Source organism: Papaver somniferum, unplaced genomic scaffold (assembly GCF_003573695.1).
Source record: "Papaver somniferum cultivar HN1 unplaced genomic scaffold, ASM357369v1 unplaced-scaffold_19, whole genome shotgun sequence".
In the NCBI taxonomy this organism is placed as follows: Eukaryota; Viridiplantae; Streptophyta; class Magnoliopsida; order Ranunculales; family Papaveraceae; genus Papaver; species Papaver somniferum.
In genome coordinates this window covers 10,451,035-10,523,123 of record NW_020628818.1, presented here as the reverse complement: position 1 = coordinate 10,523,123, position 72,089 = coordinate 10,451,035, and the positions used below count along the sequence as shown (strand labels likewise).

The 72,089-nt window shown below is 39.5% G+C and overlaps 2 pseudogenes; one reads left to right on the top strand and one right to left on the bottom strand.

Moving 5' to 3' along the window:
* Window positions 1-14,803: 14,803 nt before the first annotated feature.
* On the bottom strand, window positions 14,804-70,785 carry LOC113338508 (annotated as a pseudogene).
* Window positions 57,342-57,441, top strand: LOC113339111 (annotated as a pseudogene).
* Window positions 70,786-72,089: the final 1,304 nt, after the last annotated feature.

The following is a 72,089-nucleotide window of genomic DNA, read 5'->3' as shown; positions in this document are numbered from 1 at the left end:
GGATTTTATCAACCACAACCGGAGGAAGAGTATTTGAGTGTCCAGGTATGCTCCAAACTTAGATAATGTATGTTGAATTGGTCAAAACTTTCCTAAAAATGTAAATTTTTCAAATGGATTTGGGCTAGTTCGGTTACACTATGTCAAGAACAGCTAATCGAACTCATCCGGAAGTGCAGTTCGGTTGCTTTAGCTATACACGGAAGTAACCGAACTCACCTGAAAGTGTTGTTCGGTTACTTTCGCCAAACACGCAGGTTACCGAACTCATATTTCAGTGTAATATTCGGTTGATTCGTTACAAATTAACAAACCGAACTTTACGTAAAAATTAGATCTAACTTAGTGTACAAAGTTCGGTTGGTACGCAACCAATAACTAACCGAACTTACGTAAAAATAAGAATTAACTTAGTGTACAAAGTTCGGTTGTTTCGCAAACTGCATGTTTACGAACTAGATAACCGAACTCTACGTAATATTAGAAATTACTTAGTGTATTAAGTTCGGTTGTTTCGCAAACTCGAAATAACAACGTAAATAACCAAACTTAGGAAAAAATAAATCTGAAGTTCCAGTGAAATGTTCGGTTATCTAGATAAAATAAGAAGTAACCGAACGTTTTATTTGTTACTTGTTCGGTTATATGTTAACTTTGCTTTATAAACCGAACCTTGAGTTCGGTTATTGCGATAAAGTTTACAATTAACCGAACTCTAATGTAATTCCAATTGATGTTTTTACATTTCTTGTAGATGGAAAGCCAACCTATACCAATGGATGATCAACTTCTCCGGTTAATATTTGTTCGAAGATACATCTCATCATTATGCTAATGAGTTGGTATTTGACTTACTATTGATGCGAAGAATGGGCTAGAGGACATGCTAAGAGAGTCAATTGCGTCTAATTTGAATGGAAAGAAATCCAACTCGTTTGAAATGGTTTGTGAGAGAAGTGGAGATCCCGATGTTAGTCAAAAGAGGAAGGGTTATGAGTATAAAGGAAAACGACGAGAGAAGAACACAACATGCCTCAAAAAAAAATTAAATCCGGACGCCAAGCCCTAGTTTGGTCGCGCTCAAACAAATCCAAAAACCCTAACTTTGGCCGCGCCTAAACTAGGCCATATTAAATCCGTACTGGCATGATTTCATGCCCCTGGATACCAAACGAAGGGTTGCAATAATAAACGGACCCTTCCTCTCAAGATGCCAAAATCTCGACCGTCGAAGGGTCACCACGGAGCGGAAAGTCACCCAAGCTCAAACTTGCAGAACAAAAACATGCTACCTGTTTCCACGAAAACATTCGAGACATCAACACATGTCACAAACTGGGGGATGCTCATTGGGTATTGGTTTGGCGGTTACAGCGTTCGGCGACACTACGCCCGTTATAAGACAGTTTCATAGGATGAGGCGGTAGTAAATACATGGAGTAATGGTGAAACACTTTCTTTTATGGAACATTAATTCTAGGCGTTACCGGTTACCACCTCCTCACATTACTCATCCGTTTTCCATTTTTACGAGACCAGAGTACGTTTCACTTCGACTGTGTAATAGGTCTTACCTATTTCCACCGAACACAAGTTCTGGTCAGGAGCATACAACACTCAGAAAACTATTTTCTAGCTTCCATATATTAGCTTCCCAATTTCTGATACAAGTCGTGAAACAACTATTCTTCCAGAATCAACACTATTCTGGTCTCAACACTCTCTTCGCTTCCATCCCAAAAACCAACCTCCTCCTTCACTTGTGACCGAAGCAAGTCCGGAATGGCCAGTTCTGTTTAGGACGGATATGTACAGATTGAGCTCTCGAATCTAAAGTACTCCCTGATGTACATTGTTAGGGTTTAAACTCATTTCTCACCCACACACCCGAAATTGCAAAATCAGCAGAAATTATTTTCATCCTCAAACAATTGGCGACCACAGTGGGAGTTGATCTTCGGTCCACGATGTAAATTTGCAATCCTCGATCTCATACCTGACCCAGACGTCAGGACAGTAAAATCAAACGATCGTCAGGAATCGAGACTCAGCGAATAGGCGGCTCGATTACCGTCGTGACACGACAAGGGACGACTGGGGACTTCCGAGGGGTTAGAAACAAACGATCCTCCCAGGGATCGGCAACACGACAAGGAATAACTAGGACTTCCACAGTCACGGCGAGTTTCCCACAAAACTCGGTCTACATGGGAGATTCATTTTTCACCAGAAATCCAAAAACCGAGTAAGTCTTGCCTAGACAAAATACGTGGTTTACTACATCAGGTTTTCACGGGAATGATGAAACCAATAGCCATGTTATGTTTCATCTCATGCTATCTGTCGACAAGCAATGCTCACGATTTTGTGGCTTTGCTGGGATGTTTGCACCATTCGCAATCATAACCAAAAAGAATCATTATTATAAAAACAGTTCGTTCCAAATAATAATCCAAAACCCTCAAGGTAACATTTGTCTGTCAAACCAAAAATCCAGGAAATCAAAACCTTAAACTAGGCGTTTCAATTGCCTTTCAAAAGAAAAAAACTAAAATAAGAAGTTCAGAAGACAGAAATGCGTTCAAGGAAAGTTTTTCAACAATGGATTGCTCTTCTTGGCAAAAGCCTCTTTCTTGCTTTGGAGATCCGCCCTCTTCAACTTCAGCTTCTTAGATAACTTTTCGATTTCCGCTTTCTGCTTCTTCACCATATCCGCAGAAGGACCTTCGACTGTTTCGGCCAGTAACTTTTCAACCTCAGAGAAACCTTCAACGAACCAAGGAACATTGAACTCGAAGTTTACACACGTGTCACGATGGAACCTCCAGCTCAAGACTACATCCTCAGAAACAGTATTACCAGTCACATTGCACATGTCGTCAATCAAAGACAGAGCTTCCTCCACACATCTAACCAACGCAAATCGACTAGTATTTTTCTTGGTCGTGGAGATATGTCCATAGATTTCCCATATCCTGGTGTATAGCGCCGCCTGGGGACTATCTGCATTCGGGCTAACGGATTTTCGCTTGGTCGAAGAAGGATCCCTCAGTAGTGGGTGCTCCGCTAAAACCGCAGGAGAAGGCTTACCGCGACGGTTTTCTACCACATCATTCACGAATCCATGGATAGCGAGAAACTCATCTGCCAAAATATGTTATATTTGGAGGTTGTTGATGGATTTAGTTTCGCGAGCGGAAAATGAAGACTTTTACCCGACACAAGAACCCTAGCACCGAGAGCACCTGGCAATGAGTCTTCTGGAACAACCGGCTGACGAACGAGTGGGACCCCTTGGTCAAAACCCATATCCCGAGCCGCCCTATCGATATTGTAAGAAATTTCTTTGCAAGATCCTCGAAATAAAGACGGAACATGACTGGGCGTGCATCTTCGTATGAACACCATCTCTCCAACACTCATATCCTCTTTATCAGAAGACAAAGACATGCTCGGAGCAGGAGCGAAGGTATTGATCTGAGTTATGGACGCATGCACCGAATCCCATGGACGAAAATTGACCGTGTGCGAGTGGTCAAGGAATCCAAACAGGTTCGAACCAATCTTTGGGCGCCTATTCGACCAGCGCAGTATCCTAGAACCTGTGTAGTCAATTTCGCTTGTACCGGCCGAAATATCGGCGGAATTTCGTGTACCGGTGTTAGAGCGAAACGAAAACACAAATATCGCGGTACGATATTTAGCCGATAATATCGGCCGATATATACGAAACGATACAGTCCGGTTTTCCCGATATGGGACAGTTTCGGAATTGTTTTGTGAACGTCAGGTCAATTTAGGAATTTTAAGTGAAGGGAAGGATAAAATCCCTAAATCTCATCGAAATTTTTGGCAGAAAAATCTTCAGAAACCCTTCTTGGCATCCGTTTTTTTCTTCTTCTTAATGTCAATGGCGAGATTCAATTGATGGTCGATCTGTTAACAAGAGGTTAGGGTTTTGATAGTTAATTTCTTCTTTTGCTGTGATTTGTATCTAATTATTCTTTGATGAATTATTTGTTAAATCTTGATACATCTTGATAAAATGGTTTTCATCATTAACAAATTAGTTTCTCCATCTTAATTGATAGTTCCATTCTTGTTAGATCTAATCAATTTATGTGTGTTCTTTCTGTATGAAACTATCAAACCAACTGTGAATTCTCCCATTTTTCCAATTTGAACTTCATACGACGACTCTTATGTTTTGAATGAACTTGTTTGTTTTTCTAAAATTGATGCATTTTAATGTTGTATAATTTTGTGTGAAACAATATAAATTATAGATATAAATTTAGAACCGATATCTCCCCGATATTTGAAACCGAGATCTCCCCGATACAATGTTGTACCAGTGTACCAGTCCTCAGCCGAGACAAACCGGTATCCGATATTGACTACATTGCCTAGAACCACCCCAAGACTCGGGAAGTACGGTCAATGGTTTTGGAGCATACCTTTCGATGTGCTGCCACAACCACGCTTGGATAAAGGTGGCATGAATATACAAATACACTTTCATGTAGCCATTTGAAACGCACATGTCCGCGACCAGATGATCCAAGTGTGTGTACATAGAACCAAGAAACAAGCCTCCAATAGGAAGAACGACACCTTTTGCCAATTTTATGGCAAACTTGATAAGTTCCTGTCTTATCTCCTTCTTACCAGAGCCGTCATCAAAAATATCTCTGGATAACCAAAGAGCCAAGAACACTGCGACATGAAGTGTACTATTTTTCTGATTTGGCTCCAACTCATCAGGAAACCATTGAGACACCCACCAGCCATAGAAGAACCTCGTCTCGTTTTCTTTCCGAACGAATCCTTTTGATTTCGCAACCAGAGCGGCGCGCATTTCTTCTTCATTTGCAGACAACTTGACATCGAGGTTTCCTATTACGGGAAGGTTCAGCAAGACGGCCACGCTCTCTAAAGATATTGTCATTTCACCCCACCTGCATATGGCCGTGTGAGTGTCCGGACACAATCTGGAAATAAAAGCAACCAAGCCTGGAGTATCTTTCCTAATTTAAAGCACTGCAGAAACCGCAACAACATCAATAATCTGCGCCTTGGTTCAACTGGATGTTACACATTCCTGGCTCATCGTTAATCGCATCCATTTCTCAAAGGGACGCAATGGACTCACACAGATTTTAAAGTCAATTGGAGAATTAGAATACTCTTTCCTCTGAAGACAAAACCTTATTACACCTCCAGGACGAACTGACCGGGCCTCTCCTTCACTTACCGGACCAGTCAGAAGAATCGACACATACTTGGGATGATTTTTCCTAATTGTGGCGGATGTTGTAAAGAACTTATCGTCTATGTTTGGCTTGGGATTTCCAACATCTTTCGGTACGGCAGAACTTTTCTCAAATGACATCCTAACGAAATTCTCTCATGCTACTTTCACCTTCGAAATAACTACAATGGAACAATACGAAGATAAAATTATTACGGAAAGTGCATGGAAATTATTTTATCAGACTCAGGAGATCCATCCTGGACACAAACCAATTTGTTGCAAAGTCATAATGCGCATGAGAAAAGAATAGGGACTGACATACCCTGCATCACCACCTCATGCCAAGGCCATACCCTGCAGCAGGAAATTTGAGCTCGGACGAGGAGGCACGTCCCACCATGGGAACAATACACACGGCCACACCAGGAAAAGGGAGGAAACCCTAGGAGCTAGGTTTTCATGGGAAGGGAATGACAGTTACTAGATCATGCATGCCTACTTTGCGCAGTAATTGAGGCGGCCAACATTACTACGGTATTCACGCCTAAATGTTACTACAAGTTCACGCAAAGCATATTTACGGCTAGGATTCATACCAACACAAAAGAACAATATTTTTACAAGTTCATGCAAAGGTACGCCTACAACTAGGATTTGCACTAACACAAGAAAACAAGAAAAACAAGTTAAAGAGGAAGTGCTGGAAGACATACCTGGGATTCGCTCGTCCGCTTTACTGTTACCACACGGCCAGAATAATAAAAAAATATAAAGGTGTGAAATAAAAGGAGAGGCCGGACCCCTTTTATAGGCGTGGTACTTGGGAGTTTGAATAAGGAAAAGACTTGGTATTTGAGTCAAGCAAGGAAAAGAGGCAACCGGGCCCGCGATGAAAAATCACCATGCCAAGCCGTCCAAGCATGCTTTGCCTCACCAAACCACGCCATTGCCTTGGCCCCACCACGCCAAGTCGTCCACATGCTTTTCCTCACCAAACCGCGCCTTTCCTTGGCCCCACCATGCCAAGCCGTCTGTGCTATTGCCTTGGCCCCACCATGCCAAGCCGTCCGTGCCATTACCTTGGCCCCACCATGCCAAGCCGTCCGCGCCATGACTTGTCGCGCAAACACCAACAACTCGCCAAGCCAGCGTCATGATGTTCCCTAACCAAGCCAAGGTGATACATGGCCAGACTAAGCCGACGATTTTCATCTCACCACTTCACGGTCTACACTATAAATAGAATCTACGCAATGCCTCCAAATATGAGGATCATGAACTCTCCTTACCTCTCGAAAAAGGTTAGTTGGACTTTCCTGACCATCTTTTCACGACCTGTAATTTCGATTTTTGTCCTCGCATGTCACTATCTTATGCTTACCTCGCAACAATGCTCATGTTCCGAGCTAAGCAGGGGACTTAATGTTGATGGTGTTTTTTAGCTTAGGGTCAAAATCGTAAAACTGTACATCTGACATGACGTCACTATGGCCATTAGCACATTTATTGAATCAATCAGCAAGCCTACGTAAGAATTACCGGGGTACCCTTTTTTTTTTACATGGGCCATGTTCCACGGAAGAACCCTTAACACTGACTCATATCATCTATGCCAAACCCTAATTCTCATGCTACCGCGCCAAGGCATACCAACCATGCCAGCCGCACCACTGTGACAATGGCAGACCATGCCAGCCACGTCACCGGGCCAAGGCATGCCAACCATGCCAGCCACACCACTGTGCCAATGGCATACCATGCCAGCCACATCTCCGCGCCAAGGCATGCCAACCATGCCATCCGCACTACTGCGCCAATGGCATGTCATGCCAGCCGCACCTCCGCGCCAAGCCATGCCAACAATGCCAGCTGCATCACTGCGCCAATGGAATGCCATGCCAGCCGCACCTCCGCGCCAAGGCATGCCAACCATGCCATCCGCACCACTGTGCCAATGTCATGCTATGTCATCCGCACCTCCGCGCCAAGGCATGCCAACCATGCCAACAACACCACTACGCCAATGGCATGCCATGCTAGCCGCACCTCCGCGCCAAGGAATGTTGATCGAATTTTATATAGTGGTAAGAAGGTTGTCGTTATCTCGGACTTGTGAAGAGTGATTTAAGATTTAAGATTATGGAAACTGAGACTATGGATTCCACCATTGACCAATTTTTAAGTGATTCAGTTAACAACAATATTTATGCAATTCATACGTTCAATTTGATTCTAAGATATTGCCAATATTAGATTTCCAAAATATTAATTGTTAATCGCAAGTATGGAACATCAAGAGCTTTAAGATAAGCATGCACCATCAAGAGAGAACACAACTAATTAATCAAAATCTTATTATCAATTATAGTTCAGTGCAAATAATCATAAAGAACTTGCAATAATAAAATAATAAGAAAATACAACGCTTCCTTCATAATTCCAGCATGTGATTCTAGTTCCTCATTATTACAAAGAAAACTAAATAGAAGAAATAAAATAAAATTATGAAACTAGCTACCGGATCTCCGATCACTCCCCCTGGCTTCCTGTTCTCGACATCAATATATAGATTTCAACAAAATCTAACTTTCCTCTTTTAATTCTCTTCCACATGTCATGTCCAATGGGAGTGTGACACTTGTCTAAGAATACACAATATCACCTAATAAAGACTCGCCACATGTCCGACCACTTACTTTTCTTTTCATGGGAAAGAAAATATTATATGATCACATACTGATCTTATGTACGAGGTAAATACTCATTTTGTCAGTATCTCAATTCCAAAACAGATGTCATGTATTAATGTGGTGAAGTATATATTATGCTCAAAATCAATCTTTTTTAGTTGCAAAAGATATTTAGTTTCCTTTCTTCCTCCACCATGTCGACATACCTCGTACGTTAATTATTGAGTAGGATTTTTCATTTTATGTGATACCTCCTAAATCCTTCGAGAACTAATCACCAAGTCCTTCATCCTAAAATCCACGAGACCAAAATGCCCGAGCATGTTAATTTCTTAAACCAACTTCATCCCATCATCTCCTTCACTAACTTAAATTGGGCCTATCCCATTTATATCCAAAAGTATCCACGACCCCTGTACTCCGTAGTCCATATTTTCTTCTTGGAATCCTAGTTTTAGCCGATTTTCTTGGAAGAGCCCATTTTATTCATTTACCTACAAAAACACAATAAATACCAAACTAAGCACCAACAATATATATTTTGGGTAGGAAATATGTACGAATTAGTCGCTCATCACATGCCAACCATGCCAGCCTCACCACTGCGCCAATGGCATGCCATGCCAGCCACACCTCCGCCCCAAGGCATGCCAACCATGCCAGCCGCACCACATGTGCCAATGGCATGCCAACCACCTTGTTGCGCCATACCATGCCGGCCTTCCCTAAGAGGCTACCAAAACGAAGGCGTGCGATGATCAACGGATACCCTTCCATCTTAGATGCAAATCTTAGCCGTCCAAGGTCGCTAAACAACGCAGGGTAACCTTTGGCCCAAATCCTAGTTTTGGCCACGCCAAACCGTGCCAAGGCATGCCGTGCCACATGTTCCAATGACATGCCAACCACCTTGCCATTCCATACAATGCCAGCCTTCCCTATGCGTCTACCAAAACGAAGGCGTGTGATGATCAACGACCACCCTTCCATATTAGATGCAAATCTTAGCCGTCCAAGGTCGCCAAAAAAATGCATGGTAACCTTTGGCCCAACACCAAAACCCTAGTTTGGCCGCGCCTAAACCACGCCAAGGCATGCCGACCATGCCACATGTGCCAATGGCATGCCGCGTCATCCACCTTGCCGCACCTAAGCCATGCCATGCCGGCCATCCCTTCACGGCTGCCAAAACGAAGGCGTGCGACAATCAACGACCACCGTTCCATCTTAAATGAAAATCTCAGCCGTCCAAAGTCACCAACCAACGCATGGTAACCTTTGTCCCAATGCCAAAACCCTAATTTGGTCGCGCCTAAACCACGCAAAGGCATGCCGACCATGCCACATGTGCCAATGGCATGCCGCGCCATCCACCTTGTCGCGCCTAAGCCATGTCGTGCCGGCCTTCCCTTCACGGCTGCCAAAACGAAGGCGTGCGACAATCAACGGACACCCTTCCATCTTAGATGCAAATCTCATCCATGCAAGGTCACCAACCAACACATGGTAACCTTTGTCCCAACGCAAAAACCCTAGTTTGGCAGCGCCTGAACCATGACAAGGCATGCCGACCATGCCACATGTGCCAATGGCATGCCGCGCCATCCACCTTGCCACGCCTAAGCCATGCCCTGCTGGCCTTCCCTTCACGGCTGCCAAAACGAAGGCGTGCGACAATCAACGACCACCCTTCCATCTTAGATGCAAATCTCAGCCGTCCAAGGTCACCAACCAACACATGGTAACCTTTGGCCCAACGTCAAAACCCTAGTTTTGGTCACGCCCAAACCGCGCCAAGGCATGCCGTCCATGCCACATGTGGCAATGGCATGCCATCCACCTTGTCGCGCCATACTATGCCAGCCTTCCCTATGCGGTTACTGGTGTGATGATAAAGATGCACACAATATGCTTGCAAGTATACAAGGTCAATATTTGTAATAAAAGAGTGAGTAGGGGTTTGTCCACAGGGAGAGGAGCATATGAGAAGTTTTCCTAGGCTAAAAAGAGTAGCAATGCACTATGGCAGTGAGCTAAAGGCAAACAAAGTTTCAGGCATACAACCAAGAACACAATATAAAGCAATAGAGAAGCAGGCTAAGAAAAACAACAAACAACCAAGGCTTGGCAGCCAAGGGCAGGATGAGGCAGGATTGTGCACTGACTTCAGTGCACAGTACTACAAGATGCAGGAAAATAAAAAGCAAGAAAAGTAACTGAAATACAAGCATACAGGACTGAAATTAAAGGTGTCTGAAATTAAGATTGACTGAAAGAGAAGTGGTGGGCAAGCCAAAGCATATGATCCACCTTGTATCCTAATCAAGTGACATGGTCTAGGTTAAGTTCAATCCTAAGCATACAACTAGAAATGGGAGAACACCAACTTGCTCACTAGTCCACCCCTAGCATTGGCCGTCTTTTGACAGTACAGCCAATCACAGGCTCTATGAGCATTGGCCTCTCTCATTTGCACATTCAAAACATAGCCACAGGAAGCAACTCTCTAGTTCATTCACACTTGACAGTGCACAAGGCTTCACTGAGCCTTGGCCTGAAAATGATTAGCTCATGCTAACCATGAAGTGACAACAAACATACATCATATGAGATAAGTTAAACATAAATTGCAGCAAAACAAATGACTACAACACATAAGCAAATTGCAACATACAAACATACAAGCACTGAAATTTTCAGTTCATAAAATTTTGTTCAATTCTCTACTGGCTAGTCCAGAGAGGTAAAATAGTCTCTTTCTAATGCTTCCCCCAACACCAATTTATACCCATTACACAAAATTAGGTTTTCCCCCAATTTTCCCCAAAGTCAGTAAAATTAGGTTTTGCCAATTACCTACTGTTGATGAAATTCTCGCTCCATATCGTCGACCCATCCTTCTATTTCTCTTCCTGAGTCATCTCCCGCTCCAATTGCTGCTCTAACATCAACTTATATCTTCAATTTCTCACCTAGGGTTTCAGTCGGCAGAGATGAGAAATTGAGGAGATTAGTTGATGTAAAACGTGATAGTGATGATGGGTATAGGTAGAGTGATTTGGGGAGAAAATAGTGGAGTGATTTGGGGTGAGGTGGTGGTGATGGAGACGGACATGGTGGTGGTACAGAGTATGGTGGTTCTGCAGAGGGGGTTGATGGAGGAGATAGTTCGATGGAGAAAGGGAAGGGTGCGTTTGTTTGAGGTGTAGGTGCTCGGTCGCTAGGGTGTGAGGCGAGTGTATCGAGTTTGATGTTCTGCGACGCTGAGCCGTGGGATAGGGAGATGAAAGATTAATCTGACGGTGAGATGAAGTGAAGCTTGTAGCGACCGCTGGATTTTTTATACAACGAAGTTAACGGCTCTAGATGGGGTTAGGTGTTGTAGTGTAAGGCGGAGATATCAAACGTTGATGAACAGCAAGGGAGCGACCGTTGGATTCAACTACCATCTAATCTGAAGGCTTGGAATTTCAGCGCTGTGGTGCTCGGCAGAGACTTCAGATTTTGATGCTCTATGAAGGAGCGACCATCGGATGCTTCTGAGAACTGATCTGATGGCTGAGAACGGAGGCGCTTTTGTGTGTAGAAAATGAGGTTGTGCGCACCATTCTTCGCGGCTTCCTTGCGTAATTTCTCCCGGCTTTTCACTACTTTTCTGCTCTTTTCGCTCCGCGACTCATCCGAACTTTATTTATTACCTAAAAATGCAAAATTAATTAATAAAAATATTTATTCTTGAAAACAATGAAAATACAGAATATGGGATAAAATGTAGAATTAATGCACAAAAGATGAGTTAAATGCCAAAGAAAAAGGGATAAATATATACAATATTTGGCACTCATCAAATACCCCCAAACCTGAATTTTACTTGTCCTCAAGTAAAACAAAACTAAGGAAATCCTAACTATACCACTGTCGCTGGTCTCTCGAATGCATTTAGCGTATGCACTAAGCCTTTTAAACCACTAAGTGTCCCTAGTGGACGAGTTGAAGTCTCGTGAAGGTTGCTTAGAACGTACCTACAAAGTTCTAGGTCAAAATATAAGCTCAGATTCCATCAAACGTGACATGTGCAAAACAGTTTAAGCTCACAGCAAAATGGAGATGTCAATCTAGCTATCGAAGGCACAATCCTAGCACTGATAACAAATAAGGACATGTGATAAGAGTGTAAAGTGTATCTACACATGTGTAAAGAAAGATCTGAAGTCATGACTACTAATCACCAAGAGATAGTTTCTCAGGCTAAGAACTGAGGTCGAAATCTAGCTAGCTGTCCGGACTTTACGAGAATTGTGAATGAGTTGGAGGTATTTCACAATTACTCGCGTTGTACATCAATGGCATACACCCTCCTTGCTTACAACAAACAACAAAAAATCTTTACATGACTCTTATTTACATTGACTATCTCTTTTTATTTTTGGAACAAGAGATGATGGAATTGATAAATACTTGATTTTTTTTTTTTTTTTTTTTTTTTTTTTTTTTTTTTTTTTTTTTTTTTTTTTTTGAAGGAAACACTTTTGATACAAATACAAAAGGAAACAAAAATTACATGACACTTTGCAAGAGGTAGCCCTTTTTGATGCACCCAGTTAAATTCGATGGTTGTCTTTCTTAATGTAACCTCCACTTCTATCCCAACCAACCAAAGAACAAGCTAGTCCAGTTTCGTTCAGTATTCTAAAGTGATTGGCAATCGTAACTTCCTATCCAACACCTTGAAGATCGAGGCCATACATGTATTGGTAGATCGTGCGCGTGCAAATTTCTTATCACTATGTGAATTGTGCTAGAATCAGGGTGCCTAAATATCTAGACTAAGACTCCTAATAAAAATACATATTTGCACAAGAGTCAACATTTCAAGGTAAATGAGCTCCATTTTTATGATTTTTTCATTTTTTAATTTTTTTCAATTTTGATTTTTCAATTTTTTTGGAATTTTTCAATTTTTTTCAAAAAGAAGAAGGAGTTCGTTTTCAATTATGCAAATTATCATGGTATCTACTCTATACCCCCAAACCTAAACTAAACATTGTCCTCAATGTTTCAAATATGGAAAGAATTATAAAACAATATATGAAGAGGAACATGCTGAGTAGAGTAAAAGGAGAGAGAATACCCGATTGTACGGTGGCAGCTCGATTAAAACTCCGTTATTCAAGGCAAAAATCCATCATATTAGCAGTCACAATGGATGAGCACAAAATATACACAAAGGAAATTTAACTAACACATTATCTACAAGAAAATTTGGTTTTTAATGGGATTGGACTTTTGGAAAAATTTGGTTTTGTCGGGAAAAAGAAAATTTTGGTTTTTAGGGAAACATTTGGAAAACTTTTGGTTATTTAGGGAAAGAGTGGACCAGTTTAGTCCACATAGACTGGGTCCTCCAGGTCGGTTGTTTCAATGTCGGGTGGAAATGGCTCAAGGAATGGCTTTAATCTCTGCCCGTTGACTTTGAAAACGTTCTTGTTGGAGACATCCTCCAACTCTACAGCTCCATGAGGAAAAACTGTGCGTACTAGGTACGGACCCTTCCATCTGGAACGCAGTTTTCCTGGAAAAAGATGTAATCGGGAGTCATACAGCAAGACTTTCTGACCAGGAGTGAAGGATTTGCGCAGAATACGCTTATCATGAAATATCTTCATCTTCTGCTTGTACAGCTTGGCACTGTCATAAGCCTCATTTCTCAATTCTTCCAACTCGTTGAGTTGAAGTTTCCTTTGAATTCCAGCTTCGTCCAGAGAAAAGTTCAGCTCTTTGATTGCCCAGTAGGCACGATGTTCTAATTCCACAGGTAGATGGCACGGCTTTCCATACACTAGACGATAGGGGGACATGCCAATTGGTGTCTTATAAGCTGTTCTATAGGCCACAAAGCATCATTCAATCTCAATGACCAATCTTTCCTGGACGGGTTGACCGTCTTCTCCAGAATGTGCTTAATTTCCCTATTAGACACTTCCACTTGTCCACTAGTCTGAGGGTGGTACGGAGTAGCAACCTTGTGAGTTATGCCATACTTGCGTACTAAAGACTCAAAGTACTTGTTACGAAAATGTGAACCGCCGTCACTGATGATAGCTCTAGGGGTACCAAAACGTGAAAATATGTTCTCTTTAGAAATGAAAGTACCACCTTGTGGTCATTTGTCTGGTTGCATGGCTTCACCCACTTCGAAACGTAATCAACAACAACTAGGATGTATAATTTGCCTTCAGAAATAGGAAATGGACCCATAAAGTCAATCCCCCACACATCAAATAGCTCACGATCAAAATCGGATTCAACGGCATCATGTTTCTCCTCGAGATACTTCCTAGTTTGACAGCGCTCACAAGCAATACAATACTCATGGCAGTCTCTAACAGCGATGGCCAGTAAAACCCACTGCAGGATCTTTGCAGCGGTCTTCTTGGCACTGAAATGCCCCCCACATGCTTGGTCATGACAGAAAGATATCACATCTTTCTGTTCCATGTCGGGCACACATCTCCTAATGATTTGGTCTCGGCAGTACTTAAACAAATATGGGTCATCCCAAAGGAAATGTTTAACTTCAGCCAAGAACTTGGATCGGTCTTGTCTCGACCAATGTGAGGGCATTCTACCTGTAGCAAGGTAGTTAACAATGTCGGCAAACCAAGGAAGGTTTGACACAGACATCAATTGTTCATCAGGGAATGATTCTCTAATCAGCTCAGATTCATACAATAGACTCAGATTCAATAGACTCACTAGTTAATCGGGACAAGTGATCAGCAACCACATTCTCACAACCTTTCTTATCACGGATTTCGATGTCGAATTCCTGTAATAAGAGTATCCATCGAATAAGGCGAGCTTTAGCATCCTTCTTAGAAAGAAGATACTTCAAAGCCGCATGGTCAGTGTATATGATGATCTTAGATCCTATCAAATAAGATCTAAACTTGTCTAATGCAAATACCACGGCAAGTAACTCCTTCTCGGTAGTCGAATAGTTGAGTTGAGCATCATTAAGAGTTTTACTAGCATAGTATATCACATATGGTAGTCTATCAACACGCTGTCCTAAAACAGCGCCAACGGCATAATCAGAGGCATCACACATGAGTTCGAACGGTAGTTCCCAGTTGGGTGGTTGGACAATAGGAGCTGAGGTGAGGAGAGTCTTGAGTTCTTCCCATGCCTTCACACAAGCAGTATCGAAGTTAAAGACAACATCTTTGACAAGTAGATTACACAAAGGTCTTGAGATTTGGCTAAAGTTTTTGATGAATCGCCGGTAGAACCCAGCGTGACCTAAAAATGATCGAATACCCTTCACAGAGTGGGGTTGTGGTAAATGTTGAATGAGGTCGACTTTAGCTTTATCTACTTCAATTCCTTTTTCCGAAATGATGTCCTAGAACTATGCCGGAGTTTACCATGAAGTGACATTTTTCCCAGTTTAAAATCAGATTCTTTTGCTTACATCTAGACAACACAAGGACCAGATGGTCCAAACATTCATCAAAAGAGGAACCAAACACAGAGAAATCATCCATAAAGATCTCGAGAAAACTATCTATCATGTCTGAAAAAATGCTCATCATGCAACGCTGGAAAGTAGCAGGCGCATTACACAGCCCGAAGGGCATACGTCTAAAAGCAAATGTCCCAAATGGACACGTGAATGTAGTTTTTTCCTGATCTTCCGGTGCAATGTGAATTTGGTTATAACCGGAAAAGCCATCTAGAAAACAGTAGTGACTGTGTCCAGACACACGTTCTAGCATTTGGTCTATGAAGGGAAGGGGGAAGTGATCTTTTCTTGTTACTGTGTTCAACTTCCTGTAGTCGATACATACTCGCCATCCTGTGGTTGTACGTGAAGGGACTAACTCATTCTTTTCGTTCCGAACTACAGTAATGCCTGACTTCTTAGGCACAACTTGAATGGGACTAACCCATTTACTATCTGAAATCGGATATATGATACCCGCATCAAGTAGCTTCAAGATCTCACTCTTAACAACGTCTCTCATGTTAGGATTAAGTCTCTTTGCATTTCCCTAGATGGTTTGGCATTCTCTTCAAGATTAATGTGATGCATGCAAATGGTGGGACTTATCCCTTTGAGATCTGAGATGGTCCATCCTAAGGCTTCTTTCTGCTCCTCAAGTACTCCTAAAAGCTTGTTTTCCTGTTCTATGTTTAATCGTGAAGAAATGATAACAGGTAAAGTATCAGAAGGACCTAGAAATGCATACTTCAAAGTATCAGGTAATGGTTTCAATTCCTGTTTGGCCTTAGGAGACTCATCCGAAGATATAACAGACTTCTCAGAAAGTGGGAGTTGTTCCACTGTAGTCTGCCATTTAGTGATGTCCATTTGAGGTACAGATTCGAGCAAAGATTGGACTTCACCAATGTATTCATCATCATACAACTCCAAGTTAACATCTTCCAAACATGCTTGCAAGGGATCTTTTGACATAATACCAGTCAATGAATCTTGTATCAAACTCTCAATCATATTGACCTCATGTACATCCTCATCATCAAGATTCACATGATGTTGACTAACATTAAACACATTCAGCTCTACAGTCATGTTTCCAAAAGACAGCTTCAACACTCCATTACGACAATTGATGATCGCATTAGACGTCGCCAAGAAAGGACGTCCTAAAATGACAGGAATGTGACTATCCGGGTTTTGTACAGGTTGAGTGTCTAAGACAATAAAGTCTACAGGAAAGTAGAACTTATCAACCTTAATTAAAACATCCTCAATTACACCTCGAGGGACTTTGACGGATCGGTCCGCCAATTGGAGAGTTATGGGTGTTGGCTTCAATTCTCCAAGACCTAACTGCGCATAAACAGAATATGGCAGGAGGTTCACACTTGCACCTAGATCTAATAAAGCTTTATTGACCATGTGGTTTCCTATAGTGCAAGAAATTGTTGGACAACCTGGGTCCCTAAACTTAGGTGGAGTTTTGTTCAGAATGATGGAACTCACCTGTTCAGCTAAGAAAGCACGTTTGTGCACATTAATCTTGCGCTTTTGAGTGCACAAGTCTTTGAGGAATTTGGCATATGCAGGGATTTGCTTAATTGCCTCAAGAAAAGGAATGTTGATGTTGACTCTTTTGAACAGTTCTAACATCTCATTGTAGTGGGTGCTTATCTGTTGGCGAACTAACCTCTGAGGATATGGAGCAACATCAACATTAGGAGTTAGAGGGGTATTCACAACATTGGGATTGTCGGCTTTGCTAATGTACTCAGGTTCCTTTTCTAAGTTGGAGGTGTTCTTTGGTGGTGTAGGCAATGATATGCTTGGCTCAGACTCATTTGATTGTGGTATGCCTACATTGTTCTCAACAATCTTACCACTTCGGAGAGTGGTGATGGAATGGGCTTGATCGGGTGAGGTTTCATTGCAAGATGATGTTCCTGCTTGAAATATCCTCTTTGGATTTTGTTGGGGCTGGCTAGGAAGTTTACCCTTTTCTCTTGTATTCAGTGCATCGCAAATTTGACCCATCTGGAGTTCTAGAGCGGAGACTCGTTGATCAGTTGCTTTCTCATTCTTCATCAGATGTTGGGTCAATTGATTGATACTCTCTTCAATGCTAGACAATTTCTTGTCAGCAGTGTATTGAGGGTACGACTGCTGTTGAGGATTTTTAGGGTATTGATAGCCTTGATTGTTTGGATAGCTTTGAGTGGGTTGAGATGGTCCTCCTTGAATGGGTCCTTTAGACCATGAAAAATTGGGGTGGTTCCTCCATCCTGGGTTGTAGGTCTGAGAATAAGGGTTATGCTCTTGTTTTTGAAACATAGCATGTGCCTGTTCTAGCCTAGATTCTTGGAATGCATGCATTTCCGGACAATCACTGACCTGATGGTCAGAACCGTTACATATATCACAGATAGCCATTTCGACATGTTCACAGAAAGCAGTGGTAGAAGGTTTTACGTTTTTCTGAAGTTCTAATGCTTCTATTCTTCTTGCTAGTGCTGCCATTTTTGCATTTTCCTCAAATTTAGACTCAATTCTATGGACCTTATCTACAGGTGTAGTCTTTCTAGGTTCACGAATGGACTCCCATTGTTGAGTTTTTTCAGCAACTTCAATTAGGAAAGCCCAAGAGTCATCAGCACTTTTATCTGTGAAGAGTCCATTGCACATAGACTCTACAATTGTTCGGGTGGAGACATCTAAACCTTCATACAAAATTTGCACAAGTCTCCATTTCTCAAAACCATGATGGGGACACTTAAGCAACAATTCATTGAATCTCTCAAGATATCTAGCTAAGGTTTCACCTTCTAATTGTACAAAGCTGTTCAGATTTTGACGAATTGTCGCAGTCTTGTGATTAGGGAAGAACTTTTTGAAAAACTCTTTGTGAGGTTGTCCCATGTCCTAATTGACTGTGGATGTAAGGCATACAGCCATGACTTGGCCTTTTCCTTCAAAGAAAAAGGGAATAGTCTCAATTTTAGGGTTTCGTCAGACATCTGAGTGAAACGTATAGTTCCACAAATCTCCTCAAATTCTCTCACGTGATGGTAAGGGTTTTCATTTTCAATTCCTCTAAACACGGGAAGCATTTGTATTGTGCTCGATTTTAGCTCATAATGACCAGTAGCTTCTGGTAAAACAATGCAAGAGGGTTGGCTTGTCCTTGTGGGGTACATGTAATCCTTGAGGCTACGGGGTTCTTCCATTATCTCGGGTTGGTCCGGTGTGTTTTCCTCAGAGGATGTGGGTATGTCAATTGGGTCTATTGGATTGACTCTAATTAGTCGGTTTGATTGGTCTCTAAAGGTCACAACCATATCCTAACAAGATCATTGATCGACGAACTAACATCTAACAAGCCCACAGTCAATGAAAAACACGACCTAAAATTTGGTTTTGGTTGGGTTTTGGTTTCACAATGGGTTTAGAGAAATTTTGGATTAATTGGGACAAAAAGCCCAAACAACTAAAAAGGCTTTTGGTTCTTGGGTTCTTTGGAGAATTTTGGTGAGAAAAATCTTAACTCACGGACCGACAAAATTTTTCCCTTCTTTGTAAGGTTAGGAGCCCAATGGTTGGGATATAAACCTATAGTCCAAAATAAAGTGCAAACCCACAAAAGAAAAGAAAAATAACAAACAAATAATGACAAGCCCACAAAAGAAAAAGAAAAAGAAAAAAAAAAATTATTACAAGCCCAAATAGAAAAAAAAGAAAAAAAAATAAAATTATTACAGGCCCAAATATAAACACTTAAATACAAGCCCAGATAAATTTAATGAGGCCCAGTTGGGTTAGCTCATGGGTTAGGCTTACCTGATTTTTGGAGGGAAGCCCAAAAATAGGCTTTTAGTCCCCTTTTAGTTGCAAGGCCCAGTTGGGCTTTAGGATCGTCCTAGCAGCTCACGTCCAAGCCCAGCAGCAGCAGGTGTAGCAGAGCCCAGCAGCAGCAGCAACGGAGCCCAGCTGAAGTTGCAAGCCCAAGAGCAGAAGTTGCAAGCCCAGCAGAAGTTGAGGTTACTGAGCCCAGCTCAGTTGGTTCGAGCCCAGTTCAGAGATTGTTGCACAAGCCCAGCAGAAGAGGTTGGCAGCAGGCCTGGCAGCAGTTGGCAGCTTCAGTTGGCAGCAAGTTGGATCAGAAGCAGCAGCAGCTAGGCAGCTTCAGCAACACTTGCAGCAGCAGAGCAACACTTGCAGTTGCAGCAGCAGCTTCACAGCAGCACAGCAGCAGCTTCAGCAGCAGCAGAGCAGCAACAGCACTTTCAGTAGCAACAACACCACAGCAACACCACAGCAGTTAGCTAGCAGCAACACCACAGCAACACTTGCACACCAGCAGCAGCAGCACTTTCAGCAGTGCAAGGTAGTGAAGCAAAATCAAGACAGAAATCAGGAAACAATCAGAAAACAAGCAAACCGCTACCGAGTCCCCGGCAGCGGCGCCAAAAACTTGGTGTGATGATAAAGATGCACACAATATGCTTGCAAGTATACAAGGTCAATATTGTAATAAAAGAGTGAGTAGGGGTTTGTCCACAGGGAGAGGAGCATATGAGAAGTTTTCCTAGGCTAAAAAGAGTAGCAATGCACTATGGCAGTGAGCTAAAGGCAAACAAAGTTTCAGGCATACAACCAAGAACACAATATAAAGCAATAGAGAAGCAGGCTAAGAAAAACAACAAACAACCAAGGCTTGGCAGCCAAGGGCAGGATGAGGCAGGATTGTGCACTGACTTCAGTGCACAGTACTACAAGATGCAGGAAAATAAAAAGCAAGAAAAGTAACTGAAATACAAGCATACAGGACTGAAATTAAAGGTGTCTGAAATTAAGATTGACTGAAAGAGAAGTGGTGGGCAAGCCAAAGCATATGATCCACCTTGTATCCTAATCAAGTGACATGGTCTAGGTTAAGTTCAATCCTAAGCATACAACTAGAAATGGGAGAACACCAACTTGCTCACTAGTCCACCCCTAGCATTGGCCGTCTTTTGACAGTACAGCCAATCACAGGCTCTATGAGCATTGGCCTCTCTCATTTGCACATTCAAAACATAGCCACAGGAAGCAACTCTCTAGTTCATTCACACTTGACAGTGCACAAGGCTTCACTGAGCCTTGGCCTGAAAATGATTAGCTCATGCTAACCATGAAGTGACAACAAACATACATCATATGAGATAAGTTAAACATAAATTGCAGCAAAACAAATGACTACAACACATAAGCAAATTGCAACATACAAACATACAAGCACTGAAATTTTCAGTTCATAAAATTTTGTTCAATTCTCTACTGGTAGTCCAGAGAGGTAAAATAGTCTCTTTCTAATGCTTCCCCCAAACCAATTTATACCCATTACACAAAATTAGGTTTTCCCCCAATTTTCCCCAAAGTCAGTAAAATTAGGTTTTGCCAATTACCTACTGTTGATGAAATTCTCGCTCCATATCGTCGACCCATCCTTCTATTTCTCTTCCTGAGTCATCTCCCGCTCCAATTGCTGCTCTAACATCAACTTATATCTTCAATTTCTCACCTAGGGTTTCAGTCGGCAGAGATGAGAAATTGAGGAGATTAGTTGATGTAAAACGTGATAGTGATGATGGGTATAGGTAGAGTGATTTGGGGAGAAAATAGTGGAGTGATTTGGGGTGAGGTGGTGGTGATGGAGACGGACATGGTGGTGGTACAGAGTATGGTGGTTCTGCAGAGGGGGTTGATGGAGGAGATAGTTCGATGGAGAAAGGGAAGGGTGCGTTTGTTTGAGGTGTAGGTGCTCGGTCGCTAGGGTGTGAGGCGAGTGTATCGAGTTTGATGTTCTGCGACGCTGAGCCGTGGGATAGGGAGATGAAAGATTAATCTGACGGTGAGATGAAGTGAAGCTTGTAGCGACCGCTGGATTTTTTATACAACGAAGTTAACGGCTCTAGATGGGGTTAGGTGTTGTAGTGTAAGGCGGAGATATCAAACGTTGATGAACAGCAAGGGAGCGACCGTTGGATTCAACTACCATCTAATCTGAAGGCTTGGAATTTCAGCGCTGTGGTGCTCGGCAGAGACTTCAGATTTTGATGCTCTATGAAGGAGCGACCATCGGATGCTTCTGAGAACTGATCTGATGGCTGAGAACGGAGGCGCTTTTGTGTGTAGAAAATGAGGTTGTGCGCACCATTCTTCGCGGCTTCCTTGCGTAATTTCTCCCGGCTTTTCACTACTTTTCTGCTCTTTTCGCTCCGCGACTCATCCGAACTTTATTTATTACCTAAAAATGCAAAATTAATTAATAAAAATATTTATTCTTGAAAACAATGAAAATACAGAATATGGGATAAAATGTAGAATTAATGCACAAAAGATGAGTTAAATGCCAAAGAAAAAGGGATAAATATATACAATATTTGGCACTCATCAAATACCCCCAAACCTGAATTTTACTTGTCCTCAAGTAAAACAAAACTAAGGAAATCCTAACTATACCACTGTCGCTGGTCTCTCGAATGCATTTAGCGTATGCACTAAGCCTTTTAAACCACTAAGTGTCCCTAGTGGACGAGTTGAAGTCTCGTGAAGGTTTGCTTAGAACGTACCTACAAAGTTCTAGGTCAAAATATAAGCTCAGATTCCATCAAACGTGACATGTGCAAAACAGTTTAAGCTCACAGCAAAATGGAGATGTCAATCTAGCTATCGAAGGCACAATCCTAGCACTGATAACAAATAAGGACATGTGATAAGAGTGTAAAGTGTATCTACACATGTGTAAAGAAAGATCTGAAGTCATGACTACTAATCACCAAGAGATAGTTTCTCAGGCTAAGAACTGAGGTCGAAATCTAGCTAGCTGTCCGGACTTTACGAGAATTGTGAATGAGTTGGAGGTATTTCACAATTACTCGCGTTGTACATCAATGGCATACACCCTCCTTGCTTACAACACAACAACAAAAATAACTCTTTACATGACTCTTATTTACATTGACTACTCTCTTTTATTTTTGGAACAAGAGATGATGGAATTGATAAATACTTGATTTTTTTTTTTTTTTTTTTTTTTTTTTTTTTTTTTTTTTTTGAGAAGGAAACACTTTTGATACAAATACAAAAGGAAACAAAAATTACATGACACTTTGCAAGAGGTAGCCCTTTTTGATGCACCCAGTTAAATTCGATGGTTGTCTTTCTTAATGTAACCTCCATCTTCTATCCCAACCAACCAAAGAACAAGCTAGTCCAGTTTCGTTCAGTATTCTAAAGTGATTGGCAATCGTAACTTCCTATCCAACACCTTGAAGATCGAGGCCATATTCTCTTCCAGAATCAACTATTCTGGTCTCAATATTCTCTTCGCTTCCCTCCCCAAAACCAACCCTTCTCCTTCACTTTGTGACCGAAGCAAGTTTGGAACGGCCATTTCTTGGTTTAGGACGTATTTGTACAGATTGATCTCTCGAATCTAAAGTACTCCCTTGCAGTACATTGTTTAGGGTTTAAACTCGTTTCTCACCCACACACCCGAAATTACCAAAATCAGCAGAAATCGTTTTCACCCTCAAACAATCCAAGTGTAATAATTAACCAGATCAAAACTCAACAGTAAGATGATCATTCATTTATTTTAGAAGAAAAAGAATCCACATACAACAAAGACCACTTCGTCGAGAAGAAGATATCTTCTAGAGAATCATGTGCATCCTCACACGGTCTCAAAGAGGACGCACAACTGTAAGTAGTCAAGTTGTAATATGATGAGCATTTTGCTCATCAAGGGTGTTGACATTCTCTCCTTTTCCTTCAACACCAGAGAAGTCAATAGAGATACTCTCAAGAGAATCAATAAAAGGAGGACAAGAGGTACCTAATGCTGCTGCCTTCCTTGTCTTCTTAATGGTGCACTTGAGTATATTTATACTAATTTTGAGTTCCGAAACACGATTGTTGATGTGAATGTAATCAGGAACGGTTGACACTTTTGATCCAAAACTTTCTTCAGCCATGAAAGAAACGTTTGAAGTTTTTTTCTTTCGTAGAAATACTTTTCTACTCATTGGATTATGAAAATAGCCATATGTCCTTGTAGCCTTATTCCTTTTATAATTGTAAAAAGGTTTTTTATTATCATTATAGGAAAGAATTGGCTCATCACAGCACTTTACTTGTCTGAATGTTGAACATTTAAAACTAGTAATATGAAAAACATGTTTGATTACTTCCTTAGACATCCAGATAAGAATGTTCTTAAGATAACAACTGAATGGAATGCTATTAACCGTTCCTATATGAGCAGTCTTTGGAGGTTGCCTCGTCGCATATTAAGGCACTAAGACAGTGATGTAATAAATTTTCAATTTAGATTTGATTGTTAGAAGCTTTATGTTTTCTATGAAAAGGGAAATTGAATTGTTTGCTCTTTTCTTTTTATCTTAAGAATTAACAACAGTAATATTTGAACTCCAATGCCCCATGGCTCCATGAAATTGGTCAAATTTGCTGCACGAGAAACCTTAGGCCCATAAATTGGATTAATAATCCGTTACACAATTCTACTCCATTGGTATTACAAAAGGGGAAAAATACTATATTTGAGTAAGATACAAGGTTTAAGTACTGTTCAGTTTGTACTCAAATCCTTGATTAAAAAGAGCTCTATTCAAACATGACTTCAAGTTTGATAGGTCCATCATGTTTTCTCCACACTCTTTAATCTGTTTCATTTAAAACCAAAGTCAGTCTACAAAACATGACAACAAAAGGAGTAGGAGGACAAATTATTTGCAGGTTAAGGAATGTTCACTTACATTAACTGTGAAAGTAAGCACTAATCTCTCAGGAGATGTTACGAAATTCGAACTTTGCACGTCGATTGAAGTTAATGAATCAAGAGCTTTATACAAAGATACTGCAATGCCTTCTCCTTTGTTGCAATCTAATCTTACACAAAACACACCTTCTTCTACTTGGAACACATCCATTTTCAAAATTTTCTTGCAAACTTGATGCTTTTTTATATAAGGGGTCTTTTTTGGATTTTCAACTATGTTCAAGCAACTATCTCCTTTTTAGTGGATGATGATGATTCGAGTTCTGCAATTTCAGTTTGTATTTTCTTAGCTTGCTTTTGTAAATCTTGAACATATGATACCGCATCTCCTACGATTGATGCCTTATCCATCTGCATAAGTAACCAAATCAGAGTTTAATACAATTGAAACAGCAGTACACACGTGTATCTAGGTTGTTAGTAAACTATGATATGAGAAAAGAGCAAAACCTTGGTGATGTTAGGAACCAAAGCACGTAAGGCGTAAAGATTATGTTTCATTCGAAATCTTCTCGTACGTTAAGAACTTAGTATTCTCGTGCTATCAAGGAACGAAGAGCTCCTCTTTGAAGATGATGATCGTGGAGTTGTAGTTGTATTTCCGGACCAATAGTCGCCTGCATCATTTTCTCCATTTTCCGTTTCATCTAGTAATCCGTCAATGTCGAAGGCACCAGATGATGATAAAAAAATTCGGATTGGTTGGTATTGGATCAGAAACAAGAGTAGCACTAGTAATATCAGCGGCGGGGTAACTGAATCCAAATAACTCTCCCGGAGTGGGAAAGAACTGGTTATTATCATATGTAGAACCATCATTGAAAAACATAAGCTCATTACTAACTTCTTGTTGCTGATGACCATTACCATAGTAATTTGGCACGAAAGTCTTTACGGGTTCGGCAGTTTCTTCTCTAATTTGATCAATGAGTTCCTGGAAATTCGTAGTGTCGAGAAAATCATTAAATTGATCGAATTCAAATGCTTGAAAATCTGCAATATCCATCGCTAACTAGTTAGTTTCTTTTCTTTGAGACGATCATATGTCTACTAGTAGGATCAACCAAGTATTTGAATGTGGTAGCTGTTGCCAAGGTAGTTTCTTTTTTTTCCCACTCTTTTTCTTTTGTCTATCACTCTTACGTACTTTTGTGAATTGGGGCACATTACATGAAGTGAAGAACTATATTAATAGGCCGCAAGTATGAACAGAATAATTGATAATTTTATGGTTTTCAATATGATAAATTCTAGCTTCGCCTAGTTAGGTAGTTACTATATTGGTTTTTGATCAATTTTTATAATCAAATTGTTCCGAAATGATTAATTTTTTTCACAATTGTAGTCAAACACTATAGATTTTGGAATGTCCTTATTTATCCTCAGCAACTCGAATCACTTGATCACTATTTTTTGGGGTGGATGTATGGAGCATTTTCCTACATGGACATCCCTGATTGTTTTTGAGTAGAAAACTTACCCAACTGAAAGCAAACCATCAAGAAAATCAGCAATGAAGTGACATATATTCTTTTTCTTCTTATGTTTAAATTTGACTCACTTTTTCTCACCTTTCCCGTCTTATTCTGTTTTATCCTGACACACAATCTTTTTTGTCCTGATTTACTTTCTTTTATTATCATTAAACCGAAAGAAGACGTGTACATTAAGAACCTATTATTTCATCTAATTTACATTTTCCAAGCTAATTTTATGTAACAAGCGGTGAAGGCATTTACTTCAAGTAGTTCGTGTGGATAAGCCGTATGCGTGCTGATGATTAGGACTGATGAGTTATATAAGCTTGAAGTGTGTTAAGGATGAAATCCTAGATGTTCAGAACTATATAAAAATGGAACGTGGAACACACGCAGGGGGCGGGTTCCAGTGTTGGTCTTTTCGAGTAACACACGAGTTACATCTTGATGAGAAACGTTAAAAGAAATTAGAGATATAACTACTGTTCGCTTCCATGTGAGCGTAGAAGTGGAGTTTGTAATTCAGGACTGATGGTGTAGTTTAATATCAGCTTATAAATCCGAACGGCGTTCATTTCAAATGTGTTTAGAGTTGTAGTACACAAATTCAAAAACAATTCAAGTGAATGATCCTACACCTGACCAGATGGAAAAGAGGTGAACCTCCTCATATATGGATCAAAAGCCTGATGCTCCCACTCAAATGAGGAGTTGATTAGCACGAGGGAAACGGAAGTTGTTTCTCCCGCGTTGGAAATATTAAATCAAGATTATGGTTTTCGGAGCAACTAGTACAAGTTGACTCTGATTCGGTGAAGCAACTAGCACAAGTTGACACCGTGTGTCATACTTGAAGATGAAGTAAACTTGAGAAACAGGTTGTTTTGGTTCTAGAAAAGTTCTATGTTTAGAGCATTACTATGTTTAGAGGTTTTTTATGTTTTTAGAAGTGTTCATTATTTAGAGTTTGATTTTAATAGGAAAGTGCTTTGAATGGTCGTCAAGTTTGTTTTACTTTAAATAGACTGTTGAGCCATGAAAATATGTACACTAAGAATTATTATCAATGTAATTGTTTTTTGTGCTCTCCTCTTTCCTGTTGGGTCCTACTACATCCGGGTTGAAGGTGTGAAAAGTGGTAGTTAATCACAGCGCACATGGTTCAATGCCGGTTGGCCACCCAAGAGTTAGCAATTTGATACCAATGGATATACTTGATAAAATTCTTTGGAAATCCAGAATACGTAACAATACCGGAAAATGGATCATTTGTCCAAATATTTTTAAACATGGTTCAAATGGACGAGTAAAAATTATCATGGGTGAAATGACACCAAAAAAATAGCAAGGAGAAAAATGGATTCGTCCTGAATTAAACTTAAAAAATGGCAAGGATGAAACTGGATGCATTCTGATGTAAATTAAAAATAAGAAAAAATATTTAAAAATGGGTAGGATGAAACTATTTACATCCTGGCTATTTTTACATCCTTATCCATTTAAACAGTATCAAAATCTAAAAGTCCTTTTCACCCACAAATTGTTGATTTTGATTTTTTTAACCAATTTTATGTAACAATAAATAGGATGGTGGATATCCCGGATCCCCCATATGACGTATAAGTGCTAAAATATGTTTATGGTGAGTATTATATAATTTTGTGTATCCGGTTGTCAAACTAATGACATTTCATGTATTGTTGTCTTGTCGATTCATTGTATGAGACGAAAACAATGCATCAGAAGGATGAGAAGATTATCCTCCATGGAAGAAGCAGTGCATTCTCATGGCGGGGAGCAAAGCCAAAACCGTCACTTCGATACGAATATAAGTATGTCACCTTAACCACCTTCATCATTAACGTTTCATTCGTCGTGTATACAACAAATTACTACTAATTAGGGCTGTTCATGATCGGTTTTGGTTCGGTTTCTAGCCAAACCAAAACCGAAACCAATACTATTGGTTTCTAAAAATCTAAACCAAACCAATTCATTAATCATTGGTTCGGTTTCCAAATGGTTCCAGTTGGTTTCAGTTTGTCCCAGTGGTTTTTGGTTAACCAATAATTATGTAAAACCAAAAAAAAGAAACACAAATTTACAGATATAAAAATCATAGTTGCCGATAATACTGGTTTACACAAATTTACAGAAAAAAATAAAAAAAAAATATATCAAGAATAGTTAAAGCTTACTCCAATTCTAGAGATCAAAAGAAGATATATAATATATCTTAATTTAGTTATTGACAAATAAAAAAGAAGGAAGGCGGGAAGAAAAAAGTCGAGTAGCAGCGGTTGTAGTTGGGGGTGGAGAAGGGAGGCGACTGAGAGAAGGAGAAAGAGAAAGAGGGAGAGTATCATAATGAAATATTAGATTTAGGGTTTCTATTTATCCTCTAAATCAATGGGTAGAATCTAATACTTGTAAATCAATGGTAGAAATTAAGTTTAAAAATTAATCAGTTTTCCAATGGTTTTTGATTCGATTTCAGAGGTCAAACCAAACCAAAACCAACACTATCGGTTTTCCACTTTCTACACCGTAACCAATCCATTAAGAAATGGTTCGGTTGGTTTCTTTCTAATTAGTCTGGTTTGGTCTGGTTCCAGCGGAAAACCGAAACCATGTTCAACCCTACTTATTTGGGACGTCCACCTTCCTACTGGACCCACTAGCAAACTACGAATGGACCCAACAAATGAGAGTGTCTACCACGTGCTCGACTCACTCTTTCTCATGCATCCTCGAATGCGTGGCGGCCAGCAAATCAGACTATCAGACCGATATAATGGCATTAGGAGTAGTACTTATTGGGCTAGGCCAGGTTCTGGATCTGAGCTTTCTGGGCTTATACACGAAGTCATTCACTCTCGTTCAGTCATTCTCATTGTCATTGGTTCATTTCTTGAAGGGCTTACTAAAGAAACATTTCTTGGGGACCAGTCTTTTTTTGGGACCATTATTTTATTTTGGATAAAGACAATAGAAGTAAATCTAGGTCACCCCATATATGATGTTTACATTAATACCTAAACAATCCTAATAATTAATTTTAGGTTATGATTAGTTAAATAATTTAGTTAATAATAATTAGTGAGGTTATATTAAAAGATGTGTTATGATTATTAGATGAGTAGAATTTTAGAGAGAGTAAAGTTAGAGAAGATGAAGGAAAAAACATGGAAAATAAAAAAAAATTCCAATTCACTAAGTTTGGGTATTCAAGTGATGAAAACTCATCTGATTCTTCATCTCCATCCTCTCCTAAAGTATTTGTTAATATCCACAATGATCCGGATATGAGTTATTTCTTAGATGGTGATTCTATTCTTCCCAAAACTCAATCTCAAGATGAATATGATGGATTTTATCAACCACAACCGGAGGAAGAGTATTTGGGTGTCCAGGTATGCTCCAAACTTAGATAATGTATGTTGAATTGGTCAAAACTTTCCTAAAAATGTAAAATTTTCAAGTGGATTTGGTCTAGTTCGGTTACACTATGTCAAGAACAGCTAATCGAACTCATCCGGAAGTGTAATTCGGTTGCTTTAGCTATACACGGAAGTAACCGAACTCACCTGAAAGTGTTGTTCGGTTACTTTCTCCAAACACGCAGGTTACCGAACTCATATTTCAGTGTAATGTTCGGTTGATTCGTTACAAATTAACAAACCGAACTTTACGTAAAAATTAGATCTAACTTAGTGTACAAAGTTCGGTTGGTACGCAACCAATAACTAACCGAACTTACGTAAAAATAAGAATTAACTTAGTGTACAAAGTTCGGTTGTTTCGCAAACTGCATGTTTACGAACTAGATAACCGAACTCTACGTAATATTAGAAATTACTTAGTGTATTAAGTTCGGTTGTTTCGCAAACTCGAAATAACAGCGTAAATAACCAAACTTAGGAAAAAAAATCTGAAGTTCCAGTATAATGTTCGGTTATCTAGATAAAATAAGAAGTAACCGAACGTTTTATTTGTTACTTGTTCGGTTATATGTTAACTTTGATTTATAAACCGAACCTTGAGTTCGGTTATTGCGATAAAGTTTACAATTAACCGAACTCTAATGTAATTCCAATTGATGTTTTTACATTTCTTGTAGATGGAAAACCAACCTATACCAATGGATGATCAACCTTCTCCGGTTAATATTTTGTTCGAAGATACATCTCATCATTATGCTAATGAGTTGGTATTTGACTTACCTATTGATGCGAAGAATTGGGATAGAGAACATGCCAAGAGAGTCAATTGCGTCCTAGTTTTGAATGGAAAAGAAATCCAAACTCGTTTTGAAATGGTTTGTAAGAGCAGTGGAGATCCCGATGTTAGTCAAAAGAGGAAGGGTTATGAGTATAAAGGAAAGACGACGAGGAAGAACACAACATGCTCAAAAAAAATTAAATTCCCGACGCCAAGCCCTAGTTTGGTCGCGCCCAAACAAAGCATAAACCCTAACTTTTGGCCGCGCCTAAACTAGGCCATATTAAATCCGTACTGGCCATGCTTTCATGCCATTGGCTACCAAACGAAGGGTTGCAATAATCAACGGCTACCCTTCCTCTCAAGATGCAAAATCTCGACCGTCGAAGGTCACCACGGAGCCGGAAAGTCTCCCAAGCTCAACTTGCCGAACAAAAACATGCTATATATTTTCCACGAAAACATTCGAGACATCAACACATGTCACAAACTGGGGGATGCTCATTGGGTATTGGTTTGGCGGTTTACAGCGTTCGGCGTACACTACGCCCGTTATAAGACAGTTTCATAAGGATGAGGCGGTTAGTAAATACAGGGAGTAATCGTGAAACGCTTTCTTTTATGGAACATTAATTCTAGGCGTTACCGGTTACCACCTCCTCCCATTTACTCATCCGTTTTCCATTTCTTACGAGACAAGAGTACGTTTCACTTCGACTTGTATAAATAGGTCTTACCTATTTCCACCGAACAACAAGTTCTGGTCAGGAGCATACAACATTCAGAAACTATTTTCTAGCTTTACATCTGTTAGCTTCCCACTTTCTGATACAACTCGTGAAACAACTACTCTTCCAGAATCAACTATTCTGGTCTCAACACTCTCTTCGCTTCCCTCCCAAAAACCAACCCTTCTCCTTCACTTTGTGACCGAAGCAAGTCCGGAACGGACATTTCTTGGTTTAGGACGGATATGTACAGATTGATCTCTCGAATCTAAAGTACTCCCTTGAAGTACATTGTTTAGGGTTTAAACTCATTTCTCACCCACACACCCGAAATTTGCAAAATCAGCAGAAATCGTTTTCACCCTCAAACAATTGGCGACCACAGTGGGAGGTTGATCTTTCGGTCACGATGTCAATTTGCAATCCTCGATCTTATACCTCGACCCAGACGTCAGGACAGTAAAATCAAACGATCTGTTCAGGAATCGACGACTCAGCTACTAGGCGGCTCGATTACCAGTCGTGACACGACAAGGAACAACTGGGGACTTCCGAGGGGTTAGAAACAAACGATCCGCCCAGGGATCGACAACACGACAAGGAATAACTAGGACTTTCCACAGTCACGGCGATGTTTCCCACAAAACTCGGTCTTACGTCCGGGAGATTCCTTTTTCACCAGAAGATCCAAAAACCGAGTAAGTCTTGCCTAGACAAAATACGTGGTTTACTACATCAGGTTTTCACGGGAATGATGAAACCAATAGCCATGTTATGTTTCATCTCATGCTATCTGTCGACAAGCAATGCTCACGATTTTGTGGCTTTGCTGGAATGTTTGCACCATTCGCAATCATAACCAAAAAGCATCGTTATTCTAAAAACAGTTCGTTCCAAATAATAATCCAAAACCCTCAAGGTAACATTTATCTGTCCAGAAGACAGAAATGCGTTCAAGGAAAGTTTTTCAACAATGGATTGCTCTTCTTGGCAAAAGCTTCTTTCTTTCTTTGGAGATCCGCCCTCTTCAACTTCAGCTTCTTAGACAACTTTTCGACTTCCGCTTTCTGCTTCTTCACCATATCCGCAGAAGGACCTTCGACTGTTTCGGCCAGTAACTTTTCAACCTCAGAGAAACCTTCAACGAACCAAGGAACATTGAACTCGAATTTTACGCACGTGTCACGATGGAACCTCCAGCTCAAGACTACATCCTCAGAAACAGTATTACCAGTCACATTGCACATGTCGTCAATCAAAGACAGAGCTTCCTCCACACACTTAACCAACGCAAATCGACTAGTATTTTTCTTGGTCGTGGAGATATGTCCATAGCTTTCCCATATCCTGGTGTATAGCGCCGCCTGTTTGGCTAGCACGCTAAATCCCCCGATCAACACATGATCCGGATGAGGAACCAGATGTGGAAGGTGGAAAGTGGCGTCCGCAACTGCATCAGCAACCGGCAAGGGATTCCTAACGACAATTGAACCTGCGTCCACTGGAGTACTCTCCATTGTCTGAGTCACAACGACGTTTTCATCTCAATCAACATCCATTTCAAGGTCGTCCGGTGCGGCTTTCACAGTTGGATACAAAGCTGTATCTCCACCAGTCTCCGTCTCAGGGCCATCTTCGGAAACGGCTTCCCCCAGTGATATCACGGATTAGATATTTTCCAAAAAGAAAGGAAGAGAGGAAAGATGAAAAAACATGCGGGAGACTCACTGATTCGCTTCCAGACCGACTAGATAAAGATTCAGCACTGCTGTCGGAAGAACTACTCTCGCCATCACTGGATTCTGAACTTTCATCCTTCTCGAGTTCCCCATCACCATGGATAGGCTCAGCACCGCCACCCTCCGTCTCGAGAATCGATGTTTTCTGACTAATTGCAAGTTTGGTAAAGGTGTTCACGCTGCTGAGACCCTGGGGAAGATACAAAGACGGATACTCAGAAAAGAGAAAAGGATATACGCGATCCAACTAAAATCAAGAGGAAAATCATACGTACCCGCATATTAGACGAACTGAAAGTCGGTAGGGTTGTCGAATCTGACTGGGACTGCACGTCTTTTAGACCTTCGCTCCTTCACTTGGGGACTATCTGCATTCGGTCTAACGGATTTTCGCTTGGTCGAAGAAGGATCCCTCAGCAGTGGGTGCTCCGCTAAAACCGCAGGAGAAGGCTTACCGCGACGGTTTTCTAACACATCATTCACGAATCCATGGATAGCGAGAAACTCATCCTGCCAAAATATGTTATATTTGGAGGTTGTTGATGGATTTAGTTTCGCGAGCGGAAAATGAAGACTTTTACCCGACACAAGAACCCTAGCACCGAGAGCAGCTGGCAACGAGTCTTCTGGAACAACCGGCTGACGAACGAGTGGTACCCCTTGGTCAAAACCCATATGCCGAGCCGCCCTATCGATATTGTAAGAAACTGCTTTGCAAGATCCTCGAAAGAAATACGGAACATGACTGGGCGTGCATCTTCGTATGAACACCATCTCTCCAACACTCATATCCTCTTTATCAGAAGACAAAGACATGATCGGAGCAGGAGCAAAGGTATTGATCTGAGTTATGGACGCATTCACCGGATCCCATGGACGAAAATTGACCATGTGAGAGTTGTCAAGGAATCCAACCAGGTTCGAACCAATCTTTGGGCGCCTATTCGACTAGCGTAGTATCCTAGAACCACCCCAAGACTCGGGAAGTACAGTCAATGGTTTTGGAGCATACCTTTCGATGTGCTGCCACAACCACACTTGGATAAAGGTGGCATGAATATACAAATCCACTTTCATGTAGCCATTTGAAACGCACATGTCCGCGACCAGATGATCCAAGTGTGTGTACATAGAACCAAGAAACAAGCCTCCAATAGGAAGAACGACACCTTTTGCCAATTTTATGGGAAACTTGATAAGTTCCTGTCTTATTTCCTTCTTACCAGAGCCGTCATCGAAAATATCTCTGGATAACCAAAGAGCCAAGAACGCTGCGACATGAAGTGTACTATTTTTCTGATTTGGCTCCAACTCATCAGGAAACCATTGAGACACCCACCAGCCATAGAAGAACCTCGTCTTGTTTTCTTTCCGAATGAATCCTTTTGATTTCGCAACCAGAGCGGCGCGCATTTCTTCTTCATTTGCAGACAACTTGACATCGAGGTTTCCTATTACGGGAAGGTTCAGCAAGACGGCCACGCTCTCTAAAGATATTGTCATTTCACCCCACCTGCATATGGCCGTGTGAGTGTCCGGACACCATCTGGAAATAAAAGCAACCAAGCCTGGAATATCTTTCCTAATTTGAAGCACTGCAGAAACCGCAACAACATCAATAATCTGCGCCTTGGTCAAACTGGCTTTTACACATTCCTGGCTCATCATTAATCGCATCCATTTCTCAAAGGGACGCAATGGACTCACACATATTTTAAAGTCAATGGGAGAAGAAGAATACTCTTTCCTCTGAAGACAAAACCTTATTACACCTCTAGGCCGAACTGACCGGGCCTCTCCTTCACTTACCGGACCAGTCAGAAGTATCGACACATACTTGGGATGATTTTTACTAATTGTGGCGGATGTTGTAAAGAACTTATCGTCTATATTTGGCTTGGGATTGCCAACATCTTTCGGTACGGCAGAACTTTTCTCAAATGACATCCTAACGAAATTCTCTCATGCTACTTTCACCTTCGAAATAACTACAATGGAACAATACGAAGAGAAATTATTACGGAAAGTGCATGGAAATTATTTTATCAGACTCAGGAGATCCATCCTGGACGCAAACCAATTTGTTGCAAAGTCATAATGCGCATGAGAAAAGAAATGGGGACTGACATACCCTGTATCACCACCTCATGCCAAGGCCATACCCTGCAGCAGGAAATTTGCGCTCGGACGAGGAGGCGCGTCCCACCATGGGAACAATACACACGACCACACCAGGAAAAGGGAGGAAACCCTAGGAGATAGGTTTTCATGGGAAGGGAATGACAGTTACTAGCTCATGCATGCCTACTTTGCGCAGTAATTGAGGCGGCCAACATTACTACAGTATTCACGCCTAAATGTTACTACAAGTTCACGCAAAGCATATTTACGGCTAGGATTCATACCAACACAAAAGAACAATATTTTTACAAGTTCATGCAAAGGTACGCCTACAAGGATTTGCACTAACACAAGAAAACAAGAAAAACAAGTTAAATAGGAAGTGCTGGAAGACATACTTGGGATTCGCTCGTCCGCTTTACTGTTACCACACGGCCAGAATAATAAAAAAAAATATAAAGGTGTGAAATAAAAGGAGAGGCAGGACCCCTTTTATAGGCGTGGTACTTGGGAGTTTGAATAAGGAAAGGACTTCCTATTTGAGTCAAGTAAGGAAAAGAGGCAACCGGGCCGGCGATGACAAATCACCATGCCAAGCTGTCCACGCATGCTTTGCCTCACCAAACCATGCCATTGCCTTGGCCCCACCACGCCAAGTCGTCCACATGCTTTTCCTCACCAAACCGCGCCTTTCCTTGGCCCCACTATGCCAAGCCGTCTGCGCCATTGCCTTGACCCCACCATGCCAAGCCGTCCGCGCCATTACCTTGGCCCCACCATGCCAAGCCGTCCGCGCCATGACTTGTCGCGCCAACACCAACAACTCGCCAAGCCAACGTCATGATGTTCCCTAACCCAGCCAAGGTGATACATGTCCAGACTAAGCCGACGATCTTCATCTCACCACTTCATGGTCTACACTATAAATAGAATCTACGCAATGCCGCCAAACATGAGGATCATGAACTCTCCTTACCTCTCGAAAAAGGTTAGTTGGACTTTTCTGACCATCTTTTCACGACCTGTCATTTTGATTTTTTTCCTCGCATGTCACCATCTTATGCTTACCTCGCAACAATGCTCATGTTCCGAGCTAAGCATGGGACTTAATGTTGATGGTGGTTTTTAGCTTAGGGTCAAAATCGTAAAACTGTACATCTGACATGACGTCACTATAGCCATTAGCACATTTATTGAATCAATCAGCATGCCAACGTAAGAATTACCGGGGTACCCTTTTTTTTTTACATGGGTCATGTTCCATGGAAGAACCCTTAACACTGACTCACATCATCTATGCCAAACCCTAATTCTCATGCTACCGCGCCAAGGCATACCAACCATGCCAGCCGCACCACTGTGCCAATGGCAGACCATGCCAGCCACACCACTGTGCCAATGGCATACCATGCCAGCCACATCTCCGCGCCAAAGAATGCAAACCATGCCATCCGCACCACTGTGCCAATGGCAGACCATGCCAGCCACGTCACCGCGCCAAGGCATGCCAATCATGCCAGCCACACCACTGTGCCAATGGCATACCATGCCAGCCACATCTCCGCGCCAAGGCATGCCAACCATACCATCCGCACCACTGCGCCAATGGCGTGTCATGCCAGCCGCACATCCGCGCTAAGGCATGCCAACAATGCTAGACGCATCACTGCGCCAATGGAATGCCATGCCAGCCGAACCTCCGCGCCAAGGCATGCCAACCATGCCATCCGCACCACTGCGCCAATGGCATGCTATGTCAGCCGCACCTCCGCGTCAAGGCATGCCAACCATGCCAACAGCACTACTACGCCAATGGCATGCCATGCTAGCGGCACCTCCGCGCCAAGGCATGTTGATCGAATTTTATATAGTGGTAAGAAGGTTGTCGTTCTGTCGGACTTGTGAAGAGTGATTTAAGATTTAAGATTATGGAAACTGAGACTATGGATTCCACCATTGACCAATTTTTAAGTGATTTAGTTAACAACAATATTTATGCAATTCATACGTTCAATTTGATTCTAATATATTGCAAATATTAGATTTCCAAAATATTAATTGTTAATCGCAAGTATGGAACATCAAGAGCTCTAAGATAAGCATGCACCATCAAGAGAGAACACAACTAATTAATCAAAATCTTATAATCAATTATTGTTCAGTGCAAATAATCATAAAGAACTTGCAATAATAAAATAATAAGAAAATACAACGCTTCCTTCATAATTCCAGCATGTGATTCTAGTTCCTCATTATTACAAAGAAAACTAAATTGAAGAAATAAAAGAAAATTGTGAAACTAGCTACCGGCTCACCGGATCTCCGATCACTCCCCCTGGCTTCCTGTTCTCGACATCAATATATAGATTTCAACAAAATCTAACTTTCCTCTTTTAATTCTCTTCCACATGTCATGTCCAATGGGAGTGTGACACTTGTCTAAGAATACACAATATCACCTAATAAAGACTCGCCACATGTCCGACCACTTACTTTTCTTTTCATGGGAAAGAAAATATTATATGAGCATATACTGATCTTATGTACGAGGTAAATACTCATTTTGTCAGTATCTCAATTCCAAAACAGATGTCATGTATTAATGTGGTGAAGTATATTTTATGCTCAAAATCAATCTTCTTTAGTTGCAAAAGATATTTAGTTTCCTTTCTTCCTCCACCATGTCGACATACCTCGTACGTTAATTATTGAGTAGGATTTTTCATTTTATGTGATACCTCCTAAATCCTTCGAGAACTAATCACCAAGTCCTTCATCCTAAAATCCACGAGACCAAAATGCCCGAGCATGTTAATTTCTTAAACCAACTTCAGCCCATCATCTCCTTCACTAACTTAAATTGGGCCTATCCCATTTAGATCCAAAAGTATCCACGACCCCTGTACTCCGTAGTCCACATTTTCTTCTTGGAATCCTAGTTTTAGCCGATTTTCTTGGAAGAGCCCATTTTATTCATTTACCTACAAAAACACAATAAATACCAAACTAAGCACCAACAATATATATTTTGGGTAGGAAATATGTACGAATTAGTCGCTCATCACATGCCAACCATGCCAGCCTCTCCACTGCGCCAATAGCATGCCATGCCAGCCACACCTCCGCGCCAAGGCATGCCAACCATGCCAGCCGCACCACATGTGTCAATGGCATGCCAACCACCTTGTTGCGCCATACCATGCCGGCCTTCCTTATGCGGCTACCAAAACGAAGGCGTGCGATGATCAACGACTACCCTTCCATCTTAGATGCAAATCTTATCCGTCCAAGGTCGCTAAACAACGCAGGGTAACCTTTGGTCCAAACCCTAGTTTTGGCCACGCCAAACCGTGCCAAGGCATGCCGTGCCACATGTGCCAATGGCATGCCAACCACCTTGTCGTTTCATACAATGCCAGCCTTCCCTATGCGGCTACCAAAACGAAGGAGTGTGATGATCAACGACCACCCTTCCATCTTAGATGCAAATCTTAGCCGTCCAAGGTCGCCAAACAATGCATCGTAACCTTTGGCCCAACGCCAAAACCCTAGTTTGGCCGCGCCTAAACCACGCCAAGGCATGCCGACCATGCCACATGTGCCAATGGCATGCCGCGCCATCCACCTTGCCGCGCCTAAGCCATGCCATGACGGCCTTCCCTTCACGGCTGCCAAAACGAAGGCGTGCGACAATCAACGACCACCCTTTCATCTTAAATGCAAATCTCATCCTTCCAAGGTCACCAACCAACGCATGGTAACCTTTGGCCCAACGCCAAAACCCTAGTTTGGTCGCGCCTAAACCAGGCAAAGGCATGCCGACCATGCCACATGTGCCAATGGCATGCCGCGCCATCCACCTTGTCGCGCCTAAGCCATGCCATGTCGGCCTTCCCTTCACGGCTTCCAAAACGAAGGCGTGCGACAATCAACGGCCACCCTTCCATCTTAGATGCAAATCTCAGCCGTCCAAGGTCACCAACCAACACATGGTAACCTTTGGCCCAACGCCAAAACCCTAGTTTTGGTCACGCCCAAACCGCGCCAAGGAATGCCGGCCATGCCACATGTGGCAATGGCATGCCATCCACCTTGCCGCGCCATACCATTCCAGCCTTCCCTATGCGGTTAACAAAACAAAGGATTGCAACGATAAATAGCCATCCTTCCATCTAAGATGCAAATCTTAGCTGTCCAAGGTCGTCAACCAACGCATGGTAACGTTTGGTCCAAAACCCTAGTTTTGGTCACGCCCAAACCACGCCAAGGCATGCCGGCCATGCCACATGTGACAATGGCATGCCATCCACCTTGGCGCGTCATACCATGCCATCCTTCCCTATGCGGTTACCAAAACAAAGGCTTGCATTGATCAACGACCATCCTTCCATCTAAGATGCAAATCTTAGCCCAAGGTCGTCAACCAACGTATGGTAACCTTTGGTCCAAAACCCTAGTTTTGGTCACGCCCAAACCGCACCAAGGCATGCCGGCCATACCACATGTGCCAATGGCATGTCAGCCACCTTGCCGCGCCATACCATGCCGGCCTTAGCTATGCGTCTACCAAAACAAAGGCTTGCGAAGATCAATGGTCACTTTTCCATCTAAGATGCAAATCTTAGCCGTCCAAGGTTACTAGCTAACGCATAGCAACCTTTGGCCCGACGCCAATCCCTATTTTGGTCGCGCACAAACAAAGCAAAAACCCTAACTTTTGTCCGCACCTAAACTATGCCATATTAAAGCCGTACCGGCCATGCTTTCATGCCACTGGCTACCAAACGAAGGGTTGCAATAATCAACGGCTACCCTTCCTCTCAAGATGCAAAATCTCGACCGTAGAAGGTCACCACCGAGCCGGCAAGTCTCTCTAGCTCAACTTGCCGAACAACAACATGCTACATGTTTTCCATGAAAACACTCGAGACATCAACACATGTCACAAACTGGGGGATGCTCATTGGGTATTGGTTTGGCGGTTTACAGCGTGCAGCGTACACTACGCCCGTTATAAGACAATGTCATAAGGATGAGGCGGTTAGTAAATACATGGAGTAATGGTGAAACGCTTTCTTTTATGGAACATCAATTCCAGGCGTTACCGGTTACCACCTCCTCCCATTTACTCATCAGTTTTCCATTTCTTACGAGACCAGAGTACGTTTCACTTCGACTTGTATAAATAGGTCTTACCTATTTCCACCGAACAACAAGTTCTGGTCAGGAGCATACAACACTCATAAAATATTTTCTATTTCTCCATCTGTTAGCTTCCCACTTTCTGATACAAGTCGTGAAACAACTACTCTTCCAGAATCAACTATTCTGGTCTCAATATTCTCTTCGCTTCCCTCCCCAAAACCAACCCTTCTCATTCACTTTGTGACCGAAGCAAGTTTGGAACGGCCATTTATTGGTTTAGGCCGGATTTGTACAGATTGATCTCTCGAATCTAAAGTACTCCCTTGCATTACATTGTTTAGGGTTTAAATTTGTTTCTCACCCACACACCCGAAATTACCAAAATCAGCAGAAATCGTTTTCACCCTCAAACAATTACCAAGTGTAATAATTAACCAGATCAAGACTCAACAGTAAGATGATCATTCATTTATTTTAGAAGAAAAAGAAACCACATACAACAAAGACCACTTCGTCGAGCAGAAGATATCTTTTAGAGAATCATGTGCATCCTCACACGGTCTCAAATAGGACGCACAACTGTAACTAGTCAAGTTGTAATATGATGAGCATTTTTCTCATCAAGGGTGTTGACATTCTCTCCTTTTCCTTCAACACCAGAGAAGTCAATAGACATACTCTCAAGAGAATCAATAAAAGGAGGACAAGAGGTACCTGATGCTGCTGCCTTCCTTGTCTTCTTAATGGTGCACTTGAGTCTATTTATACTAATTTTGAGTTCCGAAACACGATTGTTGATGTGAATGTATTCAGGAACGGTTGACACTTTTGATCCAAAACTTTCTTCAGCCATGGAAGAAACGTTTGAAGTTTTTTTCTTTCGTAGAAATACTTTTCTACTCATTGGATTATCAAAATAGCCGTACGTCCTTGTAGCCTTATTCCTTTTATAATTGTAAAAAGGATTTTTATTATCATTATAGGCAAGAATTGGCTCATCACAGCACTTTACTTGTCTGAATGTTGAACATTTAAAACTAGTGATATCAGAAACATGTTTGATTACTTCCTTAGACATCCAGATAAGAATGTTCTTAAGATAACAACTGAATGGAATGCTATTAACCGTTCCTATATGAGCAGTCTTTGGAGGTTGCCTCGTCGCATATTAAGGCACTAAGACAGTGATGTAATAAATTTTCAATTTAGATTTGATTGTTAGAAGCTTTGTGTTTTCTATGAAAAGGGAAATTGAATTGTTTGCTCTTTTATTTTTATCTTAAGAATTAACAGCAGTAATATTTGAACTCCAATGCCCCATGGTTCCATGAAATTGTTCAAATTTGCTGCACGAGAAACCTTAGGCCCATAAATTGGATTAATAATCCGTTACACAATTCTACTCCATTGGTATTACAAAAGGGAAAAAATACTTGATTTGAGTAAGATACAAGGTTTAAGTACTGTTCAGTTTGTACTCAGATCCTTGATTAAAAAGAGCTCTATTCAACCATGACTTCAAGTTTGATAGGTCCATCATGTTTTCTCCACACTCTTTAATCTGTTTCATTTAAAACCAAAGTCAGTCTACAAAACATGACAACAAAAGGAGTAGGAGGACAAATTATTTGCAGGTTAAGGAATGTTCACTTACATTAACTGTGAAAGTAAGCACTAATCTCTCAGGAGATGTTACGAAATTCGAACTTTGCACGTCGATTGAAGTTAATGAATCAAGAACTTTATACAAAGATACTGCAATGCCTTCTCCTTTGTTGCATGCTAATCTTACACAAAACACACCTTCTTCTACTTGGAACACATCCATTTTCAAAATTTTCTTGCAAACTTGATGCTTTTTTATATAAGGGGTCTTTTTTGGATTTTCAACTATGTTCAAGCAACTATCTCCTTTTTTAGTCGATGATGATAATTCGAGTTCTGCAATTTCATTTTGTAGTTTCTTAGCTTGCTTTTGTAAATCTTGAACATATGATACCGCATCTCCTACGATTGATGCCTTATCCATCTGTATAAGTAACCAAATCAGAGTTTAATACAATTGAAACAGCAATACACACACGTGTAGCTAGGTTGTTAGTAAACTATGATATGAGAAAAGAGAAAAACCTTGGTGATGTTAGGAACCAAAGCACGTAAGGCGTAAAGCTTATGTTTCATTCGAACTCTTCTCGTCCGTTCAGAACTTAGTATTCTCGTGCTATCAAGGCACGAAGAGCTCCTCTTTGAAGATGATGATCGTGGAGTTGTAGTTGTATTTCCGGACCAATAGTCGCCTGCATCATTTTCTCCATTTTCCGTTTCATCTAGTAATCCGTCAATGTCGAAGGCACCAGATGATGATAAAAAATTAGGATTGGCTGGTATTGGATCAGAAACAAGAGTAGCACTAGTAGTATCAGCGGTGGGGTAACTGAATCCAAATAACTCTCCCGGAGTGGGAAAGAATTGGTTATTATCATATGTAGCACCATCATTGAAAAACATAAGCTCATTATTAACTTCTTGTTGCTGATGACCATTACCATAGTAATTTGGCACGAAAGTCTTTACGGGTTCGACAGTTTCTTCTCTAATTTGATCAATGAGTTCCTGGAAATTCGTAGTGTCGAGAAAATCATTAAATTGATCGAATTCAAATGCTTGAAAATATGCAATATCCATCGCTAACTAGTTAGTTTCTTTTCTTTGAGACGAGCATATGTCTACTAGTAGGATCAACCAAGTATTTGAATGTGGTAGCCGTTGCCAAGGTAATTTCTTTTTTTCCCACTCTTTTTATTTTGTCTATCACTCTTACGTACTTTTGTGAATTGGGGCACATTACATGAAGTCAAGAACTATATTAATAGGCCGCAAGTATGAACAGAATAATTAATAATTTTATGGTTTTCAATATGATAAATTCTAGCTTCGCCTAGTTAAGTAGTTACTATATTGGTTTTTGATCAATTTTTATAATCAAATTGTTCCGAAATGATTAATTTTTTTCACAATTGTAGTCAAACACTATAGATTTTGGAATGTCCTTATTTATCCTCAGCAACCTCGAATCACTTGATAACTATTTTTTGGGGTGGATGTATGGAGCATTTTCCTACATGGACATCCCTGATTGTTTTTGAGTAGAAAACTTACCCAACTGAAAGCAAACCATCAAGAAAATCAGCAATGAAGTGACATATATTCTTTTTCTTCTTATGTTTAAATTTGACTCACTTTTTTTCACCTTTCCCGTCTTAATTTGTTTTATCCTGACACATAATATTTTTTGTCCTGATTTACTTTCTTTTATTATCATTAAACCGAAAGAAGACGTGTACATTAAGAACCTATTAATCGGTTTTCCAATGGTTTTTGGTTCGGTTTCAGAGGTCAAACCAAACCAAAACCAACACTATCGGTTTTCCACTTTCTACACCGTAACCAATCCATTAAGAAATGGTTCGGTTTGGTTTCTTTCTAATTGGTCTGGTTTGGTCCGGTTCCAGCGGAAAACCGAAAACATGTTCAACCCTACTTATTTGGGACGTCCACCTTCCTACTGGACCCACTAGCAAACCACGAATGGACCCAAAAAATGAGAGTGTCTACCACGTGATCGACTCACTCTTTCTCATGCATCCTCGAATGCGTGGCGGACAGCAAATCAGACTATCAGACCGATATAATGGCATTAGGAGTAGTACTTATTGGGCTAGGACAGGTTCTGGATCTGAGCTTTCTGGGCTTATACACGAAGTCATTCACTCTCATTTAGTCATTCTCATTGTCATTGGTTCATTTCTTGAAGGGCTTACTAAAGAACGATTTATTGGGGACCAGTCTTTTTTTGGGACCATTGTTTTATTTTGGATAAAGACAATAGAAGTAAATCTAGGTCACCCTATATCTGATGTTTACATTAATACCTAAACTACCCTAATAATTAATTTTAGGTTATGATTAGTTAAATGATTTAGTTAATAATAATTAGTGAGGTTATATTAAAAGATGTGTTATGATTATTAGATGAGTAGAATTTTAGAAAGAGTAAAGTTAGAGAAGATGAAGGAAAAAACATGGAAAATAAAAAAAAATTCTAATTCACTAAGTTTGGGTATTCAAGTGATGAAAACTCATCTGATTCTTCATCTCCATCCTCTCCTAAAGTATTTGTTAATATCCACAATGATCCGGATATGAGTTATTTCTTAGATGGTGATTTTATTCTTCCCAAAACTCAATCTCAAGATGAATATGATGGATTTTATCAACCACAACCGGAGGAAGAGTATTTGGGTGTCCAGGTATGCTCCAAACTTAGATAATGTATGTTGAATTGGTCAAAACTTTCCTAAAAATGTAAATTTTTCAAGTGGATTTGGGCTAGTTTGGTTACACTATGTCAAGAACAGCTAATCGAACTCATCTGGAAGTGCAGTTCGGTTGCTTTATCTATACACGGAAGTAACCGAACTCACCTGAAAGTGTTGTTCGGTTACTTTCTCCAAACACGTAGGTTACCGAACTCATATTTCAGTGTAATGTTCGGTTGATTCATTACAAATTAACAAACCGAACTTTACGTAAAAATTAGATCTAACTTAGTGTACAAAGTTCGGTTGGTACGCAACCAATAAATAACTGAACTTACGTAAAAATAAGAATTAACTTAGTGTACAAAGTTCGGTTGTTTCGCAAACTGCATGTTTACGAACTAGATAACCGAACTCTACGTAATATTAGAAATTACTTAGTGTATTAAGTTCGGTTGTTTCGCAAACTCGAAATAACAGCGTAAATAACCAAACTTAGGAAAAAAAAATCTGAAGTTCCAGTGTAATGTTCGGTTAGATAGATAAAATAAGAAGTAACCGAACGTTTTATTTGTTACTTGTTCGGTTATATGTTAACTTTTCTTTATAAACCGAACCTTGAGTTCGGTTATTGCGATAAAGTTTACAATTAACCGAACTCTAATGTAATTCCAATTGATGTTTTTACATTTCTTGTACATGGAAAGCCAACCTATACCAATGGATGATCAACCTTCTCCGGTTAATATTTTGTTCGAAAATACATCTCATCACTATGCTCATGAGTTGGTATTTGACTTACCTATTGATGCGAAGAATTGGGCTAGAGAACATGCTAAGAGAGTCAATTGCGTCCTAGTTTTGAATGGAAAAGAAATCCAAACTCTTTTTGAAATGGTTTGTGAGAGAAGTGGAGATCCCGATGTTAGTCAAAAGAGGAAGGGTTATGAGTATAAAGAAAAGACGACGAGGAAGAACACAACATGCTCAAAAAAATTAAATTCCCGTTCAAGCTAGTATTTAGCAAGAGCAAATTAACAAAGAAATGGTTTCTAGCTATGGATAAGGTGGTAGGTCGTCATAACCACCCTCGTCCGGAAGATCTTGAAGGACATGCAATGGCCGCAAGGCTCACTTCTCAAGAAATGGGAAAAATTACTAAGTATAGGAAAATGAGTATTCCACCTACCGTTATGCTTCGCTTATTAAAGGAAGATAACCCGGATAACGTATCAGGTTTTCAAACCATTTACAATGCAATTGAGACAATTAAAATGAATGAATGGAAGGATAGACAAGTAATGCAACAATTATTTTTTTTTGGCTCAAGAGAAAGGCTACGCGGTTCAAAAGAAGGTAGGTCCTGGAGAAGAAATAACTCATATCTTCATTGCTCATCTGAAGAGTGTTCAATTGGCTTAATCCTTCCATGAATTTCTTATAATGGATTGCACTTACAATACAAACAAATACGAGATGCCATTGTTGAACATTGTTGGTCGTACGTCGACGAAGTCACCGTTTACCGTTTTTTTTTGTTTTCTAAAGGACGATCAAGAACCAAGTTACACTTGGGAGCTACAACAAGTGAAGGCGATCTACCTAGATGATGATATCCTCGGGGTTATCGTGACCGACAATGAGGTAGCATTGATGAATGCAATAGAGAAAGTCTTCCCATTGGCACATAATATGCTTTGTACATTTCATATATGGTGCAATGTGATGAATAGGTGCAAGCCTCAACTTTGTCCACCTAAGAGGATATGATTGGAAGAGATTAGTAAGCTACCGGAAGATGAACAAGCGGATGCAAAAGAGGCATTCGATAAACAATATACCATAAATCATACGAAATGGGTTGCCTTCTCCGGGGAATGGGAGGCATTGACTTTGTCTGTTACTGAACATATTGGACAGAGTTCGGTTATAAAAGAACAAAACATAATGGGAAAAACAGTAAAGTTCAGTTACATGGAAAATTTTGTTTTTCTTTTGAAATATGGGTAGAGTTTGGTTACATGACAGTTTCAAAATTTTTTGCGAAATAACCGAACAGATTAGAAAACATTCGGTTGTATGGGTACTAAACATATAGGAAAAAAAAGAACAGTTCGGTTACATGGCAAATTTATTTTGTTTTGTAATACGGGTAGAGTTCCCGTACATGGAAATTTTAAACATTTATGCGAAACTACCGAACAGAGTTGCTAGAGTTTGGATATGTGGGTACTAAATATTTTGGGAAAAACAAAACAGTTCAGTTACACGGAAATTTTATTTTTGTTTAGGTGATATGGCTAGAGTTCGGTTATATGGTAGCTCAACATATTTTTTGCGAAACAACCGAACTCATGAGTTCGGTAACCTAGTTTTAAATCCTATAGAATCGAACTGTTCTTCGTGTTCTTCATTTCATGGAGTTCGGTTAAGAAACTAGGGAAACAATAAAACACGTTCTAACCGAACTCAATACTGTAACTTCCATTTGAACCCTATTTTGACGATTTCTAATCAATTGAATCGATGAAAATTAAATTAAAAATAATGGGTTTGTCATGAAATACCTGCGAATCGGTCCCATGGCAGACTCAGGGTCGTTCTTGCGACTGTTATGCCGAATTAATTGTTCACCTTCCGGTTCAAGTTCTTCCTCAATTTCATTTGCTTGATTAGCTAGATTTCCTAATGGTGGACCTGTTCCTGGGAGTCTTTTGGTTAGCTTTCGACGAACCATTTATATAGTTGATTGACTAATCGACGATGAAAATTTTATGAATCGACGATTAATCGATAAAGACGAGTTTGAAACGAAGAAGAAGAAGAGAAGAAAAAAAAAATTCTCCCAAAACGAGTTTGTGCGGCGGGTAGGGTAAGTCTGGTTTTATGTTTTTATTAATAGATTCAATTAAGTTAAATTTATATTTTGGTAGTTATTAGTTTATTTATAATCTAAATTAGGGTTTGGGGACAATTTAGTAAAGTATCGGGTTTAGGACATCCCTTACAAGTATAGGGTAGATGGCCTTATAAAACAATGCTCCCCCTAAAAAAAGGCTGGTCCCCAAAAAATCGTTCTTACTAAAAAAAAAACAATAGACACCCAAAACTAAAGTAGTGAGTGAGGTAAGAAGTGCCAAGCTGGTGCAGTGGGTTATCGAATTTGGCGTAGTTACCAAAGTTTGTACGATTACAGGGTTGTTTTTACTTAATACTAGTAGTAACTGTTTGTGAAATTTGGTAACCCCCTATAACAACTTTTTATAAAACAAAAAACTCATTTCTAATTTATCTGCGGATAGTGCATTCATAAAAACATTTGGAACTGATTCCTTTTTTCCGTTATTCTCGTTCATATTTGGTCAAGTACATTTCAGTTAAATTCAAATTCACGTTCTCTCTTATCAATGTTTTGGGAGAGTATACAACAAGGTCTATATTTTTTAGAAACTCATAATATCTAAAATGTATCTCAAGGAAAGCACATCATTGTTCAGAGGAATAATTGAATTTCATCGCTTCCTAGTCAATAATTCACCAACTTCCATTTTTTTAATGTATTTTAACCTTCTAGTTAGTGATTTTATTCATGCTGAGAGAAAAGGTGGGAATCTGGGTTTTCTTTTCTTTTTGAAAGAGAACATATTTATATTGAAAAAGAAACTTCAATGATGGATACAAAGTTCAAAGGAGTGTTAGAGTACTGCTCGGTCGAACTCGCAAGCGTTTCTATCTCAAGCTTGTTTGTCAAGTTTAGTTGATCAAAACTATAGTCTTGATTTCTAGTCTACTAATAGATATGTCTCGGATTAGGATAGAATGTGTAGTTGAGATTTAGACTTCACGACGTTCATCGATTGAAGACGAATATCTACTAAGGAAAGCTTGGAGGAAATTCATCAACAAAAGGTATGTGGAGACTAAAACTTATCTATCACTCAGAAGTCTATTCTATTCTATCTCCTAATGAGACTAAGTCGTATAGCTATATATACTTTTATATTATACCCATTTGATATTTCGAGCTGAGTTTATCTCGGTTATCTATTTCTCGAAATATGTGTTTGGAAGCTTTTTCCTTTAACTATATTCATCATTACTCATGACGAGTTTAGTTGGAAACAAATTTTGTCAAAAGATGATCATGTGAATATTGCCTTGAAACATCTTACATGATTTGTGTGAGATAATCATTTGAAAGTTTCGTATTGATCATTCGATCACTTGAAAATTACTTGAAGCTAATAGTTTGTTAAAGACAACTATTGTCGTCTTCTAAGGATGTTTCAATGATTGAAATGTGAGTTTAAAACAATTGACCATGTATCGATACAACACGGTATGAATACCTAGTATGCGAATTGTATTATTCTGATTTTGGTCCGGGAACCTTGTTTGCGTACCTAGTATGTGAACGGTTCTACCTGAGTTAGATCTGGGACTGTTGTTTGCTTACCTGGTTTGCGAATGGCTGGAAAAGCCAAGGTCCGGAGCTATTGTTTGCATACCTGGTTGGCGAACACAATGGTTTAAGTTTTTAAAATTGGTTAAGTATGATTCGCATATTCATGAACTAAACATTTATCAATTAAGGAATGCAATCTTTGCAAACTGTGACTTAATGTTCATGAATTTATTCTTGTATAAGTACTTTGTACAATTACGAATCAATCCGATTTTGTTTCAATTGGTTCGTATATATTTCTATGAGATAGTGAACAATTGAACAACTCTATTTGAAAAAAAATTAGATTCATTTGATTATCTTTCATGATTGATTGATCATCATATTTGATCTAAAAGTGTTAGAAAATATGGTTAATAAAAAATCGGGGGTCTAACAACCACACCCAATATTTCGATTATCAAACTATCCTCAGAGCCGGCAAAACTACCTTGTTGTGTTGTTACTGGTAGAGCCGTCTATTCAGATAGGAAAGTACCCTAATTAGGTGAAATCTCTTACGACCGCTCGTTTAAAGACTTCTAGATAATTGCAGTATTATTAGTTTTCGATTGGATTTGATTGACTAACGGTTGTTGAACTTTGATTGCACCTAGTTTGTTTATTCTTGGGAATCTTCTCTTCTGATATAAGATTAACTCAAACTAGATCGAAGTATCGACGGGATCTTTAGAACTGTTTGTAAATCTAAAGACGTCTTGTGATAATCCATTGTTAACAGACTCCTTTCTGTGCGTGATTGATCACAAGAGATTTAAGTTGTGGTGTGCATGTTGAAAAAGTGGGGGTACAACAACCTCACCCAATATTTCGCTTAGCAATCTATATGGACTAACTCCAATATACTTTCAAGAGAATCAACTAGACGCAATCTTAATAAAGTATATCAAAGAGTTATATCTCTCTTTCTTGATTCAATTCTTACTCAAGCAAATAGAAATCTGCGAGTCTAATTGAATAAGAGAAATCACTTTAACGGTACCAAATACCAATGTCCAAGTATCAATCAATGTAAATCAACAACCAAAGGTTGGATAATCTAATCAAATGCACAACCTGTGATATTTCAATTATATAAAAAAATATATTGCGGAAAAGAAATAACATAGACACCAGAAGTTTTGTTAACGAGGAAACCGCAAATACAGGAAAACCCCGGGACCTAGTCCAAATCGAACACACACTGTATTAAGCCGCTACAGACATTAGCTGATGTGATTTGTAGATAGTGGTAAAAAGTGATTCGATTCTCGAACTTGTGAAGGATAACTTTAGACTTAAATTCAAAACTAAATAGAAAACCCGCTAATAATTATAACAAACACCGACAAAGTTGGTATCAATATTAAAAGAACACTGAGGCTAAGATTCCACTATTTTCCAAGTTCAAAGTGATTTGGTTCAAATATTTATATTCATGCAATTTTCTCGTTTAATCTGATTCTAAAATATTGCAACTAATAGATTTTCAAAAGTAATAATTGTAAATACCAAGTATGAAGCATCAAGAGTCTATAAACTAAGCATACTCCATCAAAATAGATCACAATCACTCAAATAAAAATCATATTCAATAATAGTTCAAGGCAAATAATCATAACAATAATTGCAATAAATTAAATAAAATAGATTGTACCGCTTTTTGTTGGAAAAATAGCTTCCTCTATCGCCTAAGCAATGGGGTTTAGATCCTCATATTATTCACGTTCTCAAAATAGGTGTTTATAGCTCAAAAGTGTGAAAAACAAGAGAAAACTAATAAAGCAAACAGTTTGCAACGCTAGAAAGGCGTTACAAACAGACTGTTACAATGGGTTTCGAACTGTTACAGAGAAAAGATGACAAGCTTGTGATATATGAGATCTGTTGAACATCGATACTTCTGTTGTCCAATGTTCTTCGGCTTCTCTTCTTCACCAACAGCAGGTGAATATTCCTGCAACTTCACCTACGCTTCTCTGCTCCGATTCTATCGACTCCCAAACTCTAGACCCTCTTTTCTTAATACTCCTCCAAGACTATATATACACCACAGTCCAAGAATATTGCTTCGAAATCTTTTTTCTTTCACCAAAAGACTCGGGATTTTTCCTTTTTCTCTCTACTTACGCGTTTACAATAGGAGATGAGTTATTCCAAAGGTAAACTCAAGTCAGAAGAAAAGATATTCTCCCTGATTTCCTCCATGTAACTTCCATACTCCAACCAATTCTCTTTCCCTGTTTAACCGAGAAAATATTAGACTTCCCTTTCCTTACGATTCTAAAACAGTATCTTCCCTATTTTGATTAAAACCTTCTTTAGTAAATACAGGATGCGATCCTAGATGTACATATACTCTCTTCATATATCACGTATCTTCCCAAATCATCAACAGACCCGACAAAGTTTCCACCTCCTGTTTTATCCAAAACCCATGTAGATTTCCTTTTTTCACGTAACGGAAGTCATTACCAAGCCTGTGTTGTCCTAACAGACTAATTCGGACTCAATCCAGCGAGAAAGTCCAATAATAGCTCGCTTGAATCTTTCTCAGAATTTCACGCGGTGGCTGTAATTTTTCCCGCCAACTTTGAACTGTGAAGAAGAGATGTCCCCTAACCTCTGATGGGGTGTCTTTATCAGCTGGGTGCCCTGGGGTGCAAACAACAAGTGGGTGTCCCTTAGTAATTAAGATGCCCCTTATCCAAACTGAGAGTCCTAATAGTAATTTTTTCCCACGAGCTCAAATACCACTTTTCGAGCCAATTTTCCCGCAAAAACTTATTTCTCCAAAAACACCTACAAAGACATAAAATAACCAAATAAATACAAAATCGAGCACTAACAATATATACAATTGAGATCAAAATAGACACATAAACGCGTCTATCAAATACCCCCAAACTTATTATTTGCTAGTCCTCGAGAAAATCAAATCTAGAAAATAAAATCCTAACTCACTGTCGCAGGCATCGTCGGTTGCATTTAGCGTATGCAATAAGCCTTTAAACCCCTAGGTGGCCCTAGTGGCGGAGTGTTGTCTCCGTAGGGCTTACCAGAGGTATACCCACAAAACCTTTATACTCCAGACCCTAGCTGTCTACACAGAACCTTGGAAGGCACTAAAGAATCTCCTTGATTGGCATACTTATTGACTACAGGAGGAGGTACCCTGATGCGAAATTCCAATTGATGTACACGAGTTCGTACTCAAGCATACTAAAATTCATATAAAGTGACAGAGCTCTACTCAGATAGTCGCACCCAAACTCAGAATCAAACAAATCACATGGATAGATTAAGAATATGGATATAGAAAAACATAGATGGTTTTGATGTTGACTAAGGTGAACGGTGTTTCTCATATCTGTCTGAAGGCCACTGCCATAATGAACCTATCCTAATGGACTGAGATACCGGTCTGACTAATATCAACACACTGGCATATACAAGGGTACCAATGGTCGATAATCCTAACTCTAGGTCAACACAACTGGTATATACAAGGGTTCCAGTGGTCGACTTTATTGAATTTATTCCAGTTGGTCTGGTCTCAATTTTTTTTTTATGGCTATCTCAATCACTTTATTTCACCCTAGCAATGGTAACAACTTGAATCGTGAGCCCCACCTAATCACTTAGAGAAACATATTTTAAAAATAAAAAAATTAAAATAGATTTGAAAAGGACTCAATGAGACATAGCGAAACTACCATGTTATTTCTAACACCTGAGCTCTATGCTTTTATGAATAGACTCTTTAGATGTTTTCATATAATCAGATTGGTCCCTCGACTCCTACAACCAAAATGCTTCCATCCACTTAGATTGGGTAGTTCTATCCTTAATAAGGATAAATTTCTAGGCCCTGGAGTTTATTTGTTGCAACAAAAAGGTAACAAAAAGTTCTACCCCACCCCCAAACTTAAATCTAACATTGTCCTCCATGTTTCTAATTAAAAAACAGTACCAAAAACATAAGTAACATGAGGAAATAGTAAAGAGAGAAGTCGGAAAGATAGTACCTGGGTGAACTGTAACCAAAAACCTACAAAAATAATATAAAACATACAAAATCGCCTCGATGACCAATCAAGGTAAACATGGTCCTCCAGAGGGACCTCCTCAACATCACCTGTAGAAAAAGGCTCTAAAAAGGGCTTCAATCGCTGACTGTTAACCTTCGAAGAACTAATACCATCTGGTGTCTCAATCTCAACAGAGCCATGAGAAAAAATAATACGGACCACAAAAGGACCGGTCCATCGAGAGCGCAACTTCCCGGGGAATAGATGCAACCGAGTGTCATATAGAAGAACTTTTTGACCTGGAGAAAATGACTTTCGTAAAATATTCCTATCATGCACAAGTATCATTTTGTTCTTATACTCCTTAGCACTATCGTATGCATCTCTAGGAATCTCGTCCAACTCATTGAGCTGGAGCTTTCTTTGAGCTCCTGCCTTGTCAAGTGAAAAGTTTAAGTTCTTAATATCCCAATAGGCTCGATGCTCTAACTCAACAGGCAGGTGACATGCCTTGCCAAACACTAAATGATTAGGTGACATTCCAATGGGTGTCTTAAACGCAGTACGGTAAGCCCATAAGGCATCAGTAAGCCTCGAAGACCAGTCTTTCCTATTTGGATTAACTGTTTTCTCTAGAATACGTTTAATTTCCCTATTGGAAACCTCTACCTGACCACTAATCTGAGGGTGATATGGGGTTGCTACTTTATGGGTAATATCGTATTGTTTCACTAAAAGAGCAAACGGTCTATTACAAAAGTGTGAACCTCCATCACTAATTATAGATTGCGGCGTACCAAAACGTGTAAGTATATTTTCTTTCAAAAACTTGACTACGACCCTGTGGTCATTCGTTTTACACGGAACCGCCTCAACCCACTTAGACACAAATTCTACAGCGACAAGTATGTAAAGATAGCCAAACGAAATAGAAAATGGACCCATAAAATCAATGCCCCGCACATCAAAGATCTCAATCACTAAAATAGGGTTCAAAGGCATTATTTTTCTACGGGAAATGGTTCCTAACTTCTGGCAACACTCACAAGAAACACAATGACTATGAGAATCTTTAAACAACGAAGGCCAGTAAAATCCACACTGCAAAATCTTAGCAGTAGTCTTATTAGCACTAAAATGACCCCCACATGCATGTTCATTACAAAAGGAGATAATACTAGACTGGTCACTCTCAGATACACATCTCCTAATAATATGGTCCGGACAATACTTAAACAGATAAGGATCGTCCCAAAATAAATGCTTAACCTCGGCTAAAAACCTAGAACGATCTTGCTTGCCCCAATATTGAGGCATTCGACCAGTAACAAGATAATTCACTATATTTGCATACCAAGGTGATTGGGAAACAAAGAACAATTGTTCGTCAGGAAAACTGTCCCTTATAGGAAGGGAATTATTAGGGGAAATCACAACTAGCCTAGACAAGTGGTCTGCTACTACATTCTCTGTACCCTTTTTGTCTCTAATGTCTGGACAAAATTCTTATAACAAAAGGATCCATCTAATCAATCTAGGTTTGGTATCCGTCTTAGACAAAAGGTATTTCAAATCAGCATGATCAGTATAGATTACGATCTTAGAATCTAATAAATATGTTCTAGACTTATCCAAGGCAAACACGATGGCTAGCAATTCCTTCTCGGTAGTTGTATAGTTCATCTGGGCATCATTCAGAGTTTTGGTAGCATAGTAAATCACATGGATTAATTTGTTTTCTCGCTGACCTAGCACAACGCCTATAGCATAATATGAAGCATCACACATAATTTCAAAGGGTAGGTTCCACTTAGGTGCCTGGACTATCGAGGCAGTAGTGAGTAAAGTTTTAAGCTTATCAAAAGCCTTTAAGCAAGCATCATCAAAGACAAACTTAACATCTTTTGCAAAAAAATTGCAAAGAGGTCTCAAAATCAGGCTAAAATCCTTAATGAATCGACGATAAAAAACTGCATGCCCTAAGAATGACCTAATATCTTTTACGATTTTTGGGACCTGTAGAGTCTTAATAAGGTTAATTTTGGCTTTGTCTACCTCTATACCCTTTGAAGAAACGATGTGCCCTAAGACAATTCCTGATTCAACCATGAAATGGCATTTTTCCCAATTAAGCACTAAATTCTTTTCCTTACACCTAGTCAACACTAATGTCAAATGATGCAAGCACTCATCAAAAGAAGAACCAAATACTGAAAAATCATCCATAAAGACCTCTAAAAACCGTTCTACCATATCAGAAAATATGCTCATCATACAACGCTGAAAAGTCGCAGGGGCATTACATAACCCGAAAGGCATGCGTCTATACGCAAAGGTACCAAAGGGACAGGTAAAAGTGGTTTTCTCTTGGTCTTCTAGGGCAATAACGATCTGATTGTAACCGGAGTAGCCATCTAAGAAGCAATAGTGACTATGTCCAGCTAATCGCTCTAGCATTTGGTCGATAAAAGGAAGAGGAAAGTGATCCTTCCTTGTGACCTTGTTCAATTTCCTATAGTCAATACACACACGCCATCCCGTGGTCACTCGGGTTGGGATTAATTCATTATTATCATTCTGGACTACGATGATACCTGATTTCTTGGGGACAACCTGAACAGGGCTGACCCACTTACTGTCTGAAATTGGGTAAATAATACCCGCATCTAACAACTTAAGCACCTCTTTTCGAACTACCTCTTTCATTTTAGGGTTCAGTCGACGTTGCATCTCCCTAGAAGGTTTGGAGTCTTCCTCTAAATGAATATGATGCATACACACAGTATGACTTATACCCTTAATGTCTGCTATAGTCCACCCTAAAGCTTCCTTATTGTCTTGAAGTACTTTTACTAGCCTACTTTCCTGATCATTATCCAAATCGGAAGCTACAATCACAGGTAAAGTCTCAGATGGGCCTAAAAACACATACTGTAGAGTATCGCGTAGTGGTTTAAGGTCCAACTTTGGGGGCTCTTCTAAAGAAGGAATTAGGGTAGTCTCAGAAACTGGTAACGGTTCGAACCTAGATTTCCATCTATCAGTGTCTAACACAGGGGTAGAATCTAATAGAGCATTCACTTGTTCAATAGTGCTATCGTCATCAAAATCTAAACCAAAATGGGATAGACAACTTTCTAATGGGTCTTCAAATAAAATGTTTGGTAATGACTTCTGAACTAAGGCTTCTATCATGTTCACCTCTTCAACACATGTGTCATCTAGCTCATAAGGTAGCTTACTGACATTAAAAATGTTCATCTCTATAGTCATATTACCAAAGGATAAATTCATCACACCATTTCGACAGTTAATGATCGCATTCGACGTATCTAAAAACGGGCGACCTAAAATCACAGGTATCTGGTTCTCTGGGTCAGAGACTGGTGGAGTATCTAGGACCACGAAATCCAATGGATAGATAAACTTGTCGACCTCAATAAGGACATCCTCAATAACACCTCGAGGAATTTTAACAGACCTATCAGCTAACTGCAGTGTTATCTGAGTAGGTTTCATTTCACCAAGTCTTAGCTGTAAGTACACATGGTACGGAAGTAGGTTCACACTGGCTCCTAAGTCAAGTAAAGCTTTTTCTACCCGGTGTTTACCTATTGTACAAGCAATGGTAGGGGAACCTGGGTCTTTGTACTTTGGAGTTGTAGTGTTTTGAATAATTGAACTTACGTGACTAGATAAAAATGCTTTCTTATGGACGCTAAGTTTTCTCTTTCGCGTACACATATCCTTAAGGAACTTGGCATAAGCAGGAATTTGCCTAATTGCATATAATAAAGGAAGGTTTATGGTAACTTGCTTAAAAACCTCCAATATGTCATTAAAGTTCGATTCCTTCTTTGTTGGTACTAATAGCTGAGGAAATGGGGCTCTAGGAACAGAATCAGACCTCTCATGAACTGAGTTGGCATCATCAGAAATTTTATCAGTTTCGTTAGCTAGTTTTACTGAGAGGTGAACTACAGTATGTTCATTATCGGGCATGGTTACCTTATTGTCTACTATTCTACCACTCCTAAGGGTTCTAATAGCATTCAATTGATTCGATGGTTTTGTACCTACTTCATGAACTCCTCTAGGATTGGGATTAGTCTGACTAGGTAACCTACCATTATCTCTCTCACTTAAGGTCTTAGCTATTTGGCCGACTTGAAGTTCTAACTTAGCAAGGCTCTGAGCATTAGTTTGAAAATTCTGCTTAGTTTCCTGTTGAAAACTAACATGGCTCTGTGCTAAAATTTCCTGAGTTTTTGCTAACATCTTAGTAGATTCCTCTAAGCTAGTCGTTTTATTTTCTGGGCCTGATGTATTCCCAGTGTAGCCAAAACCTGGGGGAGCATTAGAATTATTAGACTGACCCTGACTTTGGCCCTTAGACCATGAAAAGTTCGGATGGTTTCTCCAACCAGGATTATAGGTTTCTGAATATGGGTCAAACTTCTGACGATTATCAAACCTAGTGTTATTATATAGAGCATTGGCTTGCTCTTCATTATTCTGGCCTTCCCAAAAAGGCTCCACTCTACCACTAGTGTTACCCACTTCTAACCTTTTCGCTATAGCATCAATTTTGGCATCTGATTCATAGCCTCCTTCTACCCTATTAACGTTTCCTCTGCCGAGAAGAATTTTTTTCTGGGGTCCCCTACTAATTTCACATTGTTGGGTCTTTTCGGCGACTTCATGCAAATATGTCATCGCGTCATCAACTATTCGGTTCTCAAATCCACCAGTACACATAGATTCTATTGTGGTTGTGGTGGGATAATCTAAACCCTCATAAAGGATCTGAACTAACCTAACCTTGTCTAAACCATGATGAGGACATTGGGATAATAAATCATTGAACCTTTCCAAATACCTATACAAAGTTTCTCCCTCCTGTTGAGAAAACGTGCAGATTTGCGTCCTAATAGACGATGTTTTGTTCCTAGGGAAAAACTTGTTCAAAAAGGCAGATGTAAGTTGTTCATACGTTTCGATTGACCCGGAAGCCAAACTATATAGCCACGATTTAGCTTTATCTTTCAGGGAAAAGGGGAATAACCTAAGTTTCAAAGCATCATCATCTAGGTTTCTAATCCTGAGAGTACTACAAATTTCCTCAAAGTCCCTAACATGAAAATATGGGTTTTCATTTTCTTTCCCTAAAAAGATTGGGAGCAGCTGTAAGGTCCCAGGTTTAAGTTCATAAGTTGCTTCCGTCTCAGCTAACCTGATACATGAGGGGCGAGTAGCCCTAGTTGGATTCAACAAAGCTTTCAAAGTTGCCATTTCTGGCGCTATCGGAGCAACAAGGATTCTCTCCTCAGTCAAAGGACGTTAAAAAATAGACTCTTCAAAAGTCGGACTCTCTAGATTAAGGTAATCGAGACGCTTCGAACTACTAGGTTTCTCTTTAACAAATCTACCTAATGCGTTTCTTTTACGTTCAGGCATACAATATAATTTTCTAAATTGGAAGGGTAAGCAAACACAAATCAGGGACGACTCAACCAAATCAAACCTATTGATTTCTAGCAAACAAAAATCATGATGGCCCCACTTAGATTGTTTCTAGACCAGCTTCTAATCCTTCGAACGGAAATTCGTTACAATTTAAGCAAACCCCTCTGGAATCAATCCGAGTTAAAGTAAATTGAATAGAGGCGAAGGAATCTCGGTGGATCTTTGATACCCAAGGGCTCACCGGTATTACAAGGCGGCGCAGTCACGCATTGAACTTACAGAAACCGTCAAGAACTTCGAAGTATGCTTAAAAGAGTAACCAATATTTTTCGAATGACTTTCCTATTAAGCTCGTTACCCTATCGGTCTCGTTCTAGTCAAAATTTTAGGCTTAGGTTCGCGTAGGTTACGTGTTCCTAAAGCGGGCAAGAAGAGAACGGTGATGAAATCCGAACCCTTATCTTGTATGGACAGACCTTGCCTTTTACTAGAAAAATAAATTTTCGTATTCATTCCTCAACATATATGCATATGAAGGAGTCCATTAACTCGCTGACAGGGGATTCGCGAGTGTTTAGAATCTTACCTCCCATTCCAGACGGGGGATGAATCGGTTGTAGTCGACTCGGGCCACTGACTCCGATGTCAAGTGTACAAACCTAAGGTGCAGAGACAATATCGTAATTGTCCCCCTTCTCTGCAAACAGTTTATATTTAAAGTACCCTTCCGTAGGGTAATAAAAAAAATAATGTCCCAAAGTCCAAAAGTCCAAAAAGAAAAGAAAAATTACAAAAATGATAAACCCTAATACAGTTTTTTTTTCTAAAAGAAAATAGACAAACCCTAGGCTAAAATTGTCTTCTTTTCTGTTCTTTTTGCTTTAATCTTTAACTCCAAGTCTTTATGAAATCACCAAACTCTTTGGCTTAATTTTCTTTATGATCCAGAACCTGTAGACACAAGATAAATACCCAAAAACATAAAAAAGAACAAAAATAAAAATAAATCTAAAACCCTAAAAACAAGTCCGCGTCGGCGGCGCCAAAAATTGATGTGATTTGTAGATAGTGGTAAAAAGTGATTCGATTCTCGAACTTGTGAAGGATAACTTTAGACTTAAATTCAAAACTAAATAGAAAACTCTCTAATAATTATAACAAACACCGACAAAGTTGGTACCAGTATTAAAAGAACACTGAGGCTAAGATTCCACTATTTTCCAAGTTCAAAGTGATTTGGTCCAAATATTTATATTCATGCAATTTTCTCGTTTAATCTGATTCTAAAATATTACAACTAATAGATTTTCAAAAGTAATAATTGTAAATACCAAGTATGAAGCATCAAGAGTCTATAAACTAAACATACTCCATCAAAATAGATCACAATCACTCAAATAAAAATCATATTCAATAATAGTTCAAGGAAAATAATCATAATAATAATTGCAATAAATTAAATAAAATAGATTGTACCGCTTTTTATTGGAAAAATATCTTCCTCTATCTCCTCAGCAATGGGGTTTAGCTCCTTATATTATTCACGTTCTCAAAATAGGTGTTTATAGCTCAAAAGTGTGAAAAACAAGAGAAAACTAATAAAGCAAACAGTTTGCAACGCTAGAAAGGCGTTACAAACAGACTGTTACAATGGGTTTCGAACTGTTACAGAGAAAAGATGACAAGCTTGTGATATATGAGATCTGTTGAACAGCGATACTTCTGTTGTGTTGTTTGAATAAGACTGCCTCTGCGACTGTCCTCCTTTGTCCAATGTTCTTCAGCTTCTCTTCTTCACTAGCAGCAGGTGAATATTCCTTCAACTTCACCTACGCTTCTCTGCTCCGATTCTATCGACCCCCAAACTCTAGACCCTCTTTTCTTAATACTCCTCCAAGACTATATATACACCACAGTCCAAGAATATTGCTTCGAAATCTTTTTTCTTTCACCAAAAGACTCGGGATTTTTCCTTTTTCTCTCTACTTACGCGTTTACAATAGGAGCTGAGTTATTCCAAAGGTAAACTCAAGTCAGAAGAAAAGATATTCTCCCTGATTTCCTCCATGTAACTTCCATACTCCAACCAATTCTCTTTCCCTGTTTAACCGAGAAAATATTAGACTTCCCTTTCCTTACGATTCTAAAACAGTATCTTCCCTGTTTTGATTAAAACCCTCTTTAGTAAATATAGGATGCGATCCTAGACGTACATATACTCTCTTCATATATCACGTATCTTCCCAAATCATCAACAGGCCCGACAAAGTTTCCACCTCTTCTGTTTTATCCAAAACCCATGTAGATTTCCTTTTTTCACGTAACGGAAGTCATTACCAAGCCTGTGCTGTCCTAACAGACTAATTCGAACTCAATCCAGCGAAAAAGTCCAATAATAGATCGCTTGAATCTTTCCCAGAATTTCACGCGGTGGCTGTAATTTTTCCCGCCAATTTGCCAACTTTGAACTGTGAAGAAGAGATGTCCCCTAACCTCTGATGGGGTGTCTTTATCAGCTGGGTGCCCTGGGGTGCAAACAGCAAGTGGGTGTCCCTTAGTAATTAAGATGCCCCTTATCCAAACTGAGAGTCCGAATAGTAACTTTCTCCCACGAGATCAAATACCACTTTTCGATCCAATTTTCCCGCAAAAACTTATTTCTCCAAAAACACCTACAAAGACATAAAATAACCAAATAAGTACAAAATCGAGCACTAACAATATATACAATTGAGATCAAAATAGACATAAGCGCGTCTATCACTAGCCTACTACAACTAACTTCGGTCTGAACTGTAGTTGAACCCCAATCAATCCCACACTGATCCAAGGTACAGTTGCGCTCCTTACATCTGATCCCAGCAGGATACTACACACTTGATTTCTCTAGCTGATCTCACTCACAACTAAGAGTTGCTATGACCCAAAGTCGAAGACTTTAACAAACAAATCTGTATCACACAGAAAAGTCTACGGTAATAGATAAATTTGTCTCCCACTGAAATACCTACGAGTTTTGTTCCGTCTTTTGATAAATCAAGGTGAACATGAACCAATTGATAAAACAGACTTATATTCTTGAAGAACAGCCTAGAATTATCAATCACCTCACAATAATCTTAATCGACTAGCTAAAGAAGATATTGTGGAATCACAAACTATGAGATGAAGATGTTTGTGACTACTTTTATATCTTGCCTATCGGAGAAATCAATTTCAAGCCAATCTTACGATTGTACTCAAATACGATAGAAACAGCAAGATCATATCACACAACTACAAGAAAAGTAGTATCGGTCTGGCTTCACAATCCCAATGAAGTCTTCAAGTCGTTAACCTACAGGGTATCGTTAGAAACCTAAGGTTAAAGGAGAATCGACTCTAGCAAATACAACTAGTATCACACAGGAGGTGTAGGTATTAGGTTTCCCAGTTGCTAGATTTCTTCTTTATATAGTCTCTCAAATCAGGGTTTGCAATCAATGTTAGCTTAGTAATAAAGCATTCAATATTCACCGTTAGATGAAAACATGATTAGATTCAAGCTAATATCTTTCAACCGTTATATCGAAACTTAGCTTGTTACACACAAATGAAATGAACGTTTATTTAGGTTTGTGTAACCATAACCAAACATGTTCACTTAGTTGGTTAAATAGTACTTAACCAAATGGTTAGACGTATGAGCACTTTCATATCAACCATATTCTTCTTTACCTCAACTAGTTCAAATGACTCAAATGAACTAGTTAGAGAGTTGTTTAATTGCTTAGATCTTGTAGAAGTATACAAGACACAATCAAAGCAAAAACAATTTGATTCACTCGAATCGATTCATGAACTTTATAGCCACGGTTTGCAAATATGCATTCCTTAGTTTATATAAGTTTAAGTTCACGAATAATCGTTTTAAGAAAATAACCAACTTAAGTATGCATACTGGTACACGGACTTAAGTACCCGGAATAAGTTTGTTTTTAGTTCAGAAACTACTGCAGAAATTCATGGGATGTGAACCTCCGACAGTACTGGTACGCGGACTTTAGTTCTGGTTTTCCTGAGCAGCAAAGTACGCATACTTTGGTTCAAGGAATAAGGACTTACACATGTATGAGTTATCACACAATGTTTATACCATTTCAAGGTTATATTTTAAACTCTTATTTCAATCATTGAAACATTCTTAGAGGACGTTATATAGCTGTTATTCACAAGCTATTTATCGTCAAAGCGATTTTCAAGTAATTGAAACTAATATTACTTTCGTCACTAGTAAAGATGAACTTGGCCAAAGCGAAGGCCTACCAACACATATTTTGAGAAATCGATAAGCAAGATAAACTCGGCTCGAAATAACAAATGTGTATAATCATAGTCTATATAGCAATACGACCTTTGTCTCAATATCTTACTATAATAAAAAAAATGGGTCTTTTTGGTGGTCATGTGCACCTGATAAGTCAAAAATTGGTAGGATTAGAAGATGCCTACAACAGTAAAATGCAAGTGCACAGTGTCTACTATGTAAAACAGGCAAATACAGGTCAAACCCACAGAGACTAGGTTGGTGTGTAATTGTCTTTAAGTCTTGCTATACTGATTTAGATCAAACAGGGAGCTGTCGATACGACGAGATAATTTATTTTTATGAGATTTAAACGAAAGAAAAGAAATGTAAATGAAATAAGAGATTAAACACTTGATAAGAAGGCACTAGGGCAATTGACTTCACCACTTAACCTACACCAGATTATTCAGATAATGAAACTATTCTTGTTCCTTATAGTAGACAGCGGAGAAGATTCGAGTCTTCCGCATATCCAAGGATATCTTCAAATGGATGATTTAACATCAACTAAGGTATTAATCCCTAGCATTAGCTGTCTTATTACAGCACAACTAATCACAGATTAACAACAATCAATTAGGCACAAGTTGAAGTACAACATAGAATTATTCTGACTACCTAGGTTGCATAAAAAACAAGGTGAAAGTAATATGTTGTAACACAAGATTAAATTTATCCTTACTCATTCAAGCCCAACAAGAACAATAACATCAGCACAAATATCCTAGAGTTAAATTAAGGGCTTCATCTAAACCCTAGCTTATAAACTTAGAACATAGCAAAAAAATGAGACATATGAAATTCAAAGATGGATAAAATCATTCATGCAAATTTCTTTCGTCAACTGATTTCTACAAGACCAGTTTTGGAGAAGATAAGTTACAACTGATTTCTACCTATGACCCTTCTCCTTTTTTCTATCAATACACAAAGACAACCCCTATTTATACATCAGCTTCACCCTAAATTGGGTTTTTAATATCTCTATCCGTACAACTGAAATTAGGGATTGAAATAGGGATTTGAGATGTCAATCACTCACTCAATGGTACATAACAACTGATTTTCGCTCCACTGTGGTCACCCACTTCATTATCATCAGAATCAGGCTGCTGCTGAGGGACTTCCACAGTTGTTTCGTACTTCTCTTCACTCACAATTTCAGAATTCTTCTCTTTTGTAACTCAATAAATGATACCGTGAATTTAGTATATGGGTAAAGAGGTACAGGGAGAGGCGAACCGAGTGATTTGACAACAAAGAGAGTTGGTAATTTAGAATCATGTCTGCATAGTTGAGAGAGTATGGGCAATGGTGTCGATGGTTTGAGAAGATAGGTTTTCTATTTTTCTTCTGATTTTGAGAACGAAAACGGATAGTGAAAAGGAAGTTACTTTGGTGTTAGGCATGTGTATCTTGTTTAGATGTTCACGGTTGAGATTTGTTGACTTCTTTGACTTCACACATGACCAGAGCACTTTAGACCATTGATCAGACTTAATTAATTTTTGCAATCCTTGACCAAAAATATTTGTTTCATCCGCATACAGCTCCTTTGCGTTGTGGTGCGACATTGCCACTTATTCTTATGCTCCCTTTTGCAGTTTCACTGACCTCTTGTTTACCATTTATTCAACCACCTAAAACACAACACAAAAAGAGATTATTTCGACAAAATTACCCATTAAAAGAGATGTACTCAAGATATTAGATTTTTCGCAAAATAGAACATGAAGGCATTAAATATGTGATAACACACAACAAAAAGATCTAGAAATATGCATTATTAGGCACCAATCATACCCCCAAACCTGAATTTTGCTCGACCTCGAGTAAAGGTTTGCTTAGAACACACCCAAAAAGTTCTAGGAGAAAATATAAGCTCAGATTCCATGAAATTTGACATGTGCAATTCAGTTTCAGCTCATAGCAATTGGATATATCAATCTAGCTTTCAAAGGCACAATTTCATCACTTGAACGACTATGGACATGTGATAAGAGTGTGAAGTGCATCTAACTTAGACATGAATAGAAAATGGTTTGTTGTAAGAAGTTATGACTACCAATTACTAAGAGATAGTTTTCAGGCTAAGAACTGAATTCAAAGCCAAGCTAGTTGTCCGGCTTTACGAAAATTGTGAATATTCACCTAAGAGTTGGTGATATTTCAGCTTACCCGCGTTGTACATCGATGGCTACACCCTCCTTGCTTATTACAAGACTATTTACAAGATATAAAAAAAAAGGAATATTGATTATATATTTACATTGACTGCTTTCTTGATTTAAGGCAAGAGAAAATCTTTAACTGAAACAGAACATAACAGACAATGGATACTTTTTTTTTGGGATACTGAATTTTCTTTTCTTTCTGATGACTTTTTTTTTTCTTTTTTTTTTCTTTGGAATGATGAAAGATACATACACAAGACACAACAAACTTTACACAAAAACAGAAAAAAAATGGATCACATGAAAATTTTAGCAAGAGGTAGCCCTTTTCGATGCACCCGGTCAAATTCAATGGTTTCTTTTCTTAATGTATCCTCCAACTTCTATCCCAGCCAACCAAGAGCAAGCTAGTCAAGTCTCATTCAGTATTCTAGATGATTGGCATCCTACTTAACCTATGAAACACCGACGCTATACACGCTCGGTAGATCGTGCATGTGCAAATTTTCTATATCACATGTGAATTATGCTGGAATCACGGGTGCCTCATCATCTAGACTAAGAACCCTAAGTTATCATATACATACACATATATCACAAATCAAGGTAACTGAGCTTCATTTTCCATTTTCCATTTCATTTTTTTTTTACAAGTTCTAACATGCTTACTACAAAGTTCCTGTGGTCTACCTACACCCCCCAACCTAAACTAAACAGTGTCCGCAATGTTCAAAAATTGGAAATCATACCAGGAAGACCATGCAGAGTAGAGATAAGGAGAGAGTGTACCAAATGTGAAGAGTGTTTCCCAAATAGAAACGAGTGCTTGGAAAGAAAACATCAAGGTAGAATGATAAGGATAGACATCCAGTTAGCATGCAACAGAACTGTATACTGCAGGGAGAACAAGATGCTACAACTGAAACTTGATAGAGAGAAAGAAAATGGAACCCTTCACCTGATTTATGTACAAGGGTGAACTAGTTCAGTCCACATAAATGGGATCTTCCAAATCAGTTGTTTCGATTTCAGGTGGGATTGGTTCAAGGAGAACGTCTTTAGTCTCTGCCCATTGACTTTGAAGACGTTCTTATTTGCTACATCTTCGAGTTCTACAGCGCACCAAGAACGGGCCTGTCCATCTCGAACACAATTTACCTGGAAAAAGATGCAAACGCGAATTGTACAACAAGACTTTTTGGCCAAGTTTGAATAACTTGCGCAAAATGCGCTTGTCATGGAACACTTTCATTTTGTTCTTGTACAGCTTAGCACTGTCATAAGCATCATTTCTCAGTTCTTCCAACTCATTGAGCTGAAGTTTCCCTTGAGTACATGTTTTATCAAGAGAAAAGTTAAGTATCTTGATAGCCCAATAAGCTCGATGTTCTAACTCCACAGGTAAATGACAAGGTTTTCCATACACAAGACGGTAAGGGGACATGCCAATAGGGGTTTTATAAGCTGTTCTATAGGCCCATAAAGCATAATTCAAATGTAATGACCAATCTTTTCTAGACGGGTTAACCGTCTTTTCAAGAATATGCTTAATCTCCATATTAGAAACCTCTACTTGGCCGCTAGTTTGTGGATGGTATGGGGTTACAACCTTATGAGTTATGCCATACTTGCGTACTAAAGACTTAAAAGACTTATTGCAGAAATGTGAACCATTGTCACTGATTATAGCTCTAGGTGTGCCAAAACGAGAAAAGATGTATTCTTTTAGGAACGAAAGTACCACCTTGTGGTCATTTGTTTTGGTTGCAATCGCTTCTACCCACTTAGAAACATAATCAACAACGACAAGGATGTACAACTTACCTTCAGAATTAGGAAATGGTCCCATGAAGTCAATTCCCCACACATCAAACAGTTCAACAATCAAGATGGGGTGTAATGGCATCATGTTTCTCTTTGTAATACTTCCTAGTTTCTGACAGCGTTCACAAGCAACACAATAATCATGACAGTCTTTAAACAAAGATGGCCAATAAAACCCACACTGCAAGACTTTTGCAGCAGTTTTCTTGGCACTTAAATGGCCTCCACATGCTTGGTCATGACAGAAAGATATCACATCTTTCTGTTCAATGTTGGGGACACATCTCCTAATGATTTGGTCGGGGAAGTACTTAAACAGGTATGGGTCATCCCAAAAGAAGTGATTAACTTCATACAAGAACTTAGAACGGCCTTGTCTAGACAAATGCAACGGCATTCTACCTGTAGAAATGTAGTTAACAATGTCGGAAAACCAAGGAAACTCAAATACAAGCATCAATTGTTCATCAGGAAATGATTCTCTAATCAGCACAGACTCATCAAAAGACTCAACATTTAACCTAGACAAGTGATCAGCAACCACATTTTCAGAACCTTTCTTATCTCGAATTTCGAGATCGATTTCCTGCAATAAGAGAATCCATCGGATAAGACGGGCTTTAGCATCCTTCTTAGAAAGAAGGAATTTCAAAGCAGCATGATCAGTGTAAATGATAACCTTAGAATCTATCAAGTATGACCTGAACTTGTCCAATGCAAAAACAACAACAAGCAACTCCTTCTCAGTAGTTGTATAGTTAAGTTGAGCATCATTAAGGGTTTTGCTAGCATAATATATGACATATGGAAGTCTATCGACGCGTTGTCCTAAAAAAACACCAACATCAAAATCAGAAGCATCATACATAAGTTCAAATGTCAATTTCCAGTCAGGTGGTCTGACTATAGGGGCTGAAGTTAGAAGAGTTTTGAGTTCCTCCCAAGCACGCACGCAAGCATCATCAAATATAAAAGCAACATCTTTACCAAGTAGATTACACAGAGGCCTTGAGATCTTACTGAAATCTTTAATGAATCTATGGTATAAACCAGCATGGCCTAAAAATGATCTAATCTCCCTCACAGAGCGAGGCTGTGGCAAGTGTTGAATGAGGTCAACTTTAGCTTTATCTACTTCTATGCCTTTTTCAGAGATGATATGTCCTAGAATTATGCCTGAATTCACCATGAAATGACATTTTTCCCAATTCAAAACCAAATTTTTTTCTTTACATCTAATCAGCACAAGAGTGAGATGGTTCAAATATTCATCAAAAAAAGATCCAAACACAGAGAAATCATCCATAAAGATCTCAAGGAAATTATCTATCATGTCAGAAAAATGCTCATCATACAACGTTGAAATGTGGATGGGGCATTACACAACCCAAAGGGCATACGACGTTAAGCAAATTTTCCAAATGGACATGTGAATGTAGTCTTTTCCTGATCTTCAGGTGAAATATGAATCTGGTTATAACCAGAAAAGCCATCTAAGAAACAATAGTAACTATTCCTAGACAATCGTTCTAGCATTTGGTCTATGAATGGAAGAGGGAAGTGGTCTTTCCTTGTTACTGTGTTCAACTTCCTATAATCGATGAAAACTCGCCACCCTGTGGTTACGCGAGTAGGGACTATATCATTCTTTTCGTTCTGAACAAAAGTAATACCCGACTTTTTGGGCACAACTTGAATGGGACTAACCCATTTGTTATCTGAAATCGGGTATATGATACCCCTATCAAGTATTTTCAAGATCTCACCCTTAACAACATCTCTCATGTTAGGATTAAGTCTCCTTTGCATTTCCCTAGATGGTTTAACATTTTCTTCAAGATTTATATGATGCATGAAAACAGTGGGACTTATGCCTTAAGGTCTGAGATGGTCCATCCTAGGGCTTCTTTATGATCCTTAAGTACTTCTAAAAGCTTACTTTCCTGTTTTATATGTAACGCAGATGAAATGATTACAGGCAAAGTCTTGGAAGATCCCAAAAATGCATATTTAAGAGTATCAGGAAATGGTTTCAGTTCAAGCTTTGGTGGCTCAATAAGAGATGGAATAGACTTGGAATCAGAAGGTGAGAGAGGTTCCACTTTAGTCTTCCATTTAGTGATGTCCATATGAGGTACAGATTCGAGCAAAGAGTGGACTTCACTAATGTACTCAGCATCATACAGATCCAAATTAAAATTTTCCATACATGCTTGCAAAGGATCAACTGATAAAGTGTTAGATAGTGAATCTTGACTCAAGATTTCAATCATATTAATTTCATACACATCATTATTATCAAGATCCATAGTCTGTTGACTAACATTAAACATATTCAATTCCACGGTCATGTTACCAAACGACAGTTTCAACACACCATTACGACAGTTTATAATTGCATTGGACGTCACCAAGAATGGACGTCCTAAAATGAAAGGAATGTGACAGTCAGGGTTTTGCACAGGTTGAGTATCTAAAACAATGAAGTCCACGGGAAAATAAAACTTATCAACCTTGATTAAAACGTCCTCAACCACACCACGAGGAACTTTGACAGATCGTTCTTTCAATTGCAGATTTATAGGTGTTGGTTTTAACTCTCCAAGACCTAACTGCACATATACCGAATATGGCAGTAGGTTAACACTTGCTCCTAAGTCTAATAAAGCCTTATCGACCGTATGGTCGCCTATAGTGCAAGTAATTGTTGGACAACCTGGGTCTCTAAACTTAGGTGGAGTCTTATTTTGAATGATGGAACTCACCTGCTCAGCTAGAAAAGCACGTTTGTGCACATTAAGCTTGCGCTTTTGTGTACACAAATCCTTAAGGAATTTAGCATATGCAGGGATTTTCTTAATTTCCTCGAGAATTGGGATGTTGATCTTAACTCGTTTGAACATCTATAACATCTCATTGTAATGGGTGCTTTTCTTTTTCTGCACCAACCTTTGAGTAAATGGAGCAACAGGAACATTAGTTGGTAAATAAACATTAACATCAGTAAAAAAATTATATTTACAAACATGCTCAAATTCATTTTCTACAATGGATGTTTTCTGTGGCGTTGCATGCAATGATGAGTCTGACTCAGACTCACTGGTTTGTGGTACGCCTACGTTGTTATCAACAACTTTACCACTACGAAGAGTGGTGACAACATGTGCAGTCTCATTACAAGTAGATGTACTTGCCTGAAATGTGCCTTTCGGGTTTTGTTGAGGCTGACTTGGGAACTTACCCTTTTCCCTTTCAATAAGCGCATCACAGATCTGACCCATCTTAAGTTCTAGACTAGTAAAACGTTGGTCAGCGGTCTTCTGATTTTTCAAAAGATTTCGGGTCAACAGACCGACACTTTCTTCAATGCTAGACAATTTTTTCTCAGAAGGGTGTTGTGTGTACGACTGCATTTGGGGGTTTCTAGGGTATGAATATCCTTGTGTGTTTCCTGGTGTACCCCCTTGTACAGGTCCCTTGGAACATGAAAAGCTAGGGTGGTTTCTCCACCCTGGGTTGTAAGTCTGAGAATAGGGATTATTCTCTTGCTTATGATACAACGCATTGGCCTGTTCAAGTCTAGATTCCTGAAATGCAAGTATTTCTGGACAACTGTCCACTAGATGGTCAGAACTATTACATGCAGCACAAATAGACATTTCGACATGGTTACGGAGAGTAGTGGCAGAAGGTTTCACATTCTTCTGCAGCTCTAGCGCTTCTATTCTCCTTGCCAACGAGGCGATTTTCACATTTCCCTCAAAGTCAGACTCAATCCTATGAACATCAGCTACAGGGGAAGTCTTCCTAGGTTCACGAATGGACTCCCACTGCTGAGTCTTTTCAGCAACTTCAATTAGGAAAGTCCAAGACTCCTCAGCACTTTTGTCAATAAATAAACCATTGCACATTGACTCAACTGTTGTTCGGGTGGAAACATAAAGACCTTCATACAAAATTTTCACAAGTCTCCATTTTTCTAAACCATGGTGAGGAGACTGAAGCATTAATTCATTAAACCTTTCCAAATACTTGGCTAAAGTTTCACCCACTAATTGCACAAAGCTATTCAGACTTTGACGAATGGTCGCAGTCTCGTGATTTGGGAAGAACTTTCTGAAAAATTCTTTCGTAAGATTATCCCATGTCCTAATTGACTGTGGCTGCAGGGCATATAACCAAGACTTGGCCTTTTCTTTCAAATAGAAAGGAAACAATCTCAATTTCAGGGACTCTTTCGGCATTTGAGTGAAACACAGAGTCCCACAAATCTCTTCAAACTCTCTCACGTGGTGGTAGGGGTTTTCAGCATCAACCCCTCGAAACACAGGGAGCATATGTATTGTGCTCGCCTTTAACTCAAACTGACCAGCAGTTTCTGGTAAAACAATGCAAGAGGGCTGGCTTGCCCTTGTCGGGTACATGTAATCCTTGAGAATGCGGGGTATTTCTTCACCCATTGTCTCAGGTTGGTCAGGGTTGTCTACTACAGAAATGGGGATTTCAACTACGTCCTCTCGCTGAATTCTAACTAGATGGTTAGTTTGGTCACGGAAAGAAACAATCGTATCCCAGCAGACACACCATTCAACATGTTATAACACCCAGAAATATCAACAAGTACAAAAGTCAGGTCAAAGATGAAGCTTACGATAAAAAGATTCGCGGACTTAGGTACACAAACACAGAAATTTTGCAGAGATGATATGCACAGTGAAGTAACAATTCAGCAGCAAATAAGTTACTCAAATTTCACAAGATCATGAAAAGTTGTTATATGTTGCAGGGGTTTTGACAGGGCTATGTAAATCAACTAGTTTTATCAGTCAAACATCATATATCACTCACACAATCTTCAGGTAAAAACAAGGGTGGAGATACAATACCGCCGGTATAAAACCGGGTTTAGGCAATACAACAGATTTTCATGCTCCCCTTTCTTTGGCTTGAACAGCAGCACCACAGGTACCTGGTTATTTAGAAAAGAATTTCAATTCCCAGAAATGTGCAGTTTCAAACAATATCGATATTAGTATAAGCAACTGAGAGTAATTTACTGCATGACAATGAGTTATTCCACTTGGTTGTTCAGGGCAGTCCGAATGCAAGAATCAAATTGAAAAGTTACAAAGTGCAGAAATTTGATATTTTACAGGGGAAAGTGAATAGCTTGTATGTTTATTTGGACCTACAAGGGGTTGACATAGTATGCAGCTATGGAAAAAGTACAAATGTAAGAAGAGAAAAAGAAAGTGCGAAATGCAAGAATACTGGATATATTACAGATGATGAATACTGTAACTGGTAGTGACCTAGCAAAACCATACACAACAACAAAATACTTACAATTACTGGAACAGGAAAAGGGAAGCTACAGATTATGCTAAATGATGAAAGCTTTAAACTAAAACAATATTCAAAAATAAAAAAAATGAAGCTAGCCTAATCAATGGAATAATTGAAGATAAAAAGCTACAGTTATCAATACAAGGCTAAGATGCAGTTTTATATAGACAAATGGATTATGCTGGACATGAATTGCAGATTATTCTATGTTATGCTAATACAATACAACAGCTGAGCAACACCTTCAGGAGATTTCAACTATCTCATGATACTTCAACTCAAGTCAGGCTTGCAGATGGTGACAACACACAGCTAAAACACTTCAAAGTACTTACAGACTCCTCTATGTCTAATTTACTGATGAAATTTTTTAGTCTAAGGGATAGCAGGTGATGACAAAGAGCTTTAACTATGACAG